Source organism: Ascaphus truei, chromosome 1 (assembly GCF_040206685.1).
Source record: "Ascaphus truei isolate aAscTru1 chromosome 1, aAscTru1.hap1, whole genome shotgun sequence".
NCBI lineage: Eukaryota > Metazoa > Chordata > Amphibia > Anura > Ascaphidae > Ascaphus > Ascaphus truei.
In genome coordinates this window covers 406,989,828-407,061,916 of record NC_134483.1, presented here as the reverse complement: position 1 = coordinate 407,061,916, position 72,089 = coordinate 406,989,828, and positions in this window count along the sequence as shown.

The window sequence follows — 72,089 nt, the reverse complement described above, 5'->3', positions numbered from 1 at the left end:
TTGCATCAACGAATTCTGGTGACCTACAAGACACCAGATCTCTGATATGTGAGTGTAGCCAGGTTCCCCCTTGGTGTCCCCTTACCTTGTTTGGGCTGCGGGGCAGGGGGGAGGCTACGGTTGCGGTCGTGAGTGGGTCGCCAGAGGTCCGCGGCATCTCTAACAGCAGGGCGTCACCATCTTCATTATTTTGTGCAAGCGCAGAGGAGTCTGGTGGTGCGGCGGCCATTTGCAAAAAACACGCATGTGTAGTAGCAATTATAGCGGCGGCCATTAGGAGTAAAGGTTCCGCGGAGACAACAATTCCCAGCGGCCTGAGGGGTTGCACAGCACATGCGCCGGTTCAGCCAATAGGGCGCCCAGCAACTCCTGCAAGGAGATAGATACATTTGGCGCATGGAGGAGCATGTCAGTCGAGAGCAGTAGAGCAAGGGGATAGGTAAGGTCCAGGGAGGAGTGCTCCACTGAACTAGGCCAGATCACCCCTTCATGTCCAAGCTAGGCCCCAACCAATTAGCTTGTGTACTATAGGGAAGGCCCAGATAGGGACGCTCCCCTTAGCCTGGTAGTGCTATTATCATTGCACCAGTGATGGACACCACGCGGTGTGCAAGGCCGTGGTCTGGGACCAGACCACCAACGCTTCTGCTAGAGATTTCTTCTGTGGGACACTCCAGTGGGAACCCACCCCATGCAGAGGCGTATACTTCAGTGGACAGACGGACCGTTTGGTTATTACCCAGCGATACCTGGGGCTGGAGCGCCCGTGAAGGTATATCTACAAATGCACCAACACATCACTGTGAGCAGCACTGCTACACACTTGGGGTGGGAGTGGCTATTGAGGCTGGGACACTGGTGCCCCTGCCCCAAAGCACTGTGGGGATATTCTGTGGGGCTGTATACCTATATACTGTATTGTATTGTGTGTGTTGTTGTTGTTGTTCTGGTTATACGTATTGTCCAGTAAATACTGTTACATATACCCTGTGTGAATATCTGGTCATATGGTCTTGGGTGGGGCTATCCCGCTGTGTGATGATCCTTCCTAGGTGGAGGTGCAGTTAGCATACCTGTTATATACATGCCAGGCTCCCAGTGGTGGAGGATCAGGCCTCCTTTTTGCCAGTCAGGTAATAGCAGCACACATGGTCACCCTGACACAGGGGAAAGGGGGCTACATGAGTATGTATCTTAATGTGAATTTGAGAACTTTTGGTGGGTTGCGATATTGTGATTACCCTATTGAAAACCCAGTAATTTGATTGTATTAGTTACACAGTGTTATTATCCTTAGAGTGTACTGATATTAAATATGTATTATGGAACAGAAGGGAGCACAAGGAAATGAGAGACCTTCCTTGTGTTAAATGTACTACTGTATATTTCAGATGGGAAACTTATTCCTTGTTGCATGGGGTAAGTCACTATACTGTATCTCCCTGTGATTATATATAATCCCCTTTATATTATTTTGTCAACTCCGTTAAAATTTAGATTATTAATATTACACACTCAGGTGGTAATTCTTTATAACAGACAAAATAATTGACCTATGCCGCTCAAACTAATACAAATATCATAATTATTAGTTAGATACTTAATTCAGGGTGCAAGTAGGAAAAGATACATATTCACAAATAAGATCCAGGAAGGGTCCAAAAAAGATCCTACAATTTGCACTCACTGTGAATCTCAAAATAATGACCATATAAATCCAACAGATATAGTAATCTCGACCACTATTAGTGAGTATAGTGGTATATTGAACTAACTCAATAACAACCTCCTATACAGGTCATATGAGGATCAACAATTAAAACAATAACATTTTAATAAACACACAAAAAAGTGTGCGTGGATTATATACAGTGATAATATTAAAAATCATCCTGTTGGAGGGGGGCAGGGGTGGGGGGAGGGCCATAGATATTCTGTGGTACATAATAACATATGCTGGTATGTGGTGTTCTGGACCTAGGTATATAAGGCAGGGTAAGGACAGTGGTGATCCCTCACTATTGGAAATAGTTGTAATATAGATCTCATAGAGGTCCCAGCAATATCTAGTGATGTCCAGTAAGCATAGAAACACTATCCAGTATGTGCACACAGACTAACTAAAATAACAGTATAAACTCTAGTAACAAGCTGCTAGTATTCATGTGGTACAGTATACGCAACCCAAGTTAGCGCGATAGATACAAGCGCCACTAAAAGTGTATCACATCGTGCAGAATGAACAGTAACTAATTTTCAATTCTAATGGCTGCAGTCAGGCATAGCGTTTCAATACATCAAAGGGCTCTGTTTGCCCGAGAAACCACAATACTGGCCGTATACTGGAGATCCCAAGATGGCGCCGCTACTGCCCCAGATGTCACCGTCGTGACGTCAACACAAATCGTTGATGTCACGACGGTAAATTCTGGGGGAATGGTAGCGCCATTTTGGCTTTTTGTTTGCGGCACGCACAATGTCTCACACGTGCACGCCACCACTATAATCGTAGCCTTAGAGCTCTATATGGTTGGACTGTGGTGTTGTATGGTGTCACCTGCCTGTCTGGATATGAATTTTAATTCCTACAGATGTAGCCAGACTTACTGTTTCCAATATGGCGGATGAAATTCAGAATAGCCGAGGTGATGGGAGAGGTGGCTGCCGCAATGGCGCTGTGGAGGGTCCATTCTTTTCAATGGGACATCCGCAGCTTTAATCCATCTGGTCCGTGATAGGTGTAGTCACGGAACCGAGCACATTCATGGCCACATGAACGTTAAGGCTGGGTACATCTCTAAATCTTAACAGGCGAGGAATCCATCTATAAGCAGAGATTGGGCCTAATATTATGAAAACTGTACAGAAGGTTATGAAACCTGTACAGAAGAATAAAGAGGAGGGTCCAAATATAAATGATGGCCAAATTATGATGGATACATACTACAAAGGGACAACAAACGTAATCAATAAACAAAAATAGCCTAAAGATATCACCTGTTTTGAACTGTGTAACTGTATATTGCAAGATGATTGATTGAGGATAATTGACCCCTAACCTGCCTAGTTTCAGTCCAGTTAATCACTGTCTTAATCTCAAACTGTCTAACACTCAGTTCGTAACACTTACAACACCCACTACCAGAAGTCATTTATTCCTTCCACCTAATGCGCTCCTTTTAACAGTCCTTCACTAACTCCCACTGCCAAACCTTGATGCATAGGTTGTAGAGACAGATACAGGGACAAAGAAAATTGGTAGAAAGAAAATATATATTTTTTTAAATTGTTGGTTAAAAAAAAAAAAGTAGAAAAGTAATTGGGGCAGGAAGCGCAGAGAAAAGATCAGGGAGTGAAACGGTCAAAATGAAGAAATGTACATACATTTACATGAATAATTTATAGTATGTTGAAAAATGTGTAATTCATTTAGGTGTAATGAACACAGATTACATTGTGTGCATGAAATATTCTGCACAAAAACTGTGCAGATAACTAATATATCACTGGTGTAAATTATGCCCTTTATAAACCACATTATTAGTTTCTTCTTCATTAGACCTTAATAATGTGACATGTTTTTATTCTTCATTTCTGCCTAAAGGCTGAAATGTGTGCCTGTATTTACTATTCTGCATTTTATATATTCATTTCCCTAGACAACTTATCATTAGAACTGGTGAATGATAATGACACAAAAGTAAATGATGGAGAATAAAAACAACACATGGAAGGAATTACATTAATTTATTCCTTATTTAAAATCTACGCTGACTGTACAGAAAGTTTGATCTTTGCTGAATTGGCTTTAATGTGTTTATTTGAAGCCCAGTGAGATTTTCTGACAGCACAAATGAATAGGTTCAGGATACATAGTTACATAGTAGATGAGGTTGACATGTCCAAGTTCAACCTGTGCTAAATTTAGACAACAGAAACGTATGCTATATTTGTATTAAAAGTATTTTACATACAGTAGTACTGTATCACTGGATTCTTACTGTGCTACTACATCGCACCTTGGTCTTCCCATTCCGTGCCTTGTGGAAAGTAGACTGTAGTACTGCAACGGTATTGCAGTCACGCTTCCTGGTGCACCTCATTTGCTTTATCTCTACCACCCTCTTTCCCATGGACTGCTTCTTTTGGAGCTCTGCAGTTTTTGTCGCTAGGATCGCCGCTGCTTCTGTTTTCCAGGCCTCTTTCTCCTTGGCGTACTGGCTCATGGGGATGGAGCAGCCTCTCTGCTTCTCCAGCTCTTGCTCCAAGTTCTGGACCTTTTCCCGCTGCCACTCATACAGAGTCACCTGGCATCTAAGCTCCGCCTCCAGCGATGCTTTGGTGGCCTTCAGCTCCTCATGCTGCTCTGTGGGGACATACTGAGTACTCAGCCGTTCCTGTAGCCCCTGTACTTGGTTAGCCGCATGGACACTTTCTTCCTGCAGGACCCACTGCATCTCCTTGGCCTCCTGTAAGCTGCGCACGCAGCTCTTGCAGCTGTCTCTGCAGTGCTGCCTGTATTTCTAAATTTTCCAGGGACAATTGTTCCTTCATTTTTTCTTCTTGGTGAAGCTTCTCCTTTCCTTCACTCGTCTGGTCAGACATATCTGAATTTTCTACTTTCAGACTTACATTCTCTTTCTTTACAGTCTCTAAATCCTTCAGGGCATTCTCATGGGTTTCCTTCAACAAACCAAGCTCTGTGTTTAGACTGTGGCACTCCTGGTGTGAGTATTCCACCTCTGTGCTGAGAACGTGAACCTCTTGTAGAGCCTTCCCGTATTTCTGTTTGAGGTTAGCAATCAGTTTGTCCGATTTGTTCTGCTTTTCCTCCATGGTAGCAATTGAGGTGTTGGCATTTTCTAGACCAGTCGTCACCTTCTCCAACTCACTCCATAAGAGAGAGTGTTTTCTTCAAAGCCGCGTACTCTTGTAGAGCTGGGAGTATACATCTCTACAACTCGGCGTTCACTTCTCACTCCTTCTTGTTAGATTCTCGCTCCTTCATCAATCTCTGCCACAGGACTTCATAATCATGGCGGGCAGCTTGGAGTGCAAAAATTAAAGCCTCTTTATCCTGGACCAAGGATTCAGCATCCCTTTGCTCCTCCTTTTCCTTTGCCACCATTCCCATGTACATTCTGCCCCTCACTCCTGTCTGCAGCACATCTCGGTGCCTTTCTGACGCATGTCCTGACAGCGCAGGTTCAAGTGGTTCGGTCACTTCCTCTGTGACTTGAGGAACAGTTTTCTTTTTCTTCTTCTTTCTTTTTGCTTTATTAGCTCCAGAGACATCAGCAGTACTGGGCACACACTCACTGGTATCGGCTTCCACATCTTGCTTGTACTCCCAGGGCCTTGTTTGCATTTGCAGCTGTTTGTCTTTAAAAATGTGGGGACACACATCTTCCATGTGACCTACTTCGCTACAGGCCCAGCATACTAAATTAATCTGGTATGAGTCGTCGTCATCATCATCATCGGAGGGTCTGAAGGGACACTGTTTTGTATGATTACGTACATTGCAAAACAAACATTTCACGTCGGCCATTTTAGAAACCCAGCAGGGAAATTCTGACACTCAGCACTTTGCTTATGGCGTTATCTTTATACACGCAATCCTTTCATACTCCACGGGGCAAACGTTACACTCAGCACTTGCTAGCTGTCAGTTCACTCGCTTCAGCAAAAGGCATTAGCTTTACCTACAGCACTTGCTAGATGCAATTTCCACTTTCTTCAGAAAAATTTAGTTTTCTGCTTGAGTTCAGCACCTTTCAATCTTCTGACCTCTGCGTGCTATTGCATCCACACTACATACATTCTCTGTGCATGCTGTAACATAACTGGTCATACACATTGCGACAAACTTTGCTTGCTTTTTCACTTCAGTTGGGCGGCGATTTTAAATCCCCACATTTATCTTCAACCCCACAGTTTCTGCTGCACGGTGCCTTAGGGATTGCCTGCATTAAACTCCACCATATGTGACAACCACAGCACGTTGAGGTCCCTTTTATCCCAAATAAGTCCGGAAACACAGTACTTCTATTTATGTGGGGTTTATTTATAGGGGTTAAGTAACATATTCGCAGGCCCACCGTCCCTTTAAGAAAACCAAACCAAAATAAAAAGCAAAAATAAAAACCTATCCCGGTCAGGGATCTAACTTACTTCTTCAGCCAGCTAAGCCAGTTCCCACCCCAAAACATGCCCTGGCATAGGCAATAAAGAAACAACACAGTCTTTGGTCATATTGTAGCAATAAAGGGTTTGCTTATCTTAATCTATCTGGCGAAGATGTCCCTGCTTGAGCACGGCTCTCTCAGCACTGTCTCACTCTCTGCCAGCTTCTTTACACTGCTTCATCACTGCTCTCTAAGCAATGTCTCTCACTTTCTGCCAGCTTCTTTGCACTGCTTCAGCATGGTTCTCTCAGCAGTGTCTCACTTTTACCAGCTTCTTTAACCAGCTTCTGGTAGCTAGGGAGCCCCTTCTGCCTCCCTCCTTCTCTGAGGGCAAACGGTCAGTCTCTCTCATTGGCTCTGGCTTTCTGTTCTGGCTCAGCCTGTGGCCAAACACTTCCTTGTTTTTCAGGAGTTCAGCACAGGCTGATTAATTAGATTTCAGGTGTTCTTGACAACTCCAGGGAGGATTAACTCTTTCCAGCACCTAGATGCCAGTGCTGGTATCACAGTATGTTCAACTCATGTTAGGTGCAGCATTCCCGGAATATATGCTTCAAGCGTTTATCTCCTTAATACATGAACAGGGCAAGGATCCAACCAATTGCACTTGCTATAGACCAATATCATTAATAAATACGGACATTAAAATCTATTCTAAATTGTTAGCTAATAGAATTGGGCAGTTTCTGCCGAGACTGATTTATCCTGATCAGGTAGGGTTTATAAACGGAAGACAGGCGGCCGATAACACAAGATGAATAATAGACCTAATCGACCTAGCCAAAAAAAAGAATATACCCACCTTGGTATTGATGCAGATTTTTTTTTTTTTACAGGATCGATTAGCCCTATCTGAACGACACGCTTGAGGCATTTGGGTTCGACGTGAGAACCATGAGAGCAATTTTGTCCTTATATACAGTGGCGGCCGCCTTTAGTCTCCTGCGGCCGCCACTGAAGGATTTTTAATTGCGCGGGCAGACGCGGGCTTTTTTTCTTTTGTTTCGGCGCCGCAGGCACTTTCAATGTTCAGCACCATTAGCGCTGAACAGGTGATGCAGCTGGCGCGCGGCCAGGAGATGCGGCTGGCGCGCGGCCAAGTTCGGCTGAAAAAGCAAACATCCCCGTATTAATACGGTGATGTTGGAGGTTTAAGGGCGCCGTGACAGTACTAATCCTAAAGTCAGAGTAATTAATCAAGGATTTTCCTCAGACTATTTTGAGATTAAGAGTGGCACAAGACAAGGATGCCCGCTTTCCCTGCTTTTATTTGCCTTATGTATGGACCCCTGGTGGCACAGATTAGGAAAAACCCGGATATCTCGGGTATTAACATAAACGAACAATCACACAAAGTAGCTCTTTTTGTGGATTATGTGACGATCTCCAAACCTCTTACGTCCCTACCCAACCTATTCAGTCTTCTCGGACTTTTAATAAAATTTAGGGGTTTAAAATCAACCATACTAAATCAGAAGCGCTGAATATAAATCTCCCAAAAGAAGTTGAAAAGTTGATAGCTATTAACTTCACCTTCAAATGGCAACAAACTTCTATCAAATATTTGGGAGTCTTCCTTACAAATAGTTACAAAACTCTTTATCGTGCACATTTTCAGAAAATAATTAAAAATCTCAGAGAAGACATTCAAATTTGGTCCACGTATAATATTTAATGGATTGGTAAAATACATTGCATTAAAATGAGCCTGCTCCCCCATATTTGTACTTATTCCAGACCCTACTGGTGCCGGTCATTTAAAAAAAGATCCTCTCCCTCAAGTCATTGATCGCTAAATTCATTTGGATCCATAAGAAACCAAGATTCAGGGGAAGAGTTCTGAGAAGACTGACACTGGCGGGTGGTTTAGCCGTACCTTGCTTGTTGTCCTATTACAAAGCGGCCCACCTGTCAAATTGTCCAACGGCACATTAATCCCAATCTGAAAAGATGGGTAGCTATATAATATGAAGCCTGCCTACCTTTAAAACTACAGAATTTAATCTGGTCCCCAAAAAAGATGATGAATTCACTTAGAGATCCGCTATTCACATGTGAGGATTGGACCTCGGTCCCACCCCCGTGAACGTCCTGTGACGCATTGGGTGATGCCCCTTGCGCTCAGCCAGAATTCTGAATTCTTCAGATACCTTCAGCTTTGGGACTTTTATAATAAACATATACCCTTTCCCCCAATAACAAATTTCGAAAAACTATGTACAGTATACTCGAGACAGGCACGAGTGGGCTTACCTCACAAATGTACAAAGAAGTTACTTGTTCAGGAATAGAGTTCATACAGAAATTGAATTATACAGTTTGAAACAATGGGAGGCAGAAGAGGTGAAGTTCTGGATTAGGACTGGAAATATTTGAGTCATCCGCTAAGAGTTCAATTTGCAGTGGTTGACAAATCACCAAAAAATCTACTCGCCACACAAAAAAATCTACTCGCCACCTAGTACCAAACGTATGCTGCTTGGGCCAATATTTACTCGCCCGGGGGTTAAATCCACTCGCCCGGGGCGAGCAAATGTATAGGTTTGTCGAACACTGTCAATTTGTACCACATTAAAGAAGAACACATATAAAGTTATGATGAGGTGGTATCTCACCCCGGTTAAGCTTTCCAAATTTATCCCTGGATATTCCCCAATGTGTCTGTAGGAGGACTTGCGAAGAGGTATGCAAGGGAGACTTGTTAAGGTGAAATTAAATAAGGCTTTTATTGTGCCTGTCGCTTTAAACACAGCAAAAAGCAACATAAGAGAAATAGCGAGCCAAACAAAACCTGCTCCATTTTGGCATACTGTATATGTAACCGCTATGGTAATTAACAATTTAACCCCACCTACCGAATTCGAGAGGCCTAATCACCCTCTACGGAGCAACTACCCCATCCCCAACCCCACACGCACATGGGCAAAACCCCTAGTAGCCAAATAAGAAATGATCAGTGGATGTACCATTTGTCAGTTAAGTGTGAAATAACGGGCCTTATTTAAGGTCTGTCAAGTCTCATTTGACAGAAAGAAGATAACAAGTCAACATCTCATGGACCTGGTAAAGAAAAGAAAGAAGATAAGAAGAAAAGATGAAAGAAAACAAGATAGAAGATAAGAAGATCTACTTACCAGGGACAACTCTTCAAACAACTGGGGATCATGCACTTCTGCACATCATGCTCTTCTTCAAGTTGAGTATCCTTGCTTCATGGGTCATGAGTTGTTGGTGCCGCAATTGGATGAGGATGAGCCTTCATCCCAGCAAGGGTAAGAAACATTGTGATTGTATTTTATTTAATTGTGTATTTTTTGTGGATGCCCATTCATTGCCAATGTGGTTTTCTGTGCCTCGTTGAGGGCATAGAAAACAATAGTGACAATCAATGCCTTTTTTGGATACTGATTGTTTTTATTTTATTGTTATGCATTTTTTGTTAAAATATTTCCGAAATCTCACAGATATTTGGTGGCTTATACCATATTTCTACTAACATTTTCTTTCTACTTTTACCTCCACTGCTAATTTATATCCACAAGGTCTCTACATTTTCATCATTCACTCCATAACATCTTCCCTTATAATAGGTTTTAGATCCGGGTTAACATATAAACATACTTCACATCTCTTCTATTTGCTCGAACCCTCTGAAAAGGGGAAAAACCATCTAGATTAACTGCTCAGTCATGAGTTTCTGTCAGGAATCAGGGCACACGCCGCCCTCGGCGCCGCCCTCGGCGCTGCCCTTCCCTACCTGTTCCGCTTGCTGCGGTCTCCTCTGCTTCGGCTCTGCATTGTGGGCTGCTCCTCCGCCCCCCCGTGGCTCTCGCACACACCGCCGGAGCCACTGTTGGACGCGCGCCCGCTCCCCTTACAGGGCGTGCGCCTCACAACTTAATTTATTCACTGCACCGGCCGTGTAGCTCCGCCCCCGGCCATCCCAGGTCTCAGTCTCACACCCCCCTGCTGTTCACCGGCAGCAAACCAGGCCATTAACCCCTGCCCTATCACAAAGTGCTCCTTGGCTCGCCTCTGCTCTGCCCCTTCCTCCGATTGGTCTTCCTCACTTTATTACCCCTGTGATTCCTGTGCAACCTCGCTCTGCATAGTTCGTCTGCCTAGTGCTGTTGGATACTTTGCCTAGCTCTCTCTTCGTTTCAGATCTGTTACCGAACCGGCTTTTCTTCTGACCCTCTCTGGCTGCTCGACCTCGGCTTCCTCTCGACCACGTTTACCTCTCGTACCCCTCGAACTCGGCACTCGGACCTCTACTACCCGGAACTCTGTTACCCTCGACCCTTGGCTTCGGACCTTACTACGGCATCTTCTCTATGCCCGGATCTGGCAAGTAACTCTACCAGCCCTGGTACCCCTGGTCTTGGCCACGCTACCAAATCCACACTCCGGGCACGCTCTCACTATGGGGGTGCGTAGTTACAACTCTCCACCTCAGAATTGGGGGTTAGTCTGGTCTGCGGGCAGAACAGCGTGACAGTTTCATCCCACCAGGTTTCAGTAATGCCTATGATATCATACTGCTCCCTTGTTGCTATTAATTGAAGATCCCCCATTTTATCTATCAGGCTTCTTGAATTACCAAACATGCCTTTAAAGCTTTCTCTAGTCTATGTCATTGTTATATTATCTTCTCCTTTTTTAATATTCTAATTGTATTTAGTCTTTAAAAGTTTTCTAGTATCATTTGTATTTAAAGCAACAATCCACGCTATTTATTTTCCCTTTAATATGTACAGTACATCAATACAATCCACAATGATAAGTAATTTGATAAGTTGCCGATCAATCCGCTCTCCTGTTATCGATCACGAAGAAGAAGATCAAAGATGCAAATTTCTGTGGGGAAGATCATGTGACCAGGCAGTCACTAGTCACAGTCACCAAAAAGGTGTGTGCCAGAGCCTGTTTCAGATGAGGAAGGGGAGGTGACTTTGTAAATGGTTGCTATAGAAACAAAAAAATATTGTTACATTCTAATACATTAAAAATGTAATTCAATGTTGTTTAAAAAAATGCTACAAGTATTTTCTCATAGTACAGACCTGATTTGTTAAAAAAAAAAACATAAATGTAGGATATTGCTTGGTCAGCAGCTTAGGGCTGTTATATACAGCGTGCGGCCACGCGTGCCTATGCGAACGCGCATGCACGTGCCGCATGCTTTTCATGTTTATAGAGCAGGGAGCTGCGTATGTGTGTATATGCGTATATATGCGAGTATGTGCGAGTATGTGTGTGCATGGGTTGTGTGAGTGAAAGGAAGACCTAAGCAAGATTTTTTAAAGAATAAAAGTTTAATAAATATTTTTTGTTTTGTTCCGCAATCATTGACACACACACACACACACACATACATCCATACAAACACACATCCACGCATACATACATACACACATACACACATACACACATATACATACATTTCAGAGCTGGTAGCGACGCGAAAAGATGAATTTCTTCATCTTCACCGCCGTCTCTTGGCTCCCCGCTCCCTGCCGTGCGCGTGGGTGGCCCTTCTATAAAAAGGCTGACTAACGTCAGCCAACTAAAATTCTGCGTGCGCGCGCACACAGCGTAGCGCACGCACGGCACTATAGAACGTGCCTTAAAAATGGATGTCTCCCTGCTTGCCAAACTCCCACTTCTCCCCATTTTCCCTCCATGACACCTTGCTATTTCCCGACTCCTATCTGTTCTGTCTAGTTCCTTATCTGTTTCTTGTCCCTTCCTGCGCCTTCCTAGTATAACATCACCTCCAACCTCCCAACCATTTTAACATCCTCCTCCCTAACATAGCCCCTGTACATACAGTATTGTTAAATGTATTTTAGTAATGTCCCAGGGAGTACAGCCTCTAGTTTCCCCACTAGTTTTCGGTCGACTTGTTTGATTTACTTTGAGGAATTTTTCCGTCTATTTTCTACTGGGTTTCCTCTTGCTCTGTCAGTACTTTATTTTATTTTGTCTATTTTTTAACTTGAGTGAGTCACCATCAGCAATCATTAATCAGCTGCCCCAATATGTCTGTAGTCAGATAAAACATTCCACTTCAAATCTATCTTCAACCAAATCAGAGCTCTGACTTCAAAGGTCCTATGCTCAGTGGGATCCATAATTTGACATTTCAAAAACAAGAGAAACATCTTTTCATTTCTCTTACATGTTTGTATCTTTCACTGGCTTTTAACACGTTATGGTCATCTCTATATTGTATGCCTTATTTTTGTCAAATCAGATCTTGTATTCATGGACTGTTAACTTATTAGTACGTTCCATGTAGATTCTTCCTTTATTTTCGAATGTACTATTCATCACACCTCCTCATTTCTCAATGATATTTAAATACTTCTTGTCATAAGTGTAAAAAAAATAGCGCAAATGATGTTTCTCATCTATTTTATCAGTAAGGAGTAGCTTTATGTAGAGATGTGCCAATTTGTCTGAGTTAGGTTCACAATTTATTTTTAAAGATTTTCATGAAAGGATTTGCCAATCTTTTCACACAGTTTCTTTCTGGGAGAGAGGGACGGAGGACAAGAGCAGAGAGAAAAGTTGAAGAGGATGGGAGAGAGAGCGAGACTCCATATTACTGTATATTAATGGTCCTCTCTCCTACAGTAACACCCTTCACACTACATACTGTACACGGCACACACACAAATTCAGAATTGAACTTACATGATTCCGCAGGTCCTCAAAACCAGCATCATAAAATCGTCATATCATAATGTCATTAAATTGTAGAGGATTCTAGGTAATGACATGCAAATGATGTGTGTGGCTTTTTGATTCCTATAATGAACAAACTTTGTCTGCTTTATTATACAGTTTGACTTGTAAAGCCAACCTGGATTAAAGAAGTACAGAATCAGAAAACCATCTGAAAGACAGCCACATTACAGCATAGCTTTTGGACGCAAATTTTTCAAATGACTGATTCTGCATTATGTAGCTGGCTGTGTTTGCAAGTTTATTCTTTTTGATGAAGTCATTGAAAAATGCAGTAGATTTTTAATGGCATCTTTTGTTATAAAGTTAGATTAATACCATGTAGGTATATTCATTAAAGTACAACATAATAAATACCATGATATGTGCCACTGAAAAACCTCAGGTCTCTCCCGAATTTTTAAATCTTGAAATACTGTAGATAGATAGAACCAAGAGGTAGATCAACAGAGCTACGGTACTTTTGACCTACACTTATAACGTTCCCGAAAGTATTCTCAAAGCCAATGATATGCAAACATAACATACGTTAGCAAAACAACCATCGTAACATTAGCTGGATGAACCATTGCGTTGAGGTGCATTAAAAAATACAGAGCACAAGCTCCCCTCCTCGGACACTACCCGCCACACAGTGAACACTCTCCGTTTGGACCATGATGCTGTAGTCCCCTTCCAAAGTTTCTGGGTCCCCAGGATCCTAAAACACCTCTTCCAGGCGCCCTACGCACCAGTCCTTAGGATGGCATGAACTGGAACATATTAGGATGCAGCACAGGCTTCAGTTCCACTGGTGGGGAAGTTGGTCCCTTGCTGGGCAAGTGTCCCCTGGACATAAGTGCCGCCCTTTTCGTACATACTGTAAGAGGAGCGTGTCAGGACCGCACGGTCCATGCCCGCACCTCCCTACCTGCCGGTGCCAGTGTCCCGTCATGGCGGCTTGCGCGGCCGCTCTCTCCGCTCCTCCGTCGGCCCGCGTCCCATCAGTGCGCTGTCTCCGCCTTCTGGGAGCGTGCGGCGGCTCCCGTCCTCACGTGCACCTCGGCAGGTCACGTTCCAACCCCGGGCGCGGCATGCGCATGCACGATTTAAAGGGACCAGCACCTGCAATAATGCCTGGACTCACTTTAGATGAGCTTCACCCTGTCTCAGCCTATCACAGGTCTACCTATCTCTGAGGTCTCCTCCCTTCTCTCCCTGATTAGTACTCCTCTGTATATTAACCTCATTCACCCTTTGGTCGTCGCTGAGCATAGACCATCTATGCACCGTGCTCACTTGCAGCCTAAGTACCTGTTCTCATTATCTCACTTACCTGTTGTGACCCTGCTTGTACCTGACCTGTCTCTTCTTGTATCCATGAACCTTGGCTTGGCTAAACGGACTTCTACTGTCTCCAATCCTCATCTACGGCTTACGGATTCCGACTACTCTACGCTTTCCTATCCTCGACTACGGCTTACGGATCTCAACTACTCTATGCTCTCGGACCATAGGCAAGTACCTGTACCCTCTCCACTCTCCAATCCTGACCCTGCTACGTTCACGACTCTGCAATCCGGACCCACCCCCGTGGTTTAGGGCGGTGATTATATATATTCCCCACCTCGGCCCCGCAGTTCAGTCCAGGTTGCAGTGAGCAACCTTGGCAGAGCATCTCCTTTCTCTTACTTCAAAAAGCCTGTCCTGATAATGCAATCTCAGCAGCACCTCCAAATGTAACAGATGTTCCCCCACCCTAAGGGAGATTTCACTGTTACCTGTACTCTCACTATGCTGTACTTGTGAAGCTTACAGGATTGCTGAGTGTCCACCGATGTTAGTAGGAAGACAGGACAAAGTTTCAGGATATTCCTAGCTCTTTCTGGGTGCAGTGCCTCCATTTCCAGCAGGCCCCATCAGTGCTGGGTGCAGTCCCTGTAGGTAGAACCATCTTGCACTCCCCTGATAAACTGCAATCACAGCAGGAGTATAAAAGCAGCAACTGGTCTTTATACTTCATAGTACAACAGTACATTATAGAATACAACAGGTACACTCTTCTTAGGATCCCTGGATTCAACCCCGGGGCTTGACGCCCCAAAGGTCTATCCTTTTTTCCCCTACTCCTTGGTGGAGTAAGGGGTAGTATCCTAATCCCTTGCAGGAGGGGAAGGAAGGTGGCCAGAGACCTGGCTCCACACTTTCAACAACAACCACTAAATTTGGATCTTTAGTCCCTTTTGTAACCATGGGGAGGTTCCTAGGTCTGAGCCCCTGATAGGGCAGCACACAGGCCTCATGCCCACCCCCCCTGATATTCAAGGGATTTTTTTTATGGAACCCAGAATAACCCTAACACTGCCTGCACTTGTACTGCTGCGACACACTTTATTCGAGCAAATACCCAGTATGTACCTGGCAGATACCTGGAATGCGCCGCTCCTCACCTCAGACAAGCCCCGTTGCGTTTGCCTTCCCAGCCATGGTTCATGCCTGGCTGATGGGCGGCTGATCTGTTAAATGATAATGATTAGGATTTAATAGGCTGCAATGCTTCGCGTGTCTACCAGATGGCATAAATTCATGAATTGTAATGCAGTATATATATATATATATATATACTGTGCAGTATTGCAGCCAGCGGGAATAAAATGCTTCAATCCCTGCCTGGAAAATAACGCAATGCACTCGGGCAGAAAACAGTCACAAACCTCAATACACCCGAGTATACCCGAATTCGTGGGACTAGCCGAGCTCGAATAAAGTGTGTCGCCAGTGTACCAGGGCTTATGTGTTAGGCCGGGCAGATTAGTAGTCAAGAGGATACCTGATTACATAAATAAATACAAATGCCCAAATGCAAACCACAGCAATTTTCAACTGCTATACAGTAGAGAGCTGCTCAAACTTCTACCTCCACTGTTGGGACAGCCAGAATAGGAAGGTTAAAATATAATGATTGAAAAAAACTGGACTAACAGGTCCCAGGACCAGTGTGACAGGGGATTAACAAAGGTATATTATATTTGTTTGTATCTCAAGTCCCGTACGTAGAGCCAGACAATAGTACACTTGATAGAAGTTAGATAAATTCCTTCAATCCAGTTGATCAATGTCACGGTGGACCAGAACATAAACACTTTTTATATTTTTGGGATTCTCGATTGAATACAACAAGGAGGCAAAATAAATTGTGATTTATTTCCTTGATAGACAAACACACGACAGCTTCAGAATACACTTAATACAACACTTACTGGGATGGGGAAACAAAATAAAATGTCCTTTGCAAGAAAGCGCAAGAAATGCAGTCTCTGATTTCAGGTTCACTTGGCTAGATCGCAATTTGCTGATCTAATATCTCAGCAAAATAAAGAAAGTTTGTATTAGTTCGTAGGAATTCATTCGGGAGTCACCAGGGCTAACGAATTCCAGAGTTTGACGGATATCCTTGGTTGCGTTGCTATTAACCCGTTGCATCCTGGAACCGCTACCGCTGTACACGAATAGAATCCTGTGCAAAGCTTGGTTACGTCATGAATCACCCAGGGGATAGCTCGTGGGCAATTTTATAGGGTTCACAGACCTATCTATAACATGCCTGGCCAATCCCCTCCGTGGGAGCATTTAACCCACCAATCTCCGTTTTGTGCGTAGTTTGCAAAACCGGGTAAAGGGCTTTCCTGTTTGCACCGCGCATGTGTTAGCTTGACACCCATGCGACTTAGCATACCTGGGGTACACCCCTTTACTGGCGACCCTTAGTCTGGGGTTTGGCTCCAAGGTGTGAAGGGCTCATGCTGAGTACCGGGATCTGGCATTCAGCAACATCCCGGCGACTTTCATACTTTGGATCTCTGAGACTTTTAATTCCCGTCACTTCACTAGACTTACAGTCTTCCACTGAACAGGGGCCCTTGAAGTGCAGGAAGGAAAATACCCTCAGCTCATTGACCCCTGGCATATTTACATGCCAAAGGATTTTTCCCGGGTACACAGAAAAACTGTTCCTGCCTGTACATTTTAAACTTACAGTATTATACACTTTATTAAAACAATATGTTCTGGATCTACCACAACTGTAATTTTTATATGTGTGTGAGTAGTTTATTTATTTAGACTTACACAACAAAATCAGGGTGCTAGCTGTCCCCGTTTGTGAGTTAGCCCGCTTAATTGAAATGCTTGCGGGTGGGAAGCCAAGTTCACCTACTTCTCACGTCAATTGACCGACTTCCCACGGCAATAGACTTTCTGCCTTTCAAGTTACGGGAGCTAACAAGGTACAGATACATTTTATCGGTAAACCACTTCAAATCCAACCGCAAGCCACTTATTCAACTGACTTGCGATTATGGAGTCGGGTACTTGGAAATGGATACCCATACTTCAAACAGACCTCCCATTCTCAGCAATGCTTCTTCAATCAGCGCTGGCTTCATCGCTCACCACGCCATCTTGTGCCTGAAATGTATTTCTATTACAGCATGCAGGGAATAGCCTGCAAATTGGGGGTAAGAAGGCTGGGATAGGGCACATACATCAGGGTCATGCAGATACTTTTAACCCCTTCACTCCCAATGTGATTTGGGGTTAATCAGCCGGGTATAATACCTTTAATAAGGCCTGATTAACCCCATGTTTGCCACAATCAATCATTTCTTTTAACAGGCATTCAAAGTTTAGTAGATGCCACAAAATAGGATTTTACTCCAAGTGGGATTAATGGAAAAGATATAGCCTGTAAAGCTGTTCTAGCCTGTTCACCAACACACTTATGGGAGGTACTACTTAGAGTGTATAACAGAATTATAATAGATCAAAGTTTGCAACATGGGAACAAAACACCAAGAGTGGGTAGTACTCACTGAATTGTTGAACTTTTAGGCTCCAGGGAGTGCATCCAGCAGTAGAGATAGTAATTGTGTAGTCCATAAATGGAGAAAGCAGTTCACAGCATTGGGAGAAAAAAATGTAGTAACAGCACAACCAAAAATGGATTAAAACCAATTTCTTAAAGGGATGACATAGAAGATATCAGGGTGAGTAGGTATATGGGCAACCCTGAAGCATTTTGGGTGTATCCTGCCTTTTGTCAAAGATTATGAGACCCCCTCGTGGTATCCCCTGCTTTATGCACATGCGTTCTTCCAGTAAAAAAACAGAACCGGAAGAGATGCGACATCCACACAGGTAGGCCTCAAGCATCATTCCCCAGCAAGACTGGGGAGCTAGAGACAGTCAGCCCACCAGATGCAGGGCCACCTACAGTGTAGGAGTCCTAGATTACACTGTTTTCTCAAACCCTCGTTGCAGTCATGGGTGATGCGGTCACGGCGGGTATCGCCCATCAACACTACCCCTCAAGGGGAGGGATGATGCACGAATATCATCCGTAGATGCTGGTTAAATTGCTGGTTAAGTTAAATATAACTGGGCTAGTACATAAGCGGGTTCATGACATCATATAAAAAGTCACATAAAGGTGTCTGTAATAATAAAAACAACAACAACAACAACAATATTGAGACAAAAATAAATACATAAAGAGTATATGGGGAAAACAAATGTGGCATATAACACAATGTAAAGATTGTTAATATGTATAGTAAGACCTAAGGATACAGTAAGTACAGTTCTGATTATAAATAATATATGTACCACTGTGGGTACACACATGGATATCATATACTGTATACTGAAAATCATGTTAAAGAAGATCATGATATAAAATCATAATCCATAATCGTGACAGAAATCAAGCATACTGGTCAGGATGAAAATAAATACATGAAGCATTATAAATACATATAACCTTGGTTATTCCAAAAAAATGTTTAGTTACAGTAGGACCAATATTAAATAATATAAATAATGCCTTCAAAACAATGCCTCAAAGGACTGAGAGTTGGAAAGAGATTAATTGAATAATACATTAATAAACATGTAAGATGTCGGATAGGAGATATATACTACAATTTAATGTATACACTCTTAAACCACTTGGACTTCAATGATAGATTGGATGCATTGCAATAGTTTTTAGGGACAGAATGTCTATCTCTATCCTGCACTGAGGTTTGTCAATGTATTACTCGTAAAGAATTAGGGGAACCGAGCAGCATAGACTCAGCATCGTTATTCTACAATTGATCATAAATAAACAATCAGGTATATTATTGAACATCTAAAATGAGACAAGAATGATGAATGTGTGGGTCATGAGGGTGTATTGTGGTAACTATGAATAGTAAATACATACACATGATTCATGAAAGAACTGTAGGTGTAAACATAATTCAAAAACAAGCTTATAAACCTGATATACCATGTAAGACACAAGATAGCAGATATATACTATAATTTAATGAATACACTTGTAGCCCCCTTTCCCCCTTGACAAAATAAATTATTAGATTCCCAGAACCTTGTTTTATGCCTAACAAGGAATTCTCTCTGTTTTGTGTTCAAGTCTTTCCTTCAAAAGTCCCCCTTATATTCATTTTCAAAGACTCTATATTCGTCAAGCAGGGGACTGTTTGTGAATAACAATGGTAAAGCCCAGAGCATAGCACCTCCTGTATGGTTCCCAATGATAAAAGCGATTTTAGCCCTATCTGTAGCCTATGTCAAAGATTTAAGTAAAAATGTTACCCGACATTGTGTAAAAAAATGGGTAAAAAAAAACCTTTTTGGGTCCCCATTGATTTGCTCTGTTAACGGTAGATGCACGGCTGTTTCACTGTGTGCAATGGGAGCATTTGGTTGTTTAAGATCCTGGAGGTGTGTTCAGGTATTGGCGTTCTCAGTACACAGTGAACCAACCTCTATCCATAAAGCTTCGTAAGGGTATGATAATCCTTGCAGCACCTGGTGATCCATTTTTCCTTCTGGAGCAAACAATGGCATTACAAACTCTGAGGATGACAGAGCCCAGGAAGGAATTACCAGAGGAAAAAGGCAAGGCACAACAGAGTCACAGGAACACCATGGTTAAACACAGTTTATTAGGCATGTACTTAAAGGGTTAAAGCAAGGCAAGGTCCAGTACAGTTCAGAGGTCATACACAATCGAGCAGCAAGGTACTTGTGGGTTAGGCAAAGGCAAGCCCAGTGAAGTCCCAGATCAAAACATAAGGGAAACAGGCAGAGTACATAGCTTGAACAGGTAACAGGAGTAGACGTGAACTGGTTCAGGATAAAGGAACAAGGAGAATTTGACTTCCTGACCCTTAAATAGGACTTGGCCAAAAAGTTGGAGAGTTTTGCATTGCAAAGCCTCTGGGAGTTGTAGTTCTTTTTGGATTTAAGACCATTGTACCACTGCAGTATTGCAAAGTTTGCCAACAGTTTGTGGATCAGGGCCTCTATATATTGTACTGCTAGAATGTAATATAAATAAAGAGACATGTTTAGAAATCTCTGTTTGGTCTAAGAAAATCTATCCAAATGTACTTTTTTGTATCCACATTTTGTATTAATGTATTTGACGATGTATTTATTTTGCTGGATAATCATTGAGACGTCATTTGTCTTTGGATAGACAAGTTGCGTCCATGGCTGCAGAGCCCGAGGTTGAGGAGGAGAAAGTTAACATGGTGACCCTCTTGCTCACAGGGTCACAGGTGATCCTGATGAGCCAGCTGAACCTATGGCTTCCCCCCTAGCTGCCCCGCAGCTGAACTTCTGTCTGCCCCAGCTGCTGCTCCACTGGCTGCCTGTCCAACGGTATCTCTGGCTACCCAATATGCTGCTCTTCCTGGCTCTAATGCTGCTGTTCTGTTGAAGCACCAGAGAGAGCTTCTTGGAATGGAGCAGGAGGCATTTAGAGGCATCTCGGACCATCTTGCCATATTATCTCCAAAGCTCGAAGAAGGGAACTAGCAGACAAACAGCGGGAGGAGGTATCACAGCATGAGGGGCGATTAATGCTCCTAGCAATGAGATAGCTCACTACTGCTGTAATTACAAATTTAGCCCAGTTGACAGAATCATTAAATGTGCTCACCTAAGCTATGCAGCAGGGTCGGGACAGTTTCTGAGTCCCCTTGGTGCTAAGTTCCCTAGGTGAATCCCTGGAGACCCTGGCCATATCAGGTATATCCCAAATGGTCGAGACTCCACCTCCACCATCAGAGGAGATGGCCACACCCTCGACAACTGCATTACAAAGTGTGTGCCGTGTGAGACCCCGTACCCGTGGGTCAAGTGCGAGAGGTAGTGCACCACCGACAAGAGGCGTGACCTTCAAATATTTGTAAATATGTTGATTGTTCCTGTTAATGTATATAGTTATATTTATTATCTATAAATAATGTTAAATTGGTTGGTTTTTGTGCCACAATTATTCGCAAACAGTGCCGCAATTATTTTACCTAGTTCTGTCTCCTTGGAATTCTTCTCATATTTAGATTCATTCATGTACACTCATGCTAGTGGAATAACACCCTAAACTATACAGCGCTTAACCTGAATATATGTGAGTGCTATACAAGTGTAGCCCTTTTTGTGAACCGGCCGACCCACCCAATCTCACATTGGCCCCTCGTGGTCTAACCGGTCCCTTTCCCTGCAACACACCTGCTCTAAGGGACTACTGGTACTGCATAACCTGTGTGGCTCCAGGAGATCTGAGCCTCCGCTAGCTGGGAGCCTGGGGAAACCCTTACCCTTACTTGGTGCAGCGCCTCCACTTACCCAGGATCCCCCGTTAGGAAAGATAGCCCTGAGTAAGAAATACAATGACACTCGTATACGATAAAACAATAACTAACACTTTACTTAACACACACATATAACTCATTACATAACATCACATAACATAACCTGATGCTCTACCCGCATCACCTCAACCCAATGTCTGGTGTTCCCCAACCAAGTGTCCTGTGATCACCCCACACCCAATGTCTCGTAACTCCTACGGAGGTCGTGGGTGACTGCGCAGTCACTATTTTAAGCTAGGGCCCAGTTGGTGCACATATATTACTTCAGAGATACCTTCCGAGCACTCCGATGCTCGGGACCGCAACACACTGTCTTCTAAAAGGGTCAGACGTCCGTCTGATCCTATTCCAGGTACTCTGCCGGTGGACCCCAACGAGGGTCCCACCGCTCAACGGGAACTGCAACCGGATCACGGCAACACCAACCGCGTGGGAACAGCAACCGCCGCTATCCCTATCACTAACCACTGCTAGAGCGACAGCAACCCTAACCTAGGGCCTGTCCCTGAAGAACCGCAACCTGGGATGGCTTGGGGAAAACTCCTAGGGCCTGTGGACAATAACCGCCCCCCTTCCCCTAGCTACCCAGTCTCAACTGTATCTGCTAATCCTAGCAGCCTAACACACCTGCAGCCAACATTCAGCTTACACTGTCAGCCTGCAGGGATTCACACCGTGCACACACACTGCACGCACTGCGCACAGCACATGCAGCGACACACACCCAGACAGCTGCAATCACACACAGCCACCTGGATCCCGCAGCAATCCCACTGCTAGCACACTGTGCCTCTTTGACAGTGCCCACAGCACTCTCCGCTGTGGCACTACCAAACCAGCACTTCCCACACTCAAGGGTCACCTCCCTAGCTAAGGCGTCCCTCCTCAGTCTAAGGCGTCCCTCTTCAGTTACCCCCTACCCTTACCCGGGAATTGGGGCCTGCCTGGGGATCTAGGGAGAACCCTTACCTGATGCAGGAGCCACGAGCTCCCTGCACCCTTCCTACACCTTCCTCTGCTCCTTCCTGACTGCTCTTGCAAAGCCCGGGAAATGTATCTATATTCCCGGGCTGAGCTTCCTGCATCCCTATTGGCTACACTCAGGCACCTGATGCCTGTCTCCCTAAGCCTCCTGGGAATTGTAGTTCCCAGGGGCTGCCTAAAGCATTGGGGCCGCGTGCGCGCTTCCCTCGCGCATGCGCGAACCCCTAATGGCCGCCTCAACCTTCCTATCCTCTTCCCTACTCTCGCGCGACCTCTCCCTTGCCCTGGAGTCCTATCGCGCGCTGGCCGCCTCCTGCGCATGCGCGAACCTACTCGCAATGGCGGCGCACTCTCTCCTAGCCGCCGAGCCGGTGGCAACGCGATCGCGGCCTTAGCGACGGCCCGATCGCGTCCCCGGCAACCGGCCTGCGCCGCAACAACTCGCGCTGCTCCCTGCTCTGGCCCCCACCCTCGCGAAGTGCCGGCGGGTCCGTCACAGCCTCCGGCGGCACCCGCTACCGCACGGCACTCGCGGAGGGGGGCCAGAAAGAGAAAATTTACATCAGGGCTACATTCTCCCCTTCGCAGAATCCCAACGGCCTCGCTTGGGTAGCAACCGTACAGAGAATTATATAATGGAAAATACATGGCATAAATCACATCACATGTAACATGCATTTTGTCATCAATACTCATATGGATACCCGAGGCCAGCTGAGTCTCAGATTGGAGTGCCCCTAACAGACTGGGTGAGGGTATCCCACCTTGACTCCTGTGAGTCTTTTGGAGCTCAAGACCTGTCCCTTGCACCAACCCACCTTCTCCCCCTCGCAGAAAAAATAGTAAGGGGTCCGGGGTATTGACCCTTTCCGGATCCTCCGGTCTCGTCTCACGGGAGACAGAGAGGCTCAGTCTCTTTCCTCGATCCACCACATGGCGAACATAGCGCTCCATCGCGCACCGGGGAGAGGCCACAACTACTAGAGTGGTTTCAACAGAGTCTTTGTCCGCTCCAACAATCCCTTTAACGGTGACTTCGTCCGCGGACGGCACCACTTCTTCGGGTAGGCCCGGGTCTTGAGAAGGCCAAGCTTGGAGACTCCTCGCGCAGGAGTATGTGTCGCTCCGGTCCGCTACACCGGATACCTTGATAAGGTCGAGTTCATTCCACGATCTGCAGAGATCTTCTGGGGGAGACACCTCCACCAGGACGCGATGACGGGGTGAGCCCATCGCCCGGGTGACCCTACCTTTGGAGTCACCAGGCTCCACGATCACCGGGGAGCTCACACCCGACACCCCTGGGGCAGTCAACTTACCCCCGTCGTTGTCGGCAGGTACTGATCCCAAGCCTGGGACCGCTGGTACCTCAGTGGTAGGCCGGACTGGCAGTTGCAGGGCACACGGGCCCACATCATGGTCTGGATCAGTGGAGGTGGTTGCCTCGGTGACCTCACGGGAGTGGTCCGCCGGCAGGCGTATCACCACGCTCGGTGGGTCGCTAGAATCATCACACATAGGCGGGGGTACAAGCACCTTACCCTGGCCTTCCGGAATCTGGGGTTCTGGTCTCGGTGGTTCCTGCTCGGGAACCGGGTCTGGAACCGACATCTGGAGCTCCGCCTTCAGCGGCTCTGGCTCAGCGTCTAGAAAGTTCAGTTGGGCACACGGGCCCTCCACCACCTCCATCGCTGAAGTGGACAATTCAGGAGCGGCTTCACCCACCTTGGTAGCACCATCAGGCGCCTCTTCCTCCGCAGGTTCCGCCATCAGAAGTTCCTGCTCCTCCATTTGCACGCCCCCTTTGAGAGGGTCTGCCACAGTGGTCTGGACACACGGGTCCCCGGCGGCCTCTGGAAGTAGAACAGACTGGGGACACTCATCACTTACTTCAGGAGAGAGGTCCGGCTCCTCCTCTTCTTCATCGGCTGGTTCCGCCGCCTGGGGCAGGATAGGCTGTAGGAACCCTGCCCCGCAACAATCACATGGAGGCCCCCACTCCAGTGCCTCCCTAGGACAGTCACAATTTGTCATAAAACACTGGATACTCAGTTCTCCATCCAACTCGATGTTCTTGAAGTCGAGCGGTAACTGCGACAGGGCTGCTCCCGAGGCACAGGCTTTTTGCAGGCAGGGACACGCTAGCACAACTCCATCTATTCCTGGCGCTCGCCAGGACTCATACACATTGCGGTGTAACCCCTGGCAGTCTATTTCTTCCTCAGGGGACGGACACTCCATTTCTACAACAGTGTCCCCTCCCACTGGCCGTTCGGTAGGCTGCGGCAGTTTGGGTTGCAGGGTTGGTACCCTGCAGTAGCCACATATACGCCCCCAAGCCAACTTACAAGACGAGCAGTCACCTTGGTTACAAAAACAGTCTAGGTACCCCTCCTCGTTCGTGTCTTCCAACCGCATTTTTACCATGCACGCCAAAAAATTAAGGTCCATACTACCCCAGACACTCAATGTTTGTATTGTACATGGACACAACAAAAAGGATACGCTCCCAGCCTTGGTCTGCCAGGATCCATACGACGGCGAGCAATTTTCTCTGTGTCCAGTACTCTCTTCCAGGGAGTGTTGCGAGCTCTGTACTAAGTCACTCACAGTGTGGGGGCGGGGCTCGGGTTTTCCCGCCAGTCCTGGATGACTGTTGGCAACATTTTCCCGCGCGGCCGGGAACTTAGCACGTGGCTTCTTCCGCCTTGAGGGCTTTCCCATGGCGGAACAAAAACAGGACACAAATTTAGAAAAACATGTACAGGGCACCCCAGGTCTGATCTCTCAGCAGCGCCTCCAAATGTAGCCCTTTTTGTGAACCGGCCGACCCACCCAATCTCACATTGGCCCCTCGTGGTCTAACCGGTCCCTTTCCCTGCAACACACCTGCTCTAAGGGACTACTGGTACTGCATAACCTGTGTGGCTCCAGGAGATCTGAGCCTCCGCTAGCTGGGAGCCTGGGGAAACCCTTACCCTTACTTGGTGCAGCGCCTCCACTTACCCAGGATCCCCCGTTAGGAAAGATAGCCCTGAGTAAGAAATACAATGACACTCGTATACGATAAAACAATAACTAACACTTTACTTAACACACACATATAACTCATTACATAACATCACATAACATAACCTGATGCTCTACCCGCATCACCTCAACCCAATGTCTGGTGTTCCCCAACCAAGTGTCCTGTGATCACCCCACACCCAATGTCTCGTAACTCCTACGGAGGTCGTGGGTGACTGCGCAGTCACTATTTTAAGCTAGGGCCCAGTTGGTGCACATATATTACTTCAGAGATACCTTCCGAGCACTCCGATGCTCGGGACCGCAACACACTGTCTTCTAAAAGGGTCAGACGTCCGTCTGATCCTATTCCAGGTACTCTGCCGGTGGACCCCAACGAGGGTCCCACCGCTCAACGGGAACTGCAACCGGATCACGGCAACACCAACCGCGTGGGAACAGCAACCGCCGCTATCCCTATCACTAACCACTGCTAGAGCGACAGCAACCCTAACCTAGGGCCTGTCCCTGAAGAACCGCAACCTGGGATGGCTTGGGGAAAACTCCTAGGGCCTGTGGACAATAACCGCCCCCCTTCCCCTAGCTACCCAGTCTCAACTGTATCTGCTAATCCTAGCAGCCTAACACACCTGCAGCCAACATTCAGCTTACACTGTCAGCCTGCAGGGATTCACACCGTGCACACACACTGCACGCACTGCGCACAGCACATGCAGCGACACACACCCAGACAGCTGCAATCACACACAGCCACCTGGATCCCGCAGCAATCCCACTGCTAGCACACTGTGCCTCTTTGACAGTGCCCACAGCACTCTCCGCTGTGGCACTACCAAACCAGCACTTCCCACACTCAAGGGTCACCTCCCTAGCTAAGGCGTCCCTCCTCAGTCTAAGGCGTCCCTCTTCAGTTACCCCCTACCCTTACCCGGGAATTGGGGCCTGCCTGGGGATCTAGGGAGAACCCTTACCTGATGCAGGAGCCACGAGCTCCCTGCACCCTTCCTACACCTTCCTCTGCTCCTTCCTGACTGCTCTTGCAAAGCCCGGGAAATGTATCTATATTCCCGGGCTGAGCTTCCTGCATCCCTATTGGCTACACTCAGGCACCTGATGCCTGTCTCCCTAAGCCTCCTGGGAATTGTAGTTCCCAGGGGCTGCCTAAAGCATTGGGGCCGCGTGCGCGCTTCCCTCGCGCATGCGCGAACCCCTAATGGCCGCCTCAACCTTCCTATCCTCTTCCCTACTCTCGCGCGACCTCTCCCTTGCCCTGGAGTCCTATCGCGCGCTGGCCGCCTCCTGCGCATGCGCGAACCTACTCGCAATGGCGGCGCACTCTCTCCTAGCCGCCGAGCCGGTGGCAACGCGATCGCGGCCTTAGCGACGGCCCGATCGCGTCCCCGGCAACCGGCCTGCGCCGCAACAACTCGCGCTGCTCCCTGCTCTGGCCCCCACCCTCGCGAAGTGCCGGCGGGTCCGTCACAGCCTCCGGCGGCACCCGCTACCGCACGGCACTCGCGGAGGGGGGCCAGAAAGAGAAAATTTACATCAGGGCTACACAAGTGTGAATCTAAACAGTGATAATACTAATACAAAAAATTAAATAAAAGTGTTATACTCGTGAAAAAATAAACAGTGCTACTACTCGTGATAAATAATGATGATACCTACTGGAGATTTCAAAACCTGCCAAGGTGTCTCATGGGGTAAGTCTCTCATAACTTACATGTAACAGAATTGCAAATAAAACACAGATATCTGGCGCTTAAAAAACACTCTGCACAAGAGATGCAAAGTCCATATGGTAATTACAGTCCTTTGGGAAACTTTTCAGCTTTCAGTTGATCACATAGGGAGATGGAATGCACAAAATAGTGTAGAATGCACAAACAATTTATTAAAAAAACAATTAACAGCCAATAAAATACTCACATAACCAGTGAGTGTAAAATCATCACTAGAATGCCGTCCGCATCATGCAGGGACCTCCCTCAGAGCTGTGGATAGTATGCCGGCGCTCCCAACACCCCTCCACACTACACTGCAGAGTATGTGGTCTCACTGCTCCCCGTAGTGTGTGCTGGAGCTCAGATCATGACATCACCGGAAGCGCGACTCCTACCACAGAGGGAACTCCCTACCGACAGCCTCACAATGCTCCTCCTCTTCTTTCGACTGTAATTACCATACGGACTTTGCATCTCTTGTGCAGAGTGTTTTTTAAGCGCCATGTATCTGTGTTTTATTTGCAATTCATGTACAGTACACACATACTTTAAACCCTAAATATTATATACTATAGTAAGATACATAAACATATACTGTATTACAGTATATTCCCATCAATCATAGTTAATCCCTTGGGGGGAAAAAAAAAACACAATTTCATATGCATCTGTTTCTGTGCTCTATATATCAAATAAAAAGATCACTTGTGGGCACATTCACATGTCTTAGGCAGGTCTGCAACCCTGCCTTTCACCATTATCCCCAGTATACAGTGCTACAGTGCTTCCACTGCAGCAAGGGAATAACATGCAAATGAGCACACACTGTGTCACCTTTTGTTTGAAAAACCATCATTACATGGAGCCCATATAAGCTAATGCTCGCTGTTAACACAGCTTTAAAGCACCGCAAAGCCAGAGAAACCATTCACAGACATGTTTCAACCTTAATGGGTATCATCAGTGTGAAGTTGGTTGAACTGCTGGCTTTGCATTTTCAAGACTGTAGGGTTTACCATCACGTTTTAAGTCATGGTGGGTGAAAAAGTCAACAAGAAACCTCCACCGTGTGTGTGTATATATCCAACACTCAGTCCATTCATACTGTACAGGGTATGGGTACCACTTAAGACGTTCCCTTGTGGGCTATTTGTATAAATAATGCAATGTTCCTAAGGGTCGGGATGTGAGTAAGGACAGCTTTTGAAAGGTGCTAAATATAGTGGTGTTATTATTGTTATAGTGCGTTAACAGTAACGGATGTTTGCGGATCTCTATAGTTAGGTAAACTGCTCATTACCAAATGATTGGCATATGAGTAAGCAAAACGTCTGTTAAAATGTATTGTTCCGTTATTGTTGCGCTAAGCACCTTTGGCGAGATGCCTTACAGATATCAATATGTTAATTGAGATCATGTTAAAAAAAGAACAACCTTCTGAGGATCTACCCCCAAGTCACTAACAATAAATGCATTTTTGCACAGGCGAGAATGATTTATGCGTTAGGGTGGTGTGTGATTTTGACTGGTTTTGCTCAAACTGTGCTCTCATACTTTAATAAATCGGCTCCATTGCGGTAAAGGATCTGAACTTTGTTAAAGCTAATTCGATATATTTTTTAATTGCTTAAATTAGAAAAGATCTTTGACTGTTTCAAACTGCCAGTGTGTTTAACATAAATGCTACACCACTGGCCTAGATCAGTTTGTTGTGGTGGTGCTTCTGCTTTCTCATGTTTGTTAACTAAATGCCTAAAATAAATGTGCAGGGATGTACAGCTGGTGCCTTAGTATAGAATGAATTGTATTTATAGGGAACATTACTACTGTGCTTAACTTACACAGAGTTTTAGAACATGGTTGGTCGCCATTCTTTCCAAGCACTAAAAAGAACAACACAAAGTTTAATGTTATAGAATAGGCTCTGTACTGGTCATTGATATTTGTATGTGTTCATCTTGCATCAGCAACTCATTAAAACCAGATAGATACACAACATTTTTAACATTTGCTTTAAAATGGAACAGCAATGAATCTAGTGTAATAAAAAAAAGTTTAAAGATAAAGGGAGTTCAACTCATCTTTGTGTGTTAAAGTGTCACAAGAAGTTCACAATTTACTGTCCTATCGGTGGGCTACAAATAGTATTTGGGAATTGCACAGTTATTTCACACATTCTAAGAAAGCAATTTGCATCTCATAGGTGCCCTAGAGTTTAAGTCTCCAGGAATGGTTTGGAGCAGGCTTATGCCTTTGTGAACACAGAGGTAAAAGTGGGGGTTAATAGAAATTAATATTGGCCCCTTCTCTACCCAAGGTGACGGGTATATGGTTGCAATGCAATATACTTGTAAACATACATGGACAACCATAGAAGAAATACTAGTGTGCATGAGCGGGGGGCTCCGGAGAAGAACCGCATTGATTTCAGGTCCGGGGACCCCTTGCTTCCCGAGATACAGGCCCAGATAAGGGGTGCCCGTAGCTCCTATGCTTTTAAATGTCCCAGTCACGTGACGCAGGCCATTTAAACATTGCCTGGGGATACTGGCACCCCAAGACATGGCCTGTATCTCGGGAAGCAGGGGCTCCCCAGACCTGAAATCAATGCGGTTCTTCTCCGGAGCCCCCTGATCATGCACACTAGTATTAAAATTAAAATAAAAACAGCTTCATTAACATAGCGGCTAGCCGCTAAGGCAATGAAGGGGTTCAACATGAATAGCCTGTTTATTGGGGGCAGAGGGGTGGATGAATGGGATAGTAGCCCCAGGGTGGGTGGTTAGGCCTGCCGGGAAGGTTGTGGGAGAAGTTAACCCTTCACTACCATAGCAGTGATTCCCTGCTACTAACAATAAACATGGCACTCGTAGTTAACTCCTTCATTGTCTTAGCGGTTAGCCGCTAAGTTAATGAAGCTGCCTGTAAATGCATTTTTCCTGCATCGGATTGATGCCGGGGGTCATCCGGGGCTGATATTAATGTGTATCAGCGGAGACCCCGGGCATCAATCCAATGCAGGAAAAATGCATTTTTGTTTCTAAGTCCCTCTCTCATAAACCTTCTCTCCAGCTTTTGCTATCGAGATGAATCTTTGATAAAATTGCAATTCCAGAGCCCAGATAAGATTATCGAGGCTACTAGAATTGCACGATTTTATCAAAATTGTGCGTTTGGGCTTTTGCACCAGCTCCCGCACGATGTGTTTGACTGGGAGCCATAAATCGCAAGAAAATGCTTTCCCTGCACGATTTAACCAACTTATCGAGGCTTTCTGAATACTATAGCTACCTTACCAGAACAGCTCAAAATCCTCAATAAGTTGGTTATCGAGGCTACTAGAATAGGCCCCTATGTATTAGTGTGTGTGGTGTTATACAAAGAGAAAATGTAATCATTTGCAGGCTTGCATTTGAGTGATTTTCATAATATAGTTGGTTTCTTGCAGCTTCAATATAGTTGGTTTCTTGCAGCTATATATGTCTGTATTATTTGCTTGTGGATGTTATTGGTATTTGAGGCTTCTGAAGGGTGCTGAAGAACCCTTGTAGTAGGGAAGTGAATGAACAAGAAGACGACTATGTGGTTGTACATACTGTATGTCCTTTATGTCTAAGAGTATTTGGAAGTACATTTAATAACTTTAGTCATACTGTAGTTTTCCCCACCATTAATGTATTTACTCTAATTGTTACTCCTTCCAACATGACGTTATAGAAACGTTGTTACCATTATCCATAAATGTATTTTATGTCTTATATCTTAAAAATCTTTTAACTATGTAGTCACGTTCAACACACATTTACTTCTCTATTCATATGAATGGTAGTAAATGTATGGTCAAGTTTGCAGTGTTTGGTTGATCTTGCTCGAAATGGAAGTACAAGGAGTGCCTTATTTGTTATTCCAATTAGCATCACTAACATTATAATAGCCTATTTCACTGTCTAAAAAGCATACAACATTTTGTTCATTGGCATTAAATAGTTTATAGATATATGCATTCGAGTCCATTACAGAACAATTTAAAGAATTTCCTGCACATTTATCATCTAATGTAGAGAAAACTAAATTTACAGTCAATTGCCTGAAAACCTTCACAGGCCTTGTACTACTTCAATTAGCAAAATGAGAACGTTTAGAGGAGTTTCTTCCCACAACATGGCCCCAAAACATGAGCACCACCACAGGTTTAAAGAATCCATGTTGCCAATGAGGAAGTGAGGGTGGAAATAATAAATAAAAATAATAAAGACATACAATACAACTAATTAGGTTGTGTCTTTTCACGAGGCCACCTGTGATTTCAGGAGACAATGTGGCACTTAATTTTAGTAACATACTTTCTCTGTTATGTTTTGGTGTGTGTTGATATTTATATACTGTAGGGGTCCAAATAATTTCTACAATGTATATCACAAGTTCCACTGTAGTGTAGAATAGTAGAAATTGAAAGAGAATACTTAATTACACATATAAAGTAAGTCAGCATGTTCTTGAGACCTGAAATAGGTTGAGTGTCTTGTAATTATTATCATTATAATAATGTTATTGTAAAGTGCCAACATATTCTATAGTGTAGTACAGTGGGGGTACAGAGTGACATCAAATACATAAACAGAATGACATACAATTAAGACAAGCACAAACATATACAGAAGGTAATGAAGGCCCTGTTTATGAGAGTTTACAATCAATAGGGAATAAAGATTAGTTTTGAAACAAAAGGTAGAGTGGCTGCTTATTGTGGGATGGAGTATGCCTAAGAGTGGAGTATGGTCCAGCCACACAGATGGTCCCAATAGGGTTGGAGGTGGGGATGGAGGATGTTAGAGGTATGCAGGAAAGGCTTTCTTGAATAGGTGAGTTTTCAAATGTCAAAATGCTGGGGGAGAGTCTGATGGTGCTTGGTAGGGAATTCCAGAGATAGGGTGTATCACAGTAGAAGTCTTGTAAGCGAGTGGGAGAGAGGTTAATGAGACAGGAGGGATGGTTGATGTCATTTTCCGAGTGGAGGGGGCATTTAGGGATATATTTGGGGAGGAGGGATGAGATGTATGGGGGGCAGCATTGTTAAAAGCTTTGGAAGTTAGAACTAGGTTTTTATATTTGATTCTAGAGGATAGGGAAGCCTGAGCTGAGATTTGCTTAGTGGAGCAGCCGACTTGGAGCAGTGAGTGAGGTAGATGAGCCTGCTGGCAGCATTTTGGATGGCTTGAAGTTGGGAGTCTCAATCATCATGAGTGAGAAAAGGGTGTATCTAGCAATATTTTGGCGGTGGCGGAAGATGGAATTAACGAGGGCTTGAATGTGAGGAATGAAAAAGAGGGCAGAGTCAAAGAATGACCACATGGCAGTAGATTTGTTGTGTTGATGAGATTGTGGTCTTATTGACAGTGTGGGAGAGTTTTGGTGTAGGGATGACAGTAGAAGGGTGAAAGATGATTTATTCTGTTTTAGACATTTTAAGCTTCAGGTACAGTAATGTAGGACATCCAGGAGGAGATTGCGGATAGATATTTGGTGACATGGGACAAGGGATAGGGGGACAGGTCATTGAAGGAGAGGTAGATTTGGGCATCATCAGCATAGAGATGATACTGAAAGCAAAGATTGTATTAGTTCACCAATAGAAGAGGTACCGTATGGCGTGAGAAGACCAGATGGCCAAGTACAGAGCCTTAAGTAACCCCAACAGTAAAATGGAGTAAAGAAAATGAAACACCAGAGAAGGAAACACTATAGCAGCGATTGGGTCAGTAGGACTTGAACCAGGAGAGGCTTGCATCACAGAGGCCAATTTAGTGTAGGGTGTGCAAGAGCAGAGGGTGATCAACAGTGCCAAAGGCAGCAAATGTAAGGACCAGCATGCAGGGACTGCATCATTCTATTCAGGCCCTCCAAAGACAGCTATACTGACTATACCACCTGACTTCCCATGGCTTAAAAAAGGTCTCCTGTTCTCCAGTGATTCACAACAAGCTTGCTACCCTGGAGGTTCTCAGTTTCACTGCTGCTTGTAAACTCCAAAACTGTCTCTTGTAAAATCCTGAATTAGATTCTGGCTTTGTCCTATTACTCTTCTGCTTGCACCCTGCTCTGACCTTAGGCTTGATCGACAACTCTTCAGTTTACTGCCTACCCTGACTTTTGATCATCTGACTACCCCATCTGCCTGCTTCTTCTGGAATTCTCTGCCTATATCATAACGTGGATATGGTCTCCTGGTTCCAGCTACAAACAAGCATCCCTCCACCACCCCCATCCCCGTGGATTTTCCTGCGAACATTGATAGCAGAGATATCTAGGAGAAATTACTGTACCCTTAGACTTAGCTGTGAGTAGGCTGTTGACCACTTTTATTAGTGCTGTCTGGGTAAAGTGTAGAGGGTTGAAATCAGATTACAAAGAATCAAGCAGAAAGTTAGAGGTGGCAAGTAAAACGGTTGTATAGAAGCCACTCCAGTAGCTTGGAGGCAAAGGGGAGAAGAGTGAAAGGGCGGTAGTTGGAGAGGGATTCTGGGTCAAGAGAGAGTTTCTTTAGAATGGGTGTGATGACTGCATGTTTGAATTAAGATGGGAATGTACCAGACATATGAGAGAGGTTAAAAAGGTGAGTTACAGATGCAGCGGCCGTTAGCCGAAAATTTCACGATTCCGTTAAGATGCGTGTTTAGTAGTGTTTTTATCACGTGTAGAAAATGGCATTTTAGCGTTGTCTGCAATACCATCGAGAAACTCAAGTGGACGATCGTGAGTTGTTGTCTTAAAATCTAAGTGCAATTCAACCTGTCTTTTATTGCCGTACAGATCTGCAAGTGTGTGGTGTGTGTGTGTAATTATAATTTGAAGATTAACGTTACGAGTTCATACTGTATACAGTACATGGGAAAGAAGTCCTTTCTGAGGCTCCTTAGCCATACCGAAATCCTCTAACTGCAGAAGATTAAAAATATGAGGATACACAACAAAAATAATTACTTGTTGTATTTGTTCAGGATAATAAAAGGAAAAGGAGTAATACAAAAATACAACGTTGCCTCTTCTTCCGAATATAAAATATTTATTCCTTGCATGCGTGTACGGTATGTCAAATAGAAACCTGATTGAAACGCATATGCGTGTCATCACATTTATGCCCATGCGTGTATGTCATTTCCTCACAGAGTCTCTAGATACTGTACTGTATCTGCTAGACTCAATCATTTTTGACTGAACCACCTGTGCTCAAGCAGGGATATGCTTAAAACCTGCACTGTTGAGGTTCCTTGAGAACTGGACGTGGGAACCACTGTGCTAGACAGAAGTACAGTACTGTTGTTAGTGTATCTAGATAGTAAAAAACATTTTTATTTTAATATATTTTATTTATGTATTATTATTTATTTTATTTCCTAGATTTATATATTATTTTGTACATACTGTACAGTACTGTATTCTGTACAGTTTATCAATTACACATTTTATTATATTGAAATGCCCAAAGAACTTTAGGTTCACTTAGATGTAAGTGTATAAACAGTAAAACATGAAAACCCCAAAAAAGTATATTTAAAGAATAAAAAGATTTATTTGTACAGGAGAATAAAGGAAAAAAGAATAATAGAAAAATACAACGTCGCCTCTTCTTTAAAATGTACAATCTTGTCTTTTTCTTCTTCGTAATAGCGGCTGCTTCTTGGACATCTGGGTCTGGAAAGACAGAGACAATATTCTATATTATCAATCACGCCATACATTATGTTTAAAGTAGGCCTGCATCTTCTATAGAGTTTACAGCATAATCTACTGTACGCCAAGAATCCTTGACTTATTGTTATTGGCTACTCATATAGGACTTATTCAACCAGTGTGTATTAGTGCTGCTACAATATACTGAGTGTCAGACATTCAAGTTAGTATTGCCACAACAAAGTTACGTTCTATTGGGAAAAATGTTACTGCGTATCCTCGGCTAAAAGGAGCTCTCATCAAATTGTAACAAAATTATGCATGCTAACAATAAGCATTAGGTTTTGCTACAGCTTTACATTAGGTTTTGTGACGTTTGGGGGGTGGAAGGGATTTGTTATGCATGGATTGGAGCACTGTGTCGTACCTGTGTCGTACCAGCTCCAGACATGCAAAATAGAAAACAGAAATAGAAAAAAAATTATTATACCATGCCACCAGTACAGTCCATTGTTAAACTGTAAAATTGAAAAAATAAATAAACAATTTAAAACAATCAACTATCTTTTTACAGTATTTAGAATAAAAACATTATCAGTCATCAAAAAATTCGATGGAGCTCCAGGGAAGAGCCATTTTATGCCTCAAAAGGCCATTGATACCGTCCCTCACGTTTCTACCAATACCAGTGGTAACATTAAAATAGCGCTTTACTTCTTCCATAATTGCGTTCCTTAAATTTGCAGGAAGAGCCTTCTTGTCTTTATTGCCATAAAAATTGACATTGTGGGTCCACTCGCTGTATAGCTCAAAACAGAGTGTTTAAAATTGAAATGGGCATTTTTCTGTGGGAGACTTGCACATCTGATCTTGAATTTATCCCGGATACTCTGAGGCAGATCTCTCAGGGTGATGTCTGGGAGATGTACAATCCTGGGTGCTGGAGCGGGTGTGCTTCTTGCAGTGGGCGGGGTAGATGGTCTGGGAGAATGATTTCCTCCTGTCGTGACCTTACCGGGGTTGTCATCTCCGCCACCACACGGGCATACAGTACATGTATTCTGCAGATGGAGGGGGTGAGCATGGGGGGCCCGTGGTGTGCTTGGTTGTATAAGCTTCTTGCCTACAGTATCAAAATGTATTTGTGTGTTTACTTGTTTGCATTTATGTGAGAGCCAAAAAATTGCTGTACTTCTTTTAGAAGAAAATATAAAAAATATTTTTTGTCTCTAGATGCTTATAAAATAATGTACTGTGTTGTACTGTATTACTCTAAAAATGTCTTCCCTATCAAAATACCTTTGTGTGTTTACTTTTTTTCCTTGCAATTATTGTAGAATACCGTATACAGTACTGTACATTGTCATGTATTTGTGATGACTTCATTTTGGCCCTCTCTAACAAATTGTTCTCTTTTCTTTTACACTGTAGGACGACAAAGCATCTGGTGGATGAAATCAGCGAGGCAAATGATGAGCAATGTGCAGCAAGAGTCAAGACTGCTCTAGAGAACACTCATAATATCACGGCATGTGAGACCAGCATCAAGCAGATGAGACGCCAATTGGGATGGAAATATATGGACATGTAAAGTAAGTGTCTTACTGTAACAAAGTACAGTACTGTACTGCATATTGCATATAGTACTAAATAAAGTACAATATACAGTAGTAATAGCTCCTGTGAATACTTTATAGTACAGTATAGTAATAAAGTTCAGTATATTGCAATAGTACTGTTCTGTATGCAGGGTGCTGTGCCATACAGTAGTTACAGTAGGACAGTGCAGGTAAAGTGTTGTAGTGTAAAGTGTTACAGTCGGTAAAAGTGTGGTTTTACAGTACCAGTAAATATCTTCCTTCTGATTACAGAGCATATCCAATGATAAGGGATGCCAACAAGGTGAAGAGAGAGGAGCAAGCACAGGCATAGATCAAAAGTGGCGAGACTTTCCAGGATGTCATCTTTTCATATGAGACAACTGTAGCCCTTGAGAGATTTACCACATTTGCATTCCACAAAAATGGACACCTATCTCTGAAGCCATGGCCCAAGCACTCACTGAAGATGCATGTGTGGGGTGCGATCTCTAGATGTGGACCAGGATGCATAATCATCTTTGAGGGCAAATAATGCACAAACTCATATGCTGTAGCCTTATGCACTGTACCCCTGAGGAAGTGACAAAACGTAACGTGTAGGGTCAGAGGTCGTGGCGACTTTGGAGATATGCATGCGCAGCCTTTCAGGCGTGTGTCACGGGAAACTCCTGTGGCGGGTAGGATCTCGGTGGCCAGAACAGCATGAGCGTAGTAGGGGTCACAAGCAGGGGTCCGAGGCAGGTGGCAGGTAGCAAAGTCAGGTAACAAGCAGGGGTCCGAGGCAGGCGGCAGGTAGCAAAGTCAGGTAACGAGCAGAGGTTGGCAACGAGGGAGACTGGAACAGGACAGGTGGGGCAGGACAGGTCCGGGAGCAGGGACTGAGAACGGGGAGCAGGGACTGAGACCGGGGAGCAAGGAACAAACAGGGACAAGCCAGATTACTAGCAAGGGCCTTTTCTGTGAACAGACTACAAATACAGGTACAGGTACAGGAACAGATCAGGAATCAAAGACAGGCATGTGTATAGGTGTCTGACTTGAAGCAAAGGCAAAAGCAACAGACAGGAAGCAAAGCTATAAAGGACAGAGACAGGAGCAACAAGAAGACAGACAGGCAGACAGGAACCCAGAGGAAACAGAAGGCAGCAGCACACTCAGTGGACAATGAAGCTATGGCTAGGCAGGAGGTCTAGGCGACCCTGACATTGTGAGGAAATATCCAGCTTTAAAGCTAACAACTGCCAACAACTGCCCCTCCCGATCCCACCGGTCAGTGAGACGTGCTGCAGTACCCCCTCCCCCCCTCCCTTGTGATGGAGGAAAGAGCAGGAGCTGTTTTGCTATTGCTGGACTACCACGCTTATTATCATCGCTGTACTGTAAGTAGGATTCTGGTTTTACCACCAGATCGCCTACAAGAAACCTTCTCCTTTTTATTTATTAATTTTTTATTGATATTACCTTTTATTAAATCAGACTAATTGTTCTCATTAGCCTGTGTTTGTGTGTTTTGTACATGTTAAGTGTGTAAGTCTCTTGATTGTTATATATTAGTAGCAGTATACACTATGATTATTCTTTGTGCTTGATTTTACATGTACGTGGTGCCATCTACAGAAAGTTCCACGCTGGCTTTAGATCTATAAGATCCATCCCCCTACATGGATTCCACGTGGTCATATTCATCAGTCTATTTGGATATTAATTTGGACTTTAAGGCACCAGTTTGTATGTTTCTTCACAACTGTAGTGTATTTTGTACCCTAATGTTAAATGTTTCTTCTAATGTTCCAGGAATCATGGATAAAGTATTTTTCCAAGAAGGAATAGTCCCCCAGATTGTTGAATACATTAGGCATGATTTCCCATCTGGTCACCATTTCTTCCAGGACAATGACCCTAAACATAACGCCCCTTATAACTATATTCTTGCGAGCGGTATCAACTGGGTTAAGACGCCACCGGAGTAAGTGCTCCAGCGTACATGAACTTTTTCTCATTGTTTTAAACTGTTTTTATCTGCTCAACTAATTCCCCTCCCATTCCAGATCACCAGATTTGAACCTCATCAAACTGGTATGGCATGAGCTGAAGGATTATATAAGAAAGGTTGTTAAACCGTCCAAAAAGGAGGAATTAACACAGGGAATAATTAGATTCTGGAGTGACATACTCACAGTAGAAAAATGCAACAATTATATAAATCATATTGCCAGTGTGTTGCCTGTTATTTTATAGCATAAAGGGAGTGCCACCGGAATGTAGTAAGGTACTTTACTGTGCTGTAGTGAGGTCTGCGCTTACTGTTCTATATACATTATACATTTGTATATAGTTATAATAAAAAACAGTACATAAATAACATGGACGTGTGTCTGAGATATTTCAATAAGCCGTATGCAAAGCAGACCAAGCCTAGCAGAAGGTGAAGGTTTTCAATATTACAGGTATACTGTAAAAAAAATTAGAGTATACCACCTCAAATAGAAACTAAAAGTAAGTGATTTTAAGAATGTATAAATTGATAAAATATTAAAAACATGCATCACACAATGTTTTCTTCAAATTACTCATTTATTAAGCCCTTGTCTAGAAGAAAAGAAAAAAATAAAGAAACGGTTCTGCCTTTTTCTTTTCTTCAGACTTGACATTCACACTGGTAGTGAAGTCATTCTGGCCAAATCCCCATGAAGGACTTGTGTATTAAACCGGTCAGAGAACAATAATGAATCGGCCAGAGGAGGTGTCAATAAACTGTTGAATGCATTATGCTTTGTGAGAGGGGAGGTGCAACTCACTTATTACTGTAGTACTGTACATTATGTTTACCTTTATTATAAACTTTGAGATGAGCTATTGTCACTCCTGTAGTCTGCATTATAGTTGACTACAGGACAGCTGGCCTGCTACACCGGTAGTTGACAGCTGATGAATCATGTTAGTACACGTCAGCATGCTGGTACGTGTAATCTGGTTGGAAATCAGGCTGGCATTTTGGGGTAATCTGGCAGGAACAGGTAGCAAGGATTGCCATTCACCAGGTTTTCACTGACGGTCGGACCATTATTGTAAGCTGGTGCTGGTGCTGGTGCTGGTGCTGGTGCAGGTGGTGGTGCAGGTGCTTGTGCCAGTGCTGGTGCATGCGCTGGCACATTGTTGGATTGGGATAGATGATTCTTATATGGATTAAACCGGACCTTTCTCCTTTTGCAGTTGCCTGATCAAACATACTGTAAAAATCTGGGATCACACACCAATACCCTCTTCTATCTCCCGGTGGAGGGGCAATGCGAAAAAAATAATGATCGTTAGTTAAGGTTTGTCACGTCAGATGAAAATTTGGAAAAATCATAGTTGGATGAAATATTCATATATTTTTGATAAAGTTGCCATCTTATCTGTTGCAGCATTAATTGCAGAACATATTAAAAATGCATAACTACAGTCAGGATTTTTATACGTGTACGGTGTACTCATGGTGTCCCCAGTCCAGTCAGCAATTGAGAAACAAGTTAATTGGATTTAACACTGTACAGCTAAATCCTGACGAGGCAAGGTTATCTCTAAACTTATAGAGTAAACCCTCAAGGTACAGCAGGTCCTGTTCTTAACTACGAGCGGCTTTGATCCAGCTGATAGTCGGCACTGCTTGGCGGCTTGCCGGTGATTGTACAGAGCAGCTGTTAGCAAGCGTGACTGTGGACTATTACTTTCCCCACACCGAAACTTCTCATCATAGAAGCAAGTTGCCAGATGACACTGTAGGGTTGCGGAAGGAGGATCTATAGTGCAACTCTGGGAGTGGCCACCTACCTGCGGAGAACACGCCTCCAGAAGCTCCTGTCAGAAACCATGGGAGGGTGCAGAGTGAGAGACTTCTCCTGCTGCCTTCAGTTTCCTGGCGTCTGGTAACTCATGTCAGAGTACATGAAATGCCTGATTAATTTCACTTGATGTACGCAGATATATTACCTGTACTTAATATACATTTTTTACTGAACTTACTTCACTATATGTGTTGTGCGCTTTTTTATCTTGTGTTTCACTGTTCTATTGGGGTGCCGAGCCACTCTAATATCAGCAGCAGCAGCAGACGCCTTTGTCACCTAATTAGAGGTTGTTGGTAATTGTGACAGGGTGAAGTCAACCCATATCAGTTATGCATGGGAAACATATGTCTTAGTGCTTCATCCAGCACTCATAAGGGTTAACTCAGGTGGAAGCTAGCTAATCATGATGTAAGCTGACACCTGAGAGCCAGCAAGGTAGATAAGGATCGTGTTACCAGCAGTAGCTGCCTGTCTCAGATGAAAGCACATGGATAGATGTGCTGCTAGCCAGAAGGATACAGCACACTACTTACTGCAGCCAAAGTAAGATTTCTTTCATTTTTTTGCATGACTGCTTAAAAAGACTCTTACGGTTTGGGTATGGTTTAGCCAGCCAGCCTGCTAGCTAGGACTGCTGTGTTAGTCAGTTTTCTCCCAACGTGGAGCAGGATTTATTTTCTTAAAGGGACAGTGTACCCGCATGTTATGTTGCTTTGGAGAAATAAAGCCACTGAACGTTTTCATTTATCCTGAAACTACACGTGTGGACTGTTCCCTGACCTCGGCTACAGGCCGTCCTGCCACAGGTGGTGTCAGAAGTGGGATGTTGGACGGGCCCTGTATCTGAAGGGCCACACACACACACACAGACGGGGGAAAAAAAAATGGAGACAATTTTTTCTCAGTTCCTTGAGCAACAGCTCCAGCTAGCAGAGAAATAAGCTGAGCAACAGGCTCAGCAATCTGAGCGACAGGCCCAGAAAGATGAGCGACAGGCCCAGCAAGATGAGCGACAGGCCAGGCGAGAGGAAAAGCTACTCCAATTGCTGGCCGAACGCTCAGCCTCAGGCAGACCAGGGATTCCAAATAACCCACCGGTGATGCTGCATAAAATGAAGCCAAACGAAGACCCAGAGGCATTTCTCCTCACTTTTGAAAGGGTAGCCACGGCCCACGGCTGGACAGTTGATCGCTGGGTAACGACTCTGGCTCCACTCCTCATAGGGGAAGCTCAGGCAGCCAACCAGGCTCTTCCAGCAGATGAGGCCATGGACTATCAGAAACTAAAGGCTGCTATTCTGGATCGCCTAGGCCTCACTCCAGAGACCTACCGACGGCGGTTCCAGACAGTCAAATATACAAACAGAGACAGACCCCGGGTCGTAGCCCACCGCTTAGTAGACTTATGTACCAGGTGGATACAACCGAAAAAACATGACAAGGCAGAGATCCTTTGAACAGTTTGTGCTTGAGCAGTTCATACAGATACTGCCCCCCTCCTCCCGCTCCTGGGTAAAAAGACACGCTGCATTTTCCCTGGATTCAGCGGTCCGCTTGGTGGAAAGCTTCCTGGGCGACGACACCCAACAGGATAGCTGGGAACGGCCGGTGCAAACACCAGTTGCTTCCGGTGATGCTAGAAGCAGGAGAGCAGACAATCGAGGGGTCTACAACCCGCCAGCTCGGGAGATCCAGTCAACCCGATCAGAAGACCCTTTCCCATCTTGGAGGGTTCTGGTACAAACTCCCGCAGAGACGCCCATCCTGGGTCCGAGGCCACTGGATCACTCAAGGGAGGCCGCCACCCACAGTATTCCCCAAGAACCTGGACTCCTGTCACCCACCCGGTGGAGAGGATAACCCCACCAACCAGAAGGGAGGACCCCATCCAACAGCGGAGAGGTCCAAACATCGAGCCCCGTCGAGAGCTTCCGCTGACGACCGAGGTTGCGGATTCAGGAGATGATGAGATGGACTGTTCATATGGCAGAACCACTGCCACAGCTTGTCTCCGAGGGGACCACAATCCGTGGTTAGTCCCAGCATCTCTGGAGGGGACAAAAGTAAACGCCATGCTGGACTCGGGCTCTGGAAAAACCCTGATCCTAGAGGGATTAATTCCAAGCAATAGACTATCTTATGACTCTCCTTGGAATATCGAGTGTATCCATGGGGATACAAAGAGATACCCGACGGCGAACGTTCTACTGCGTATCCAGGATCAAGAGGCTAGCCTACTAGTGGGAGTTGCTCCCTGGCTACCTGCTCCTGTTCTACTTGGCCGAGACTGGCCCTACCTCGAAACATTGTTGGCCCCTACTCCTACGGAGCCTACTTCTATGGTACCGGAGAAGCCCGGAGACTTGTTCCCTTTTTCCCCAGAGATTTTTCCCCGTAGACACCATGTCCCAAAGACACGTAAACAGAGACGTGCGGAAAAAGAGGACTGGTTAAGAAAGGCTGGGACTCTTGGTAACATTAGTCAGCCCAAAGGACTGCAGGTCATGGCCGGGGATGACCAGGGTAGGGAACAGATAGATACGGGAATTTTGCCAGACCTGGATCTTCCTGACTTCCGTCAGAGGCAGAGGGAGGACCCAGCTCTGGCTAGACAATATGAGAAGGTGGTACAGGTCAACAACAAGATAATGGATGAACAGGGTGTAAAAGCGTTTCCACATTTTGAACTGTTGAATGACATTCTATATCGTGTGAATAAGGTTACACAAACAGGGGAGGTCATTTGACAGATGCTAGTCCCTAAAGGGTTGATTAAAACAGTGTTCACCCTAGCCCATACTCTCCCATGGGGTGGTCATTTGGGCAGAGATAAAACCACGGACCGCATCTCGTCCAGGTTTTACTGGCCAGGCATACATGGTGACATCATGAAACTATGTGAGACATGTCCTGAATGCCAGTTAACTAGCCAAAAAGGACAGAAGCCGGCTCCCTTGGTTCCTCTGCCCTTGGTAGCCATCCCATTCGAGAGAATTGGGGTAGATCTGGTCGGACTTTTAGAACCCTCGGCGAAGGGACATAAATTTATACTCGTTGTGGTAGATTATGCCACCACATATCCTGAGGCCTTTCCTCTGAGATCAGCCACTGCTAAACAGGTTGCTCACAGGCTGTTAGAACTGTTCTCTAGGGTAGGACTTCCCCAAGTAATGTTAACTGACCAGGGAACAAATTTCATGGCAAAGTTAATGCAGGAAGTCCTAAAGTTATTAGAGGTAAAATCCGTCCGGACCTCAGTCTACCATCCTCAGACTGATGGATTGGTAGAGAGATTTAACCGTACTTTAAAAACCATGCTTAGGAAGTTTGTGGACACTGAAAAGCGAGCTTGGGATGAACTTCTCCCTTTCCTGTTGTTTGCGGTACGAGAAGTTCCCCAATCATCCACAGGCTTCTCCCCGTTTGAGCTCCTATATGGACGCCAACCTCGGGGTATTCTCGACCTACTGAAGGAATCCTGGGAGGAGGAGCCTTCCCCTCCAAGAATACCCTTCAGTATGTCATAGACCTTAGAAACCGCCGATGATAGGTCGGTTTGCTAAGGAAAACCTCAAATCTGCCCAAGAACGTCAAGAGAGGCAGTACAACCAAAATGCTCGCTTGAGGGTCTTCTAACCTGGGGACCAAGTGATGCTACTACTACCGACATCAGAGAGTAAACTCCTTGCGAAGTGGCAGGGTCCTTTCCAAGTTCTCCGCCGCACTGGGGAGGTGAACTATGAGATCTCTCAACCAGGGTCCAGGAAGGGTAAACAAATCTACCACGTGAACCTCCTGAAACCCTGGAAAACGATGAGATCGCTGTTAATCCACCCTCGGGAAGGAGAGACGGATTTGGGTCCGCAGCTTCCAAAGGGTAGTACGTACAATGACCATCAGGTTCCCATGGGAGGGCAGTTAACAACGGAACAAAGGTCAGACCTACTAGAATTATGTGACCAGTTCCCAGATGTTTTTTCGGAGCTGCCAGAGCAGACTAATTTAGTGTCCCATAGGATTGAGACAGAACCTGGCGTAAAAGTACGGCCCCGTCCCTATAGATTGCCAGAGGGCCGACAAGACCTGGTAGAGAGGGAGATAATAGACATGTTGGAATTGGGCGTGATCGAGGAGTCCCACAGCGAATGGTGTAGCCCTATCGTGTTGGTCCCTAAACCAGATGGGAAGGTGAGGTTTTGCGTGGATCTGCGAAAGTTAAATGCTGTATCCAGATTTGATGCATATCCAATGCCTAGGGTGGATGAATTGCTTGACTCGCTTGGGAATGCAGAGTATATCTCTAACCTAGATCTCACGAAAGGATATTGGCAGATACCTCTAGCGGAAGAATCCAAATGCAAAACTGCCTTCGCCACCCCTCTCGGGTTATACCAATTTGTCACTATGCCATTTGGGTTACATGGGGCTCCAGCCACATTCCAAAGGTTAATGGACAAGGTACTACGACCCCATAGGGCATATGCCGCGGCCTACTTGGATGACATTGTCATCTATAGCAGACACTGGCAGTCTCATATAAAAAGGTTAAGGGCAGTCCTAACGTCCTTAAGAGAAGCAGGGCTCACTGCAAATCCAAAAAAATGTGCCCTGGGTAAATCCACTACAAAGTACTTGGGCTATGCCGTTGGGGGAGGGATAGTAAGGCCACTAGCTAGCAAGGTGGCCGCCATAAAGGAAGTCCCTACCCCACAGACAAAGACACAGGTCCGCTCCCTTTTGGGGTTAGCAGGGTATTACCGGCGGTTAATCCCCAATTTTTCAGAAATATCTGCACCCCTAACAGATCTGACAAAAAAGAGTGCCCCGACCCAAGTTAAATGGTCTTGGGAGTGCCAAGACGCCTTTGACATGCTAAAAAAGTGCCTGTCAGAGTGCCCCGTTCTTCGGAGCCCAGATTTTAAAGAGCCCTTCATCATCCAGATGGATGCCTCAGAGGTAGGACTGGGAGCAGTGCTGTCTCAGCAATTTTATGGTGTTGAACACCCCATACTGTTCATCAGCCGGAAGCTGTTCCCAAGGGAAGTGAGGTATTCCGTTATTGAGAAGGAGTGCCTCGCTGTAAAATGGGCAATTGAGGCCTTGAGACATTATGTCGCCGGAGTACACTTCACCCTGGTCACTGACCATGCGCCTTTGAAGTGGTTAAACACCATGAAGGACACAAATCCAAGGTTGACCAGGTGGTATATGGCCCTCCAACCCTTCTCTTTTGATATTCAGCATAGACCTGGAAAAGACCATTGAAATGCTGATTTTTTGTCAAGAGAAGGAGTGGAGGGTCGGGCTTCAGCCGTGTGGGACACTAGCCACACACAAACAGGGGAGGTATGTGACAGGGTGAAGTCAACCCCTATCAGTTATGCCTGGGAAACATATGTCTGAGTGCTTCATCCAGCACTCATAAGGGTTAACTCAGGTGGAAGCTAGGTAATCATGATGTAAGCTGACACCTGAGAGCCAGCAAGGTAGATAAGGATCTTGTTACCAGCAGTAGCTGCCTGTCTCAGATGAGAGCACATGGATAGATTTGCTGCTAGCCAGAAGGATACAGCACACTACTTACTGCAGCCAAAGTAAGATTTCTTTCATTTGTTTGCATGACTGCTTAAAAAGACTCTTACGGTTTGGGTATGGTTTAGCCAGCCAGCCTGCTAGCTAGGACTGCTGTGTTAGTCAGTTTTCTCCCAACGTGGAGCAGGATTTATTTGCTTAAAGGGACAGTGTACCCGCATGTTATGTTGCTTTGGAGAAATAAAGCCACTGAACGTTTTCATTTATCCTGAAACTACACGTGTGGACTGTTCCCTGACCTCGGCTACAGGCCGTCCTGCCACAGTAATTTATAAATATCCCAGAGGTGTACACTATTTACGTGTTGTACGCGTGGTTTACCATTTATATACTTTTTCACTATATACAGAGTATTATTTAGTAGCGCACTTTATCTTTTCTTCTGTTCCAGTCAGCAATTAAGCAGGGATACGAATGAAGAAAAAAGCCCACAGCATTGTGTGTGTTTTTATTATGAAACACCTAAATTTGATAACGTCTTCAGCGTCTTCAAGGACCAAGGTGGATTCACAATGGTACTGTAGACTTGATTTTTATCTGGTTTTTAAACACCTGCAAATTGATACAGAAGCACAGTTCTGTACACATTGCAATTCATTTCTGCCACTGGGCGGATACGTGTAGAATTGCACACAAAGAAATCAGAATCCAGGAAATTTGGGGAAATCAACCACGGTAAACACAGGTGTGACTGGAGTGATTGGCGGCATTCACAGCAGCGTTCACGGAAGAATAATGCGTGAATGACGCGTGGAATACAGCAGAGCTCACAGAAACGGCCCAGTGAAATGTTTGGATAACGGCCGCTACATCTGTAGGGTGTGGTTTAGATGCAGTGGAGGAGATGTGCAGTAATAGGGTCAAGACAACGGGGCAGGTTGTAGGGTGAGATGATGAGAGGAGCACAAAGACCTCCTCTTCAGTCACAGGGGGAAATGAGCTGAGGGTTGATTCAGGTGTGCAAAGAGAGATCGATGTTGCATGTGGAGCATGACATGAAAAGATATCATGTCTGATGGACTCAATCTTATCTGTAAAGTAGTAGGTGGCAAGATCTTGGGCTGTGAGGGTGGAAGGGGGACGGAGGTGCAGTTGGGCAGAGAAGGGAGTTAAAGGTGGCAAATAGACGTTGATGGTTAGAGGACAGAGTTAGTATGAGAGAAGAAAAGTACAGTAGGTTTGCTTGGTAAGGGAGAGGGCCATGTTACAGGAGAAAAGTATTGTATTGCATGTTTTTATTTATATAGTGCCAAAAGTGCTTCACAAAGAATACAGTATAGGGAATTATAATAATACAATAAGCGCAGCAAAATCAGACAATACAAAAGGAAATCCCTGACCCGAAGAGCTTACAATCTAAATGGTATGATGGGAGACTTACAGAGACAGTAGGTGAGGGAATAAGTGCTGTAGAAGGCAGTGCTTGGCCACAAATGGGTGGTATGAGTGACTGTGGGTGTGGGACAATAGCGATGAGAGCAGTCTATGGAAATGCTTGATATGAAGGCGAGTTTTAAGGTTAGTCAGTATTAAATCAGAAGGTTAACACCATATACAGGGGGAAGAGATGGCAGGGAGGCATGGGTAAGAGCAGGTGTTTATGTCTGGGTTCAGGCTTAGGGGAGATCCCCAGCAGCAGGAAGGAGTAGATTAGGAATTTATAGTTAAGGAAATTGACTTTAGATTGTGATTTCCTCCTGTAACGTTCAGCAGTGCGTGAGCATTTTTAGTTGTAGCGGGTGGAGCCTGTGTGCCACTGTCAGGCCCACCGACAGGGGAGTGGGAGAGCCCAATGGCGGCAGGGGGCCCGGCTGGCATTGGAAGTTGAGCCCGACCTCTAGCTGGACTCAACTTCTTTCCCGGATGCTGGTCCTCTCATTGCCACATGGCCTCGACTCTCCCCAGCATTGGGCCTCCCTCAATGACACTGTCCCATGTCGAGACTCTGACATCGGCACGTGCCAGAAACAAGCTGGGCCCATCTTCCAGAATTGTATAGTGTCAGCGAGGAAGGCCTGCAGCTGGGGAGAGCTGAGGCCCACTAGTGAGAGCTAGTGCAGCAGAGGCCTGAGACCATCAAAATCTGTATTTTGTATTTATTTGGCGGAGTGCTTAAAAAAATGTATTTGGATGCTGTGGTTTTTTTTAATGTATTTGGGGGTTTGTATATATTTTGGGTTTTGGGAGTCTTTTTCTATGCATTTGGGAAGTGGCTTTTTTGTATGTATTTGGTGGGGGGTTGTATGTAATTTGGGGGTTTGCATGTATTTGGGGGTGGTGTTTTTTGTATGTATTTGGGGGTTGAGGGTTTGTATGTATTTGGGAGGGTTTTTTTAAATGTATTTGGGGGGGTTTCTATGCATTTGGTGGGGAGGTTTGTATGTATTTGGGGGGGGGGTGAATGTATTTGGTTTGTGGAGGGGATTTGTATGTATTTGGGGGGTGGGTTTTTCTTTGATATATTTTGGGGTTGGGGGTTGTATGTATTTGGGGGGTGTTTGTATTTATTTGGGGGTATTTATTTGTAGGTATTTGGGGTGTGGGGGTTGTACGTATTTGGTGAGGGGTTTATATGTATTTAGAGGTGGAGGGTTTTTTTTGTATGTATTTCGGGGTGTTTATTTTATGTATGTGTGATTAGTTTGTGCAAAAAAGTATTGGGAGAGACTGTGGTATATGAAAGTACTGATGCAAATTCACAACTATTGAGGCTATCTCACCAGCCTTGGGGTGGCGAGAAAAATCTGCACGTTATATGAATTGGTTTAGCCTTTTGCAGTTAATGGAGCTACTAGAATTCAACCAAGTTTGCAAAAACTGTGAGTTTGGCCTTTTTGGTCACAGCACTCGGATGTGTAGAGCCATAATGAAACTACATCTAAAAAAGCTTTTCCCGTATGGTTTGGACATGTGAGAAGGGCTTACAGAGTACGGGAACCTGCATATCTAAGCAGAAAAGGCTCTTTCTGCACGGATATGCACTTCTCGCAGCTACTAGAATATGCCTCTTGGATGGATTTATTCTTACTGTATGTCACTGTGCACTCAGCAAGTGCTTACATATTCAAGGCCATTCTCTCTCCTCTTATCTGTATCCGCTCTCTGAAAAGGATAGGATAAGGGTAAATAAAACTTTACTAACACTCCCCCATTTGGTGGCCCTGAAAAAATGACAACCTATTTTACAGAACAATTTGCTATTAGAAAGTCAGATTTGTTTAGGGAAGTCAATTAAACTGTTAAATTATTACAGGTGGTTTTCTGGGCAGATAAGTGGGAATGGATCTTTAAAGAAACAATCCCTCCTAGGGTACCTTTCTTACCCAAATCTGCCACAAGTATTTTTTAAAAATAGAAATACAGGGGAGGAGGGGGAGAGCGAGGAGGTGTGAAAGGGGGACTCCAGTCCTTGGACACGGGAAATCTGATGGCAGCCCTGCTATTAAGGATAGGATGGGATAAGGGTAAAGAAAAAACCTGATTTACAAATTAATTCATAGGCCCTTAAGAAATTAAACTAGCAATCTGTGGGAATACACCATTAAGATCAGTGTTATACATTAAACTCTCCAATGGATTTGCATGTATCTTTTTTTCAGACGGTCTTTTAATAGACTTTGTTAAAACAAAGGAAAGTAGAATACAATAATTCCTTAACCCCTTCAATACAATATTCACAATTCACATTAAAAACAAAAAAGGACAATATAAACAAACATTTTCAAGAACTTCTTGTGACGTTACTGGTGAGATCAAACAGTACAAAATACTGTAGATTGGAGGATTGGGCATGGATTTCTCTTTAGATACAGTATATCAAAGAGGTGTTTGCCACTGTTTACAGCACACCCAGGCTCTGTTCTGTCTTGTTACACTAAAGGAATTTTTTAAAAGTTCTCTTTATATACTTTATGCTCTTTGGGGCTGCTGTTACCTCAATTGTTTACTGTTATGTCCAGTACACCTATTTTGTCTTCACTCCATATTGCATTGTGGTCACTGAAAATGTTGCATTTTTTTTTAAATTTACTCCATTGTATGTTGCATCCCTAGTCAGTGCTAGGATAAAATAAGATTAGCAACACAGTTCTGCACATACCCATACCTCAAAGTATGAAATATTTAAATGCTAAATAATGCATGTTATCTTACGTTCATGAACAAATTCTGCATCATACTGTATATTGTTTGACAGCTACTGTACTTCCCCATGATGACTTTGATACACTCATTGTGGAGTTGTATTATGTTTCATACCTTATGAATATAGCCCTGGCTAGTCTTCTGAAAAATGAGATAATCCAATGGTACAGCCAGGTATGTCATTATGTACCTATCTAAAAAAGTGTATACAAATCTGTCTCAGCTGATGAGCTCAATTGTGTAGAAAGCAGAAATGTATTGATCTATTGCTTAGTTAATGCTTTGCATTTTATTATTGCATTGCAACTAATTAGCTAGACTGTGAGTATATCTCCTGTGTAATGGTAAAACCGGCTGTTGTTATTAGATCACTCAAAGGGCTTCCAATTCAGTGAAACTTTCTAAATCACTTTTAACAGACAGCTGTCAGAGACTCTCTAACCTACAGTAAGTAGCTTTCATGATGTCAGTTTTATGACTTGTAGCTCCACAAAGGTTGAAGGGAAGAAGACAAGTTTTGAAGCTTGGTGTGAAACAGACAAGTCTTCAACATTACAGAAGACAGAAACAGCTCCAGTAACAAACACTAAACCGCAGACCTGCTTAAAATTCTTGAATCAAACTCTTCCACCTGTAACCACAATTCTGCCACAACTGACTCCTGTACTGCAGGAAAAGTATTTATTTACAGTATTTTGCTTTCCTTTTCACTTACTGCAGAACTGACCAGGGATAGAACAGGACCCCTGCTTATTTGCACTCAATACATGCAGATAACGTTAAATAAATCAAAGAATTAAAATATAGCACCATAAATGTTAAATACTGTCAGTGTTTGAAACTCTTATAAAGTATTTTCAAATCCATTTTCCTAGTATAAACAATAATCTTATATCTGGGTGTACCTGAATCAAACTCAGGGCTTGTGCTGATTTAAAATGAAACGTGAGGGGTAGTCTTCCAGTGAAGAAATGACCCCATAATGTTATTCCATATTTACATACTCATTAAACAGTAGTATTTTTGTTTCCCCACACATTTTTTAGCATTGGTCATAATTTATTGTCAATACTTATTAGCGTCACTACAATTTGCACACTTAACAGCTGAAAAGATAAAGAGGGGGAATAGGCTCTCTCTTTATTGATGGTGTTTTTTATTTCATTTCCTATCCAGATGTTAGCAGTATTTGGTTATATATACAGTAGCCTTTTTGTGGTTCTCAGTCTATTTGAAATCTCCACACTGATCTAGACTAAGAAGAACGCCATTCTTACAGTAGAATTAACAGTAATAAAATTAACAGTAGAAAATTATGCCCCTGTACTGTAGTTCTTTTGGAGTACTGCAAACTGTTTACTCATCAGTTTGATCAAACGAATGTAACTACACATTACAACATTATATAAATTGTTTCATTCAAGCCAGGTCTGTTTCCGATTTCACCATTTGAGGAGGGGAAGGAGTTGGTAGCTTTATACTGCAAAAAGAAGAAGCAGTGTTAGTGAGTCTGTTTGTTACAATTTTAAGTGTGAGTTTAACATTCAATCTAAAAGGCATCCAGCTTCTTAGTTCAATCCTAAACTTAGATGATTCATACACAGAATTCACTCTATTTTATGTTAATAAGACGAGAAGCAATGTTAGTGTTCTCTAATATTCAACATATAGGGATAATTAGAATTCTGTATTCATGTACAAGGATGGAGGGGGAGCGGAATGAAACAGATAACGAACTACAGTAAGTCCTCGTTTTACGACGTTTCATTTTATGACGAATGGCTTATCTGACACTGTCCAATGCATCCCTATTGCCGGTTTTACGACGCCAAACTCATGACTGGGCAGTTAATTTAGAGGTTATTCCCTTTTTTGGAAGGATCGAGCAAATAGAAGAGGAGGTGGAGTATGCTTATATGTTAAACCGGATCTAAAACCTATTATAAGGGAAGATGTTTATGAAGGGAATGATGAAAATGTAGAGACTTTATGGATAGAAATTAGCAGTGGAGGCAAAAGTATAAAGAAAATGTTTGTAGGGATATGCTATAAACCACCAAATATCTGTGAGATTGAGGAAGCTCAAATACTTTTGCAAATGGAGAAGGCATCAAAACGGGGTCATGTTTGCATAATAGGTGATTTTAATTATTCAGGCATAGACTGGGGCAATGAGATTAGCATTACAACAAAAGGAAACAGGTTTTTGGGGGTGCTTAAAGACAATTATATGATCCAAATTATTGAGGAACCAACCAGGAGAGGAGCAATACTAGATTTGGTAATATAAACAATGTAAAAGTAATAACAAATATTTTCAAGTCCTGAAACATTTGGGTAACAGTTTTCATAACATTGTCTCATTTGAAATTAATTATCAAAAACAGATTTCTTGGGTTCAACAAAGACCTTAAACTTTAGAAAGGCAGATTTTAATAAACTGAGGACTAATCTACAAGCAATACATTAGGATGATGCATTTGCAGGGGAAAATATAGATGATAAATGGGCAGTCTTTTAAACATTGTTAGAAAAGCACACTCATCAGTGTATAAGGATAAATGATTGAAAATGCGCAACTAATAATAAATTGGTGATAAACACATATAAAAGTGTTAACCAAGGGTGCATACCCAAATACCAATTAGTACATAAACTAAATGTTAAATACAACACCGTTTGAGCAAATAAAGCAGGCGTCTGCAGCTGAAGCAATTAGAGTGGCTCATACTCTAAACACTAGAGGAACAGGAAACAAGAGAACAGCGCAAAACGCACATAGTGAAGTATATAAAAATAACTTTTATCAATAAAAAGTAAATAATCTGTGTACATCAGATAAATGGAGTAAAAGCATGTACTGTGATTAACACAGAGGTTACCAATCGGCAAGTAGAGGTGATGATAGCGAAGAATCGGCACAGCTCATCTGGTGATGGTTTCTCTCGAAACTGGCCCCACAAATCCACTATGAGATAGGTGCCTTCTCAGTCAGGAAAGAAAGTCCTCTTGATGGCTGGTACAAATTGTCAATGCACATTTACAGCCCAGTGTAGGGCTCAGACAGCGATCAGGTACACACGGCGCCGGTCGATGACGTCACTGATAGTCGCGCAAGCTCCTCCACGGAGCCTTGTGCACCCAGAGCTATGTACTGGTGCAAAAGTACCCGGAATCCACACCGGGAGACCACAGGCTAGAATGGATCGACAGCAGAGTGATAGTCCTACGCGTTTCGTAGCAACATGGCTACTTCCTCAGGGATAATCACTCATACACTCACCGGATGTTAAATACACATTGGAGCTCAAGCATTGGTCAGAGGAAAAACATAAATGACAAATCACGTGAGCAATCGGGGAAATGACATCCAGTGTATCATAAACATCAATTAAAGACGGCATAAAAACAATTACAATTCATAATATTTATACAAAAACAATAAAATAAAATAAACTTGAGAGCATTGCCATGTATACATGACATAAAAGCAAAAGGAATCAAATACATAAAGTTTATACATAAACAATAAAATAAACATCAAAACATTGCCATATAGCAGAGAATATTAAAAATATGTCTGAAACGATAAAGAGATAATGATTAAACACTATACAATTCAATTAAATTGATCAACATAATTACTATAGGGCCCACACGTCAATATCCTCATTCAATCCCTTGGGTGACATCGTATCTAGTTTATGTATCCAAAAGGATTCTTGGGTAGAAAGTGTTTTACCCCTATCACCCCCACGTCTACTACAAGGGACATGTTGAATGCCTTTAAACGTAAGGAAAGAGGGATCTTGGTTATGATGTTGGGAAAAATGACGAGAGACACTATGTTTGGTAAAACCACTTCTAATGTTGCGGATATGCTCTTGTATGCGTACTTTCCATATGCGTTTGGTCCTACCAACATATTGAAAGCCGCAGGAACATTCAAGGAGATAGACTATATGGGAAGAGGTACATAAAATAAAGTCTTCAACTAAAAAGACTTCTTTCGTAGTATTGGAAATAATGTGTTTTTTTATCAGGATGAAGAAATCTACATATCGAGCATCTACCACAGGCATAGTTACCTAGTGGTTTGGAGGTAAGCCACCCTTTATTAGTTGTACGATCTAACTCTTGTCCAATGTCACTAGGAGCTAAAATATTTTTTTAATTTTTAGCTTTCCTATAGATAAAACAAGGTTTTTTTTAGCAAGCTTAGTCCCTAAAATCAGGTCATTACATAGAATACTCCAGTGTTTGGAAATAATATTTTCTATATTTTTATTAGCTGAATTAAAATTTGTAATAAATGCTACATCAATCCTTTGGTTTTCTGTTGTTGTTTGCTTCTTTTTGTTGCTAGGAACAAGTAATGTATCACAATCTATATGACTTACTCTTGTTAGTTCCTTAGCTAATAAGCCCTTAGGATAACCTCTTTTGGCAAACCTACATGTTAATCTATCTGCCTGTTTATCAAAAGTTTCTATGTCACTACAATTTCTTCTTATTCTCATATACTGTCCTCCTGGAATATTCCGAATCCAAGAAGGTTTATGGTTGTTTGTCACCATTAATAGATTATTCTTATCCACCTCCTTAAAATAGGTCTCAGTTACAACGCCACCATTTGGTGACGCTCTAAGTCTGAGGTCCAAAAATTCCACTGTTGTTAAATTGTTAGTGTGTGTAAATTTAAGATTATAGCCATTGTTATTAATATAGCTCATAAACTCATTAACAGACTCCACATTCCCATTCCACACACATCATCTATGTAGCGATGCCATGTTATAATGTTACCATTATCATTCTAGATAAACTTATTCTCCAATTCTCCCACATACAGGTTTGCGAAACTTGGGGCAAAACGTGTCCCCATTGCCGTTCCGCAAACCTGCAGGTAGAAGTCTGAGAGAAACAAAAAATAATTATGCTTCAAAATGAAGTCAATTGACTGGAGGATGAATTCTCGATTTAGAGGATGTAATGAGGAGTCGTTTTTAAGGAAGATGCTCACAGCCTCAACCCCTTTGGAATGTGGAATATGTGTGTAAAGGGCCTGTATATCGCAGGTCACCCATCTATAGGTATCTTTCCATTCAATATCGCGACACAAGTTTAAAACCGCAGTGGAATCTTTCAGATATGACGGTAATTTACTAACCAATGGTTGAAGAAAAAAGTCGACATATTGCGACATGTTTGAATTTAGGGACTGAATCCCCGATTTGATCGGTCTTCCGGGGGATCCACACTTGCTTTATGCATTTTCAGCAAATGGTACTGTAATATATTGGTATTCTATGGCTTTCTCGATATAGAAAAGCAAACTCGGTGGATGAAATAACCAATCCAGATTGTGCGTCATCCAGCATCATTTTCAAAAGAATTCAAAATTCTTTAGTGTGATCTTTCTCTAATTTTTTGTAAAAAGCTATATCCTGTAACAACCTAAGGGCTTCTTTTTCGTAGTCAGTACGGTTTTGCAACACTACGCCTCCGCCCTTATCTGCTTGCCTTATAATCAACTCTCTGTTTTCCTTCAGAGATTTTAGAGCTAAATTTTCTCTAAAGCTCATATTTTGTTTAATATCTCTCATTTTGAAATCCTTAGCCAACATGTCAAAATCATTATTAACCATGTTGAAGAAGGTATCCAAATGATGTCCCTTAGAAGGAGCAGGGTAAAATTTAGATTGGACTTTGAATGGTGTATGGTTACAACCATCCTGCATAGGGTCAATATTATTTACTACATCCACAACATCAGAAGTCAAATTAGATTCGGTTTTAAGAAAATGCCTCTTAAGCGTCATATTTCTTGTGAATTTATGTAGATCCTTATACAACTGAAAAGAATTAGGCCCACAAGATTTTGAAAATGTGAGACCCTTACTTAACACATTAATCTGGTCATTATTTAACACTAATGAAGAGAGGTTAAAGATCCCTTTATTTGATGGGGTGACTCTTCTTGACAACTCTCTCTTCTTTTGGATTCTGGCCCCCCCTCTCTCTTTCCTCGTCGGACTGGGACCTTTTTTTCTTATAGGAGAGATCAATATAACCATAGATATGAAGGTCACCCTCGTAATCCCAATTGTAAGGGTAAAAATTACATTGAAAATGTTAGATACGAGGACAGATCAAAAAATTATTCACAGGAAACAAGCAACCACTATGTCCCTAGAAAAGATATTACTCCAAAATCTCCTGGTCATTTTGCCCCTAGAAAGGAAATTACTCCAAAATCCCCTGGACACTCATCCCCTTCTTTTTTTAGAGACAATCAAAACCAGATGGGGACCACCTCTAGAGAAAAGAGATATTCCATTAAAAATAATAGAAAATACCCCCCAGGGCATAAAGAAAAAAACGTGTGTTTGTGACATCACTCAGGGGGTTGGACTTAGGCTGTCATGTACTCCTTTGCTGGATGATGCGGACAAACTCTGTGTCCTCCGATCGTGCTTTAATTTCAGCAGTCTTAGTAGATACAGCACTACGCGTTTCGTGGAGTAAATCCTCTTCGTCAGGGGAATGTGACTACAAGAGTGCTGAGCTTCCATTTTGTAATGCTTCCTTATAGAAACACGTAGTGCTGTATCTACTAAGACTGCTGAAACTAAAGCACTATCGGAAGACACGGAGGACAATTGAAATTATCCGTTAATTTGAATGGCCGTTATTTGAACATTTCACGCGTTTTATACCTCAGAATACCCATGTCATGGTGCATAATTTCTTCCAACCGTACCGCCTTTAGACGCATGTTGACTCGTGTTTTTATCGAGTGCAGAAAATGGCATTTTAGTGTTCTGGTTTTTAAACAGCTGCAAATTGACACAGTAGCACAGTACTGTACACATTATAAATCATTCATTTCTGCCACAGATACGCAAAGAATGGCACCCAAAGAAATCAGAATCCATGAAATTCAAACAAATCAACCGCGGTAAACACAGGTGTACCTGGTGTGATTGGCGGCATGAATGCCGCGTGGAATACAGCAGAGCACACGAAAACGGCTCTGTGAAATGTTCGAATAACGGCTGCTGCTTCATCTGGACATCACTTCCACTGCAGATAGGGATTTTGGGAAATGACATGCAAATGAGAAAACACAATCTAACCTTTCACTTTAAATCCATTTTAACATGGACCCTAATGAGCTTATGCCTGCATATTACATACGGAAGCTTTTCATCTCAGCCTGGGTTAAAGAATTGAATATCCAGTAAACCTACACAGACAACTATGTAGCCACAAGTAGTATGCATGTGGCTGTTTTATTCTTCTTATATTGGAGCAGCTGTTCCCGTGAGGCTTTAAGTGCAGTTGGGATTGTTGTGGCAATCTAAGGCAGATGATGTACTGTAGAAAAGAATAATAAGGAGAATGGTAAATAAACAGACAGGGCAAAACATGGATGAAAGGGGAAGTGAGAGAAAGGACTATGCATCCTTCAACAGTGTGTAGGGGGAGGGATGCAGGGGGGAGAGGGGCTTAATTGTAAACTTAACAGAATGGCACGGAGAAACATTACAAAAAATGGATAGTGTGTTAGAAACCCAATACATGTATTAATTCCTCTTGTTTAAGAGCATTATCATGTTGAGTTCAAATGTTTTTCATTCTGGAGTGCTTTTAAACATTCTGTTGAGGATTTGGATTTTTAAATCATTTATGTGAGACATGGTGTCCCATGAGTGCAATATCTTCCTATCTTCATTGTGTGTTATTGTGTGTCTGCGTAGTTTGGATCTGGTTTGAGTTTTTGGCTGTTTTCACCAATGTAGCATCCTTGGTCACATTGGTTGCTTTGAATCATATACCACATTCCTGGTTGCGCATCAGAATTATCCTTTAACATTTAATGTTCTACAGGTATGTTTGTGACTGGCTGTGGATCTTGGCTTATATGTTTACAAAGTTTGCAGCATGTGTTGTTGAATGGTCTTGTGCCATTCTCAGTGTACTTGAGTTTGTGATGAAGCTTTCTATTGACTAACTTCTGTCTGAGCTTTGGCAATTGCCAGAATGCAAGCATGGGAGGTTTGGGGAAGATGTATTTTCATGTTTCATACAGTATAAGTATAGAGAAACAGACAAATCAGTTTTAACTAAAAAGTTACGCAGATTCCTACCTCTCCAGTTAAACAGCATGTGGTTAATCCAGTGGTTAGTCCAGGGGTCTGCAATCTTTCAAGGAAGAAGAACCATTTTATTAAAAAAAAAATTGGCCAAAATATTCCAAGAGCCGCAATATATGCATGAATATTACAACCCCACAAACACATACATATACCGTACATACTCTAATAGATATATCTATATATATATAATTCTGGCTGTGGGCTGTTGCTGATTGGTTGGCGGTGGCTCACGCTCTGATTGGCCTGCGGGGTGGGGTGACATCACAAACAACAGGGCTACACACGCCCTCACCATCACAGCCTCCTCACACCGCACAGCCTCCGAGAGCCTACCCACGCAGCAACATCAGTGACCGCTCCCACCGCCGCCTCACACCCTAGAATGACCGGGAGGGCAAGGTACCTTACACCCGCCGCATCACACCCCTGCGCTTCACCCGCGGCCTCTCACCCGCACGCACCCGCCGCCTCTCACCCGCACACACCCGCCGCACATCCACCCACCCACTCGTCTCTTCTCCTCTTCACCCCATGGGCCCCATACTTTACATGGGAGCGCTGGGGACGGTGGGGGGGAGGGGAAGGGAAGGAGTGCCGGAACCGGGGTGCACCCATGGGCCGATGAGCAGTGCGGGGGGGTCTGGAGCTGTGCAGAGGGGGGTGTCCGGGGCTGTGCCGAGGGGGGGGGGAGTGTCCAGAGCTGAGCAGAGGGGGGGGGGCGGAGCTGTGCAGAAAGGGGGGCGGAGCTATGCAGAGGGGGGTTGTCCGGAGCTGTACAGAGGGGTGAGGGTGTCCGGAGCTATGCCGAGGGGGGTGGCCGGAGCTGTGTAAAGGGGGGGGGGTGTCCGGAGCTGTGCAGAGGGGGGGATGTCCGGAGCCATGCAGGGGGGGATGCCTGGAGCTGTGCAGGGGAGGGCCGGAGCTGTGCAGTGGGGGGGGGGCAGAGCTGTGCAGGGGGGGGTGGGCAAGCTGTGCAGTGGGGGGGGGGGCAGAGCTGTGCAGGGGGGGTGGAGCTGTGCAGGGGGGGTCCCAAGATGTGCATGGGGTGGGGGCTGGAGCTGTGCATGGGGGGAACAGATTCAGGTGAATGGGGGAGGAAGAGAAAGGGGGGATTATGAAGACACCAACCTCCAGCCGCGAGAGCTTGTCCAGAGTGTAGATTGGTAGCTGGTAGCCGGGCCAGTGTTTTAGAGATCAGAGTCGTAGAAGGTACTTGCCAAGGTCGGGGTTGGAGAGGTGCAGATCGTCATAGGTACTTGCCGTGGTTGGGGTTTGAGAGGTGCGGATCGTCCAAGGTAATGCCGGGTCAGGAGAGGAGAAGTACGGAGTCCAGATGAAGCCAAAGTCAGTCAAGCAGGAGCCAGGAACTGGTGTAACAGGTACAAGACAAAGAGGCAAGGATTGCAGTAAGCACTTTGCACTGAATGAAGTCTTATGCACAGCTATCTTGCCAAGGGGCTGTCTGAGCATAAATAGTACCCTGGGCCAATAGGGAGGATGCAGAGGAAGGAGCTCACCAGTATCTCTTGCTGTAATAGGCAGGACAGGAGTTGGCAGCAGCTGAGGAATAATGGACAGAAGCTAGGCCCTGATTCAGCGTGTGCATGCGCCGACCGCGCATAGCGTGTGCACGCTGCGCGTCGCTGATGTCACCTCGAGGATGGAGCCTGGAGGCGGGACCAGTGGGACCAGTACTTCCCCCAGCACGGGATCTGTGCGCAAAGCGAGGCCGAGGGGCGACACTTGCAGCACCGTAGGAGGTTCCACGGGAAGACGGAGCGACGGAGCACCCGATCGCGGGTTGACGTGGGTGAGCATCGCGGAGTGCACGGCGCAGGCCATCACTGTGATCCTTACACTGTGCAAAACAGTTTGTCATTTACAAATACACAATACATACATACACCATCCCCCCAAATACATATAAACTACCCCTCCCAAATACATATACACTACCCCCCAAATACACATGCACACATTACCCCCACAAAATACACACACACACACACACACACACACACACACACACACACACACACACACACACACACACACACACACACACACACACACACACACACACACACACACACACACACACCCAAATACACACACCCAACCCCCTTAAAATACACACACTAACACAGTACCCCCCCAAATACATACACACACATACACCCCCAAATACACACCAGAAACTACCCCTCCAAATACATACACACTATCCCCCTAAGATACACTTTTGATCAATGTTGGGACATTTATAAGTCTGGCAATAATTATTGAAATCATTGGGGTTTTTTTTAAATGTATTATACAGGAACCAGCAAGAGAATATTTTTACCTTTTTGGGGAACATGCACCTGTCTTGCTTCTTGGAAAAATGTGGTTTCTGCCACTGATACTATAGGAAAGCTCCCAATACCTTACTTTTTATGAGGTATCATTTTTTTCTTCCGTCTAAGAACCATCAACATACTGCAGCAGCTGATTCTATTAATGAATGTAGTATAGCTGTAGAATCACTACATTATGAAAAGATCCAATTTTACACATCCTAAACTACAGCTAGTTATAACCAGGTCAGCATAAAGTACATACAGGACCCTTGAACATGAGCATGAGCTACAATTTGACTTTATATATAGGTATATATAGGTAATACATTTGCACAACTTAGTATTTTATCTGAAGCACTTTAGCTGATTTCAGTTTACTGAGCATTTTATGTGTTCTATGTCAGCGGTGCTACAGAACGGCAGGAGAGTTATTATAAGTGCCACTTTCTTACATACATTTTAAGTGTAACTGGCTGCGGGGGACCTGGCCGTCACTGGTCAGGCCTCTTGTTGTTGGCGGGCATCTCCCCAGCTGCTAGCCCGCCTCCTAAACTGTCCCACACCAGGCCGCTCTGTGACATCAGTGTGCGATGGAAGTTTCACTTTTGGTGCGCTCCAGCATCGGAGAGGCCCGGAGTGGGACAGTGCAGGAGGCAGGCCAGCAGCTGGGGAGATGCCTGACGGCAACAAAAGGCCTGACCACCACCGGCCGGCCCCCCCCACAGCCACTGGCAGCACAGTGAGGGAGAGAGGGAGCAGTTGGGGTCAGGTAGCCTGCGGACAGAGGAGAGCCACATGTAGGTGCGGAAAGAGCCACATGTGGCTCATGTGCCGCAGGTTGCCGACCCTTGGGTTAGTCTGTAGTGAAGATTTTAAAGTAGGATCCAAGGTAAAAATTGTACAATTATCACAGAGAGCAGTCTTGACGGTGGCAGCAGTGGTGGTATATGTGGTGCTGACTGGAAAGTGTTCTCTCCAGTTCTTAGTTTGTCTTAGTCAAATTAGTGCTGTCAGTCTCAATGATGTTTTCAGCATAATATTTTCCTTATTGAGATTAGAATTATGGGTTGAATAACCACCCTTCAAAAAACAACCCCTCCCCCCCACCAAAACCCCCTCCCCCTACCCCCCATCCCTCACGGATTTCAGTACAATTTCCAATTTAGTATGGTCAGAAACAATTCTACTAACCCGCAAGAATTTTAAGAATGGAAGACCCTTTTTAAGAGTCTGAGAATGAAAGAGGAGGCCATATAAGGTTATTCTGATCGTTCCATTTCCTGTATAAAGTCGTTTCCAATTTGCCCCCAATTTTGCTGGCGGTAACATCAAGAAAATGTATGCAATGAGTGTCAGCAGTGTGTCAATTTAAGTGATGATTGAGTTATTGATAGAGTTAATAAGGGACTGAAGGACGTCAAAAGTATAATTCCAAAAGAGTAAGATAGTGTACATAAATCATAATCTTACAGACGTATGTATGTGTATATAAATGTAGCCCCGGACCTCCTTTTTAGCCCTCCTTACCTCCGCTACAAGTGGGGAACTCACTGGGCAAGTCAGGAGGATTGTAGGGGCGACCTAGTCGCCGGGGCACCTCGGCGGGACACTGGGAAGGGCATCGCCATTTTAGAAGTGCCGCGCATGTGCAGTAAGAGCTCGCGCATGCTCAGGGGGTATTCAGAGTAGCGGCAGCCATCTTGCTACACACGGCACATGCGCAGTGCATTAAGGAGCGGTGGCCATTTCACCCATAGCTCCGCAAGGGAACTACAACTCCCATGAGCCTCTGGGAGTAGGGACACAAGACCCACAGCAGACAATAGGGCTCCCAGAATCCCCCAGACTGATTTATTTGGCGTGCTCAGCGGGACCACGCCAGTCGGAAGAGGGAGCTGGATCAAGCAGGTAGTGCCTATGAGCCAGCGTCTCTGAGACTAGGCCTAGTATATCCCCCCTAAGGCCCCAGCTAGGCCCTAACTCACAGTAGGTTGTGGTTCCTGCAGAGAAGGCCCCTTAGATTGGGAAACTTCCCCATTTACTGTCTAGTGTCAGGGACAGAGTGAAGACGCCGCACAGTGATTGCGGCATGTTGTCTGGGACCAGACCACCTCCACTGTAAGAGAACCTGTATGGTGATATTATCATGCCGGAATTCACCCCACGTGGAGGCGGACGCCATTGTGGATGATGAAAATGTTGAATCAGATGGATCCCCTTATTAGAACAGAAGAATAACAAGACAAGTGCGCAACTAAAATGAACTAACAATTTTGAAATTAAAGTGTTTAAATAATACCACTAAATACACTTGTGGGTAACATAAATGATAACTGTGTTACCAATCTATGAATAAAGGAGTGTCTGCTGCTGTATAGAGGGTAGCCCCGAACCCTGGGTAACTAGAAGAGAAAAAACAAAGAACAGCGCACAACGCTCATCGTGAGAAATGTCAAATACAGTTTTATGATATAAATGATTCAAGGTTCTGCGCACATCAATTGACTGAAAAATAGGCACAGATTGTGACAGTATTAGCTGTTACCACTCATGGACACTGGAACACACAGGAACAGGAACAGAAGGAGTCTTTGTCCACATCAAGAGTCTGCGGCCAGAAGGACTATGGGGTCCCCATTAGCTGGAAAATATGCCCAGAGAGTCTAGTGTACTCGTCCTCAGAGTCCAAGTAATCGTGTCCAGTGCTCCGTTAGTAAAAATGGGAGAGAAGGAACCCAATGTAGCACTCAGGTTCACACTCTGGGGATAAGTGAATGAATTAAAAACATAATCTTTATTAAACAACATATATAAAATATTGGTCGAACAACGTGCTGAAGGTGAGTTGATCCTAAATAAAGAAAGCCATATTGGCTCTGGATCAAAATAGATAGTGTGTGCCAGATGATTTTAATAAACCACTGGTACTGAGTTTACACAGTATTCCTGATGCGGACCTGTGTGGTGGGTGATTATTCCAGGTGTGTCCGGGTAAGTACTGAGATTGCAGGTCACAAGGATATAATATATTCTAGTACTTAGTGGTAGGTGTGACCCAACTGATAGACATATAAACAAATACACTATGTATATCAGTGGTGGTAATATTCAATCAGCTACGCTCCTCTATAGAGATGTGTATGCCCCTATCAGTGTCAGAATGACCTAAGGTAACCCTCTGGGTGCTGTACTCCAGGGGTGTGTGGACCTATATTAACCTGCGTGGCTAAAGTCAGAGGTAAGTATCCTGACTAAGGTCGTGAAGGAGGTCAGTATCCCAATCGGGGAGACGCTGATAGTAGGGGGCAGGCTGGTAACTCACAATTAAACAGAGGGCTGGGTAGTGGTAAAAGATGAAGGAAACCTCACAGATGCTAAGCAGCACACCAACACGGCAGGGCAGCTGTAGTGTGCTGCAGGTATGGTTCCTCAGTACTTATATTCCGGATCACTATCCCTATAAACACCTTTAAGAGGCTAAGAGTGACCGTCGGGGCACTTTTGTCCTGTGTAAAACTGCACTCGCAGACTACTGCATTAACTCGCGGTCTCAGAGAATCATGGGGATGCAGTCCTGATCTGCGCGTGCACGTGTATACTAGGAGCCGATGCGCGCGTTTCGCGAGGGGCTTTTTCAAGGCGAATAGTTAGTATCATTAAGGATACCCTGCAGGTAGGCAGGTATATATAGGGCCCCCAGTGATGACGTCATGAGTTAACCCCTGGTGTGCCATGATATGCTTGGTCCTGTGATGAAGCACAGTGAGTATGCCAATGTTTATGACTGCATATCCAGCACACTGAATCAATAAAAATCTGACTCAAATTGTGTGTTGTTATTGCCTAGTTGTCAGAGACTTGCAGAGTGAAGCAATGATATACCCCGAATCTGCTACAGGGGTAGTAGAGGTGATGTCCAATATGATCACGTACATGTATACATTATATTATAATGTGAGGGTCCAGAGAGGCCCTGTTGGGGGATAATGTCACCACTCCTGGGTGGTGGTGGTCTGTGTACAGGATTGGGGAGCTACCTGTTTTAACAGACATGGCAATACTGTTCGGTGTGTATATATGTACAAATGGTTATGAGGTCACGAAGCGGTGTACAGTGGACGGTGAGTATGTACAGACATGATCCCAAGTGGTATCAGGATGAGTGGGCATACCCTGCCTATATGAATGGGGTGTACAGAAACCCCTCATTCAGGCCTCTAGGTGCCAATGTCCCAAGTGTGTAAATCCATTTGGCTTCTATTTGGAGGAGAACTTTGTCCCAATCTCCTTTCCGCAATCCTTTAGTTGGATGGTCAATCCCACAAAAGGTGACGGCCTTGAGGTCCCTGCCATGACATTGATTAACGTGTCTTGACAGGGGTTTGTCCGTCTTATTCCTCACGGTTCCTATGTGTTCAAGAACCCTCTGTTTAAGACATCTACTTGTTTTACCCACATAGACTTTGCCACAGACACATTTGCCTTGGTATATGACACCTGTGCTAAGGCAGTTGATGAAGCTGCGTATAGGATATGTCTTGGTGTCATTCCAGTTTCCGAACTGTTTTGTGGTGTTCATGTACTGGCATGCCTTGCATCGCTGGCAAGTATATGATCCAGTGGGTTTTGGTGGTAGCTATGTTCTTGGTTTCTCCTCCTCAAAGTGGCTATGGACCAACAGGTCTCGCAAATTCTTGGCTCGTCTACTGGTCATGGATGGGCGGTCTTTGGTGACACCTTTAAGGAGATCGTCTGCTCTTAGGAAGTGCCAATGTCTCTCCAGAATAGCTCTTGCCTGAGGCCATTCGCGGTTAAATGTGCCTACAAAGCGAATGACTTTGTCTGGTAGGCTAGGTGGTTTGTCCATGATAAGGGACTGGCGTGAGGTATATTTAGCTCTCTTATAGGCCTTCTTTATACGCTTCCGGCTATACCCTCTCTCCACAAAGCGTTGTGTCATTGTTTTTGACTGTTTTTCATACTCCTGATCAGTGCTATAGTTCCTTTTGAGTCGAAGGAACTGGCCTGTCGGTATGCCATTAACCTGAGCCTTTGGATGGTGGCTGCTGGCTTCTAAAAGGTTGTTTGTGGCTGTTGCTTTGCGGTATATGGTAGTATGGAGGGAACCCTCGTTGCCCCTTGAAATTTGTAGGTCCAGGAAACACATAGTGTCCTTACTGTATTCCAGTGTAAGATGGAGGTTGAACACGTTAGTATTGAGCGTACTGATGAACTCTTTAAGCACTCCCTCTGGGCCTCGCCACAGGACAAACACATCGTCGATGTAGTGGACCCAGAGGTCGATATGCTCAGTATATGCTTCCATATCTTCTGTAAATACTACCTGGGATTCCCACCATCCCAGGTAGAGGTTGGCATAAGTGGGGGCACATTTGGTGCCCATTGCCGTACCCCTCAGTTGATGGTATATTTTACAGTCGAAAAGGAGGGAGAAAACACGACCGCACAACCAGATATCTCCAAATTCTTCACAGAATTAGATAACACCTATAGACAACGCATGAGGGCATGGTGGGAGATATTCAGCTTTGAAAATTATTTAGCAGCAGAATTTATCCCTAGAGGCCTACGTGCTAATGTTGCCCCAGCACACAATATAGTGGATGCTGACTTCATCAGATCATGGGAGCTAATTTTGAAACAATGTTCAATAATGCTCATGAATTTACTTCTGGAATTCCATAAAGACAAACTAAAAAACATAGAAAGCGTACTTGAGCAGAAACTACTAGAGGTTGACTCTTGGAGACCTAATCCCAAATTCAGTGAACTGGAGGGTAAACTAGAGACAAACCTAGACAAATTCTCAAACGAACTTAAGGAACGGAAACGGATTAAGTACGCAAGGCATAAGAAAGATTTCCAGGAAAATAAGATCTTCCGCTATAACTTGACCAAAAAAAAGCCCAAAACTAAAACACCTGAAGAAGCATCATCCACTGAGTGGGAAATATCAGACAGTGAGGATGAAAGATCAACCTCACTACTGACTGAGGGTATGACACACCAGCTTGCCTCTACATCACACACCCTGCCCCCGCCCCCGGGTTCCTTTTTAGAGCAGCATCGTACGGCATCAGGCCAAAGACCAAAAGGAAAACAAGAAGAGGAAAAGGTCTGGGTGCTAAGGAGCCGAGCGACAGGGTCGCAATATCAGAAGAAAAGGGGGAAACCCCCGAGATATTAGACAGTGCAAAATTACAGATAGTGAATCTGTCGGACATGATTTTGAGTGAACACCATCTAAAGCTCCTTAGTAAAGGCCTGTCCTATTCACCTACAACAAGTATGGACCTATTTGAATGGGTCAAAGACACTAACCTTTTCGGCAGAAAATTAAAACTCCATAAATTCTTTCGTCTAAGAGAGATAAGAATAGCTAACTCAATGGATGTTGCACCCCTTGACACACAAGACATGGAGATACACGATAACTTAAGAGCACTTCTAGAGGAGAGTGAAAGAACCTCCAGGTGAGGGCCCGTTCACTGACCTACGGCCTAGCTCAAAGTTCATTCCCTTCAGTGACAATTTCTCAAATATTGATGTATTCGTGGATCTAGTCACCAAAGACTTAGAACATCTAAAACTGAGTAGACTTCCCAATAACCTGACAATCAAAGAAAGGAAAGCACTCAAGGAACTAGCCACGAATGACAATATAGTCATAAAACCATCTGACAAAGGGGGAAACCTGGTGATTCTCAATAAAAACAGCTACAAGAAGGAAAATTTGAGACTTTTATCAGACCCTCTTTGTTATGAGATACTTGAAGGAGATCCCACTATGAAATTTAACACTGAGCTGAATAACATTCTTCAAAAAGGCCTTGAAGACAAGGTCATTGACAAAAATGAATTAAGCTATATATGGGTTAAAACACCTAAAATAGCTACCTTCTATAGCTTGCCCAAACTACACAAGAACAAGATCCTTCCTCCTGGCAGACCGATTGTGTCGGGAATAGGGAACCTAACTGAACGGGCAAGCTCCTATGTAGATCGAGTGCTGAGGCCCTTCGTCATGGCCCTACCATCTTACTTGAGGGACACCAAGGATGTCCTGAAAAGGCTGGACGATGTCTGTATCAGCGAAGACACCATTATGGTCAGCCTCGACGTAGAGGGCCTGTATACTAGCATTGATCATGAGTATGGCCTGGAGGCGGTATCCCACTTCCTAAAGACAAGGGGTCGCTGGTATACCAAGCATAACTCATTCACCCTAGAACTGCTCAAATTTGTACTTACACGTAACTACTTCCTTTTCGACTGTAAATTATACCATCAACTGAGGGGTACGGCAATGGGCACCAAATGTGCCCCCACTTATTCCAACCTCTACCTGGGATGGTGGGAATCCCAGGTAGTATTTACAGAAGATATGGAAGCATATACTGAGCATATCGACCTCTGGGTCCGCTACATCGACGATGTGTTTGTCCTGTGGTGAGGCCCAGAGGGAGTGCTTAAAGAGTTCATCAGTACGCTCAATACTAACGTGTTCAACCTCCATCTTACACTGGAATACAGTAAGGACACTATGTGTTTCCTGGACCTACAAATTTCAAGGGGCAACGAGGGTTCCCTCCATACTACCATACAGTATACCGCAAAGCAACAGCCACAAAGAACCTTTTAAAGCCAGCAGCAACCATCCAAAGGCTCAGGTTAATGGCATACCGACAGGCCAGTTCCTTCGACTCATAGGGACTGTAGCACTGATCAGGAGTATGAAAAACAGTCAAAAACAATGACACAACGCTTTGTGGAGAGAGGGTATAGCCGGAAGAGTATAAAGAAGGCCTATAAGAGAGCTAAATATACCTCACGCCAGTCCCTTATCATGGACAAACCACCTAGCCTACCAGACAAAGTCATTCGCTTTGTAGGCACATTTAACCGCGAATGGCCTCAGGCAAGAGCTATTCTGGAGAGACATTGGCACATCCTAAGAGCAGACTATCTCCTTAAAGGTGTCACCAAAGACCGCCCATCCATGACCAGTAGACGAGCCAAGAATTTGCGAGACCTGTTGGTCCATAGCCACTTTGAGGAGGAGAAACCAAGAACATGGCTACCACCAAAACCCACTGGATCATATACTTGCCAGCGATGCAAGGCATGCTAGTACATGAACACCACAAAACAGTTCGGAAACTGGAATGACACCAAGACGTATCCTATACGCAGCTTCATCAACTGCCTTAGCACAGGTGTCATATACCAAGGCAAATGTGTCTGTGGCAAAGTCTATGTGGGTAAAACAAGTAGATGTCTTAAACAGAGGGTTCTTGAACACATAGGAACCGTGAGGAATAAGACGGACAAACCCCTGTCAAGACACGTTAATCAATGTCATGGCGGGGACCTCAAGGCCGTCACCTTTTGTGGGATTGACCATCCAACTAAAGGATTGCGGAAAGGAGATTGGGACAAAGTTCTCCTCCAAATAGAAGCCAAATGGATTTACACACTTGGGACATTGGCACCTAGAGGCCTGAATGAGGGGTTTCTGTACACCCCATTCATATAGGCAGGGTATGCCCACTCATCCTGATACCACTTGGGATCATGTCTGTACATACTCACCGTCCACTGTACACCGCTTCGTGACCTCATAACCATTTGTACATATATACACACCGAACAGTATTGCCATGTCTGTTAAAACAGGTAGCTCCCCAATCCTGTACACAGACCACCACCACCCAGGAGTGGTGACATTATCCCCCAACAGGGCCTCTCTGGACCCTCACATTATAATATAATGTATACATGTACGTGATCATATTGGACATCACCTCTACTACCCCTGTAGCAGATTCGGGGTATATCATTGCTTCACTCTGCAAGTCTCTGACAACTAGGCAATAACAACACACAATTTGAGTCAGATTTTTATTGATTCAGTGTGCTGGATATGCAGTCATAAACATTGGCATACTCACTGTGCTTCATCACAGGACCAAGCATATCATGGCACACCAGGGGTTAACTCATGACGTCATCACTGGGGGCCCTATATATACCTGCCTACCTGCAGGGTATCCTTAATGATACTAACTATTCGCCTTGAAAAAGCCCCTCGCGAAACGCGCGCATTGGCTCCTAGTATACACGTGCACGCGCAGATCAGGACTGCCTCCCCATGATTCTCTGAGACCGCGAGTTAATGCAGTAGTCTGCGAGTGCAGTTTTACACAGGACAAAAGTGCCCCGACGGTCACTCTTAGCCTCCTAAAGGTGTTTATAGGTATAGTGTTCCGGAATATAAGTACTGAGGAACCTTACCTACAGCACACTGCAGCTGCCCTGCCGTGTTGGTGTGCTGCTTAGCATCTGTGAGGTTTCCTTCAGCTTTTACCATAAACCAGCCCTCTGTTTAAATGTGAGTTACCAGCCTGCCCCCTACTATCAGCGTCTCCCCGATTGGGATACTGACCTCCTTCATGACCTTAGTCAGGATACTTACCTCTGACTTTAGCCACGCAGGTTAATATAGGTCCACACACCCCTGGAGTACAGCACCCAGAGGGTTACCTTAGGTCATTCTGACACTGATAGGGGCATACACATCTCTATAGAGGAGCGTAGCTGATTGAATATTACCACCACTGATATACATAGTGTATTTGTTTATATGTCTATCAGTTGGGTCACACCTACCACTAAGTACTAGAATATATTATATCCTTGTGACCTGCAATCTCAGTACTTACCCGGACACACCTGGAATAATCACCCACCACACAGGTCCGCATCAGGAATACTGTGTAAACTCAGTACCAGTGGTTTATTAAAATCATCTGGCACACACTATCTATTTTGATCCAGAGCCAATATGGCTTTCTTTATTTAGGATCAACTCACCTTCAGCACGTCGTTCGACCAATATTTTATATACACTATGCTGTTTAATAAAGATTATGTTTTTAATTAATTCACTTATCCCCAGAGTGTGAACCTGAGTGCTACATTGGGTTCCTTCTCTCCCATATTTACTACAGTTTACACCCAAAGCACCGTTCATATCATCTCACTGAGGCCGCAGCAGGGGTTCCCCTACTGTCTCTATCAGTGCTCCGTTAGGTAAGGAGTAGTAGTAGTTGCACTCACAGCCTCGTGGAACGGCGTCTGACAACTGACTCTCGGCACCATGCTGTCTTGGACAGAAGGCATCAGCAAGGCACTGACTCCTCCCCCACCCAGCCTGAAGAGAGCTCTGAACAGGAGAGTGAGGGGAAAGTATCCTGTGGAATATACACTATTCCGAACACTCCCCCGTATTGACGCCGGTACAGTGACGTCATCATTGCCCGACGGCACTCAGCGTGGTGCCGCAAGTGAGACCTAGCCTGTCTAGATTAACCTCTGAAACTCCGAATATGAAAAGAACACAACATATATGAAATTGTAAGTGCATGAATTTAAATATATCCAAGGAAACCGTCTGTCCACTCAAGGGTGACTCCCACAGCTATCTAGCTAGATAAGAAATAAATGCGGAGCAGGAAAAAGACCTTTTGAAGATGCGGGGTAAGGGCCACTTGCAGACCCGCTTCCCATGTGGGGCCAGCGGCCGCAGATGCAGCAGCCCACGGATTCATTCTTTTTCTTTACGTTTTCATGTTTTTTTTTGCCCCTCCCCCTTCTCCCCCTCCCCCTTCTCCCCCTTCGAAACCCTTCTCCCCCTCCCCCTTCTCCCCCTTCTCCCCCTCCCTTTTTCTTCTTTTTTCCTGTTTCCTCTTCTTCTTTTATTTTTCTTGTCTTTATCAGTTATTATCTTATATCAATCATCATTCATCATTTTGTTTGTTTTATGTTATCATATTATGTAGCTAAACAACCAAGTGATGATATATATATATTTTTTTTTAAATTAACCTGTAGTCATGAAGTGGTTAATAGGGTCATATATATTATACAATGGCTTTAAATGTTTTTGTGTTTTTTTGTATACAGCAAATGACTCTTTAAAACTGTTTTTGGTTTATTTTCAGTTAGTTGTGGTTATTGGATATATTTTATGTTATTCTGTATAATATCGTGTTGGTATCAAGATACTATGAGAAATTTAGCATGATATATGCATTTATTTTTTTCTTTTCTATGATGTACTTAATGTGATTATTTGATAGGAGTCCTGTGTGTTGAAATTTTGCATAAATGTCATTTAATCAGGTGCAACACATCAGTCAACCATTAGAAGGGAGTTATAAATAACTCCCTCCCTTCATGTCTTGTCATACTGTACTCCTTGAGAAAGGGCGAATTCGCCCAAAACGCGTGGGAGGAGGTCTTTTTTGTTGTGTTCTAGTATCCGTTTTATGTAGACTTAATAAA